The 72,089-nt window shown below is 40.2% G+C and overlaps 1 protein-coding gene across 2 annotated transcripts; it reads left to right on the top strand.

The window, feature by feature from the left end:
• The first annotated feature begins 24,244 nt into the window (after positions 1-24,244).
• On the top strand, positions 24,245-56,746 carry GPAM (glycerol-3-phosphate acyltransferase, mitochondrial). Of its 2 annotated transcripts, none has more exons than XM_059821052.1 (21): positions 24,245-24,365; positions 25,764-25,894; positions 27,884-28,006; positions 30,666-30,739; positions 33,663-33,776; positions 35,028-35,177; positions 36,086-36,182; positions 37,165-37,301; positions 38,655-38,754; positions 39,477-39,689; positions 40,074-40,187; positions 42,213-42,298; positions 43,294-43,409; positions 44,134-44,204; positions 45,330-45,594; positions 46,108-46,250; positions 47,814-47,891; positions 50,928-51,065; positions 51,825-52,014; positions 52,124-52,182; positions 53,384-56,746. In XM_059821052.1, exons 2-21 carry the CDS (start codon positions 25,793-25,795, stop codon positions 53,498-53,500), a joined length of 2,487 nt encoding a protein of 828 aa, XP_059677035.1. In that variant the 5' UTR covers positions 24,245-24,365; positions 25,764-25,792; the 3' UTR covers positions 53,501-56,746. The 2 variants fall into 2 exon arrangements, with proteins under 2 accessions (XP_059677035.1, XP_059677033.1); XM_059821050.1 differs by having other exon boundaries at positions 50,925-51,065.
• Positions 56,747-72,089: the final 15,343 nt, after the last annotated feature.

Genomic DNA, 72,089 nt, shown 5'->3' with positions numbered 1-72,089 from the left:
GGAGCCAAGTCAGCTGAGATCCCCAGTTGCAGAGTGATCTCAAACCTTTCAGTCTCCTTTTCTGTAAGCATTGTTAATCCCTATGCCAGCTCATTTCTCTGCTTTCTAGTCTTCATTTTCCTCCTGTAGTTGCAACCCTTACGGTCTGACCAATATGCCACTAAAACCACGTTGTCTGCAGTTGTTACTATGTAATGCCACCTTCTGGTATTGTGGGCTGGCTTCTCATCTTCACACCTCCTTTAATGTTTCCTCTCCCACCACTCTTCTGTTCAGTTACCACTTTCATTGAGCTCAGCAAACACTGATGCTCCTACAGTCTCCTTCACTTCATGACTTTGCCTGTGCTACTTAAATATGCTTGTGCGTGAGATTTTGTTTGTAAATCTTTCCTTCCAACACTCCCTCACTTTGTGCAGGGTTTCAGTGGTGGTTTCCTGCTTGCTCTTCTGCCTCTGCTCCTCTCACCACGAGTATGCCATCAGCCAGGAAAGGCTCTGCGGGCAGGAAGACAGTAGCTGGTGTTGGGTAGTCTATGGTGGTCAGCCAACACAGTTCCTTGGCACCAGGCTGTTGCTATGATCCCAGGTTATTCATGCATGGTTTTGCACTTTATCAGCTATTTTAATTATTACCATCCAAAGAGAAGGAGATAAAGACTCTTGTGCTGCCTGTGTTACTGCGCAGTCATAGCCAGCCTGGACCCTTTAGTTTCAGTCTAACTGTGGCCTCTTGAAGTGAAGTCAGGAGGCCAGGTACAGCCTAAGTTTTGCTGCTCAGAGGCCCCAGAAGCTCAAAGGAGAAAGAGGGAAACTGTACCTTGGTATTTCATTGCTCTGCCTTCTTCAGGTTGTTTTCCACGGCTCAGTGTCCAAGGGGACCTGCCCCAGCCTTCCCCAATGCATGGACTGTCCTTGCCTCTCATTTTGCACAGATCACACAAGAAGGGGGAGCTCCTCTTGTCCTCATATCTTTTATTTGTCTGTCCATGCCAAAGCTGGGGGCATCCTGAACTACTGGACAATATAGTTCTTGTGCAGGGACATGCCCTGATATTTGTATCTAAATGCTGTATATAGCTGTGTTATCTACAATAGTTAATTATCTTTTAGATTTAACGTACTGGACAAAGTGTCCTAGATGGCCTGGGAAAAGAGCCATCGGGATTAAAGGCCACTGAGATCAATCATGCTGATGACTTATTTATGTGGCTGCCTGTTGTGATGGTAACAGCTCTTTCTGCTTGGCCAGTATGCTCTAATTTTGAAATGGTTTTTGAAATTACATAGCTATTCTATTCAAAACTTCCTGTTTACGGTCAAATATCTTAACTCTAGAGAGACTTGACACCTAAATACCTTTAAAAAAATGATCTAAGTGATTTAGATGGCTAATTCATATTTTCAAAAGCAGTTATTTAGGAGTCTAAATCTAGTGATTTTCAGGATTGCAAAACTGATGGTCCTCTTGTCATTACTATTCAGCACTGGAAGCTTCTCCGTCTATATTTGCCAAATAAATCTATTGCACTTTGAGTTTCACGCAGACCAGCTTTTTTAAAAGTAACTCCTGTCTTTCAGGAAGTACCTTTTGCAATGAAGCTACTTTGCCTGAAGTGAGTCTACTTTACAGTGAGGCTGTTGAGCCCACCACGTTTTCTTCAGATTGGTTTTCATCCTGCAAGTACAGGGAGCCTTCATCATTTCTGAGGGCAATTTAGATTCATTGCCCTGAGAATACTGGCAGAGGGGGTCATTCGGAAAAGCGGTGTTTACTCTGAAGATGATCTGTTGCCCTTAAGTTATTTAAAAATGAGAACTGGTAAGGAGATAATGCTCCATTCCATCAGAAAAATAGATCTATAGGATATATTGATATTTCTGTAGAGTTCATTATTTTAACTTTTCATCCAAATTCTGCAGAAATTGATCAGTTGTGCTTACAAAGCTGGAAGCATTTCTTATTTGAGAAAATTTTCTGTCCCCCAGAATTCTCTGAAGCAGAAGTATTTTCTCCCAAGAATTGTATAGACTGAAATTTTTACTTAGGAAGGGTGGAGGGAGAAGTCTACTTATTCAGTATGTTTCTTTTTAAAGACTGGTCTTTAAGAAATTGAAAAGGCCTGAGTGTGTGAGGGAAATTGTGTTTGAATACAAAGGACAATTAACACAGAATTGGAAATTTGGGTATGAGAATGTGAGAAAGCAGAAAATAGGCAAGTGTGGCTTGGGTGCAAACATATATGGAATCCTAAGGAAAACAGCGATAAAATTCAGGAAATATTTAATCTGTGGTTTGACCATACCTGCAGCTCAAGCTTGGTAAATAAGTGACTACTCAAGGTAAGGATCCCAGAACAGGAACATTTTTAACAGGCTACTGACTGTTATTTCAAATGGGCCTTGTAGCCTCAAGCCTCTCTTGGGTATAATGTTAAGAAATTCCTTGGGTGACATGGCATCGTGTTTTGTTAAAATATTTTATTATTTTCACCAGGCTGTCTCTGAGCTGAGAAATCTGTTGATTACAATTTCATTTAATTGCTACAGGTAGGATACCCTTCAGGAGATTACTATCCTCACTCCTGCTGCAATTTCTGTTGTTGTAGTGATAATGTTTTTCAAACATTGTTTTGGAAAAAAAATCTAGGGTTATCATTAATATATAATTATGATAATGAATTATGATGGCTTCAGCTTGCCTTCCTGTAATGCCAATGGAAGATCTATGTGCCTATCCAAAATAAGATAAGAGTCTTTAGGTGGCACTTACAGTAATTATATTAATTACAGAGGTGTTAGGGCAGTATTACTACTTTATAGCCCTTGGACTGACTATTTTAATAGTACATGTGCAAGGATAATACTTCCCCTTATTCTGGTGAATAAGGGCTATCACAGTTACCTGGGAAGAGGATGGACTATGAGTGCACCTGTGGCTGTGCAGCAGTGGAACCCATGTCCAGTCATCCAAAAAGACCAGTTTCAGGGCATGGCAGCATTCATTTTCTTGTGCAGACATGTTGAATGTGAAACATATTTCTGAGAAATTGGAAGAAATTCAGGAAATAAAAACCATTTTGCATAAGCTGGCCACATGCATTAAACTGTGTAAGTGCCTGAGTAAGACTATGCTTATGCTTTGCAATCATAACTTTTCTCATTTTGCTGTCTACATTTTGTTTATCTTTCAGTTCATATCCTTATTGAACTTAACAATGTTAACTGCATCCATTGAAACAGAAATTAAAGTGAGGAGTCCTCTTGTTTTTCTATTATATTGCTAAGTTCTTTTTGTCACCATTATGGAGCATATGGGTACATGAAAAATACATTATAATTTTGGAAGATGAAATGAGTCCATTTTTTTGCTCATTTACCTCTCACTGATGGTGTTAGGAAGACTGCAGGATTGGCATCAGCTTACAGTTGGCCGGATGGCTGGATGGTGACACTTCAATTGCAGTTAAAACAGATTCATTCTACGAAAGGCAAAGGAAAGGAAGCTACAGAGCCTGGTTTAGAGAAGGATTTAAGAGTGATACATGTACATGTGAAGAATTAGGATGTCAAAGCAAGCCGGATAATTCTGGAGTGGTCTGGTAAGCTCCAAGGCAGAACTGATTTCAAGTTGCGTGCAGATCCTGATAGCTCAAGAAATTCCATTTTTAAAATTGTACAAAAGGAGTATGGTTTCCTTTAATCATTGTGGAAGGCTCTGAAAGGCAGAGGTGAAGGAGAAAGGGGCAGGCTGATCAGTCCAGGCACTAATTAGGGCCAAGGTCTCTTGAGGAAGTTAATGAGTTTCTAAATAGCCAACTAGCAGATTGTAGGGAGCGGAAGAATAGTCAGCCTCTGCATCCTGCTTTTATTTCTGCCCTAAAGGGAGCGATACCTTTAGGAGATCTAGAGAATGTTTTGTGGTCAAAAGTCTTCTGCTAGGAAATATCTGCTTCTAATGTGGAAACTTTTTTTTACACAATGTGAGGGAAAATTTAAACATATTTTTAGTCTTTTGAGATTGGTGATGATTTACATGAGTATCCCTTGATTACTGCAGTGCTCAGGATAGGACATTTTGACTGATTTTAACTGTTCTGGTCTCCCTGACCCTGCCTTTGGCTATGCTCTGAAAGTGTCTGGCATGACTGCTCTTGTTTGCACTTCTCCCCCATCTTTGTATGCCAGATAGCTTTTGCCATCTTCCTGACCTTGCTGGGTAAACATTGCAATAACACAGCCTTTGCATAGCATTCACTTGTTTTTGAAAAACATTGAAAGGCAAAAGAAATGCAAGCAGGTAAGTGAATGAGAAAAAAGAAATAAGATGGGAGGCCAAACTGGCACAAAGCAGGGGGGATATGCTCTTAGCACAGACCAGAAAATTACCATGGAGGGTGTGGGCTCTTCTTCAGTGTGTGTATGATGCTGTGTAGATATGTTATCCTGAATAAGGACAGAGGTGCATGCCTGCCGGCGTGCGTGTGTTCAGTTGTGGGTGTAAGTACATCCATTAGCTAAGCACCCACCTGCGGATATGTGAATCAACAGTGCAGCGACAGTGAGGATTTGCTCACTCGGGTTCTCAGCTCTAGAAGGGTCTGGTCTTTCTGAACCGCTTGCATGGTGGACCTGACTTCATCAATTTTGTTCCCCACAAAACTCTATGCTACTCATGTCTAATAGGTATCTAGTAACATGTATGGCCTAAGTAAAATATTTTATCTGCTATAAGATTCCCTTTCATTTTCACCACCTTACCACCTGGTGGATCTGCATCAGGAAAGACCAGTGCATTTCCTTCCAGTTTGAAATGTTTGTCATTCCTGTGGTGGCTCATTTCTGAGTCACATCTTTTCTAATCACTATAAAAGAAACATTAATATAGCAACAAGCAATTAAAAAACCCCAGAATCTATTTGGCCCACACTATCAATTGAGTGTGATTCCAGGGCTGTAATTAACTATGCAGTGTTTGGAAGTGTGTTGTGTCCACCACCTGCCTCCCCTGTGCTGAATTTCTACTCCCTGCGTTGTTCTTACAGGAGTAAAAAGCAAGGCTCAGAACTGAGACATTTCTTGATTGAATGTCCAGGAGGACAGGACTTCTCCTGTAATGTGGTGGCACGTCTTCTGCTGTTCTTGTTGAAGCAACCCATGGTGGTGGCTCAAGTTTTATGATCTTAACATTGAAGGTGTTGATTGTTTCCAAAGCAAATTGCTTGCCACCTTCTTTTTGGAAAAAACCTAATTCTCTCCCACCTGTAAAATAGGTAGCTGTTAATTCACTTGTAGATTATGCTCTGCTTTTATGTCAAAGCAGTTGTTTTGTCATAGATGTAACAGATACTGCTTTACTTATGTCATGTTCATCATTCTCTTGTAACCCCTTTTGGTTAATAATCTTTGGCTCAGGACCCTGGTTAGTGGACAAAATACCTCAGTGCCAGCACCTATATAAATTGGATATAGCTGACTCTATGGGAATAATTTCACGAACTTCAATATTGTTCCCTTTAAACTGGCATATGAAAGGGAATTGCCAATGAGTCATGTGTTATTTGCAGGTTGTTACTATTCAGAACCTGGTGCCAAGGAAACTCATTTATTCTCTGTTATTACTGTATTATTCATTGCATTGTGCAATAGATCAATTCCAAACATAAATACACTGAGTAGTCCATGGATAGGAATAAATCCTGTTACGTTCAAGTACGTACATGCTAGCCCTGGCACAGGGAATTAGAAGTCTTGTGTAGTTTCTTTGGATTTTTCATATTCTGTTACTATAGTACTTTGATGCAATTTTTTTCATTTGGCTGCTTCATTTTTGATGGCAACTTCAAAGAAATGACTTGAACAGAACATTTTGGACTTTGTTCTGAAACTCACCATGCTCACAGGGCGTCTCTTTTTGTATTTTTGAGCTCTGTGTGTCTTTGACAGTGGCACAAACTTTTGGGAGGACGTAATTTCACCTCGACTTTCCAACCAGGATTCGGCAGTTAAGGTATGTTTATTTTTGTATTGGTTACATTTTGTTAGGTGTAGAAGACAGAATTACTCTGTGTTATTGTGTAGAACATATTCCTGTTCCTTGCAGCATCTTGTCTTTAGACTGAAGGCACTCTGGGAACTTCGGAGTAGTACAAAGCCCTTTTGCAGGCCTGTGTGTCCAGTTTAAAAGGGATTTCTGCAGTGCCTTGGACCTCTCCTAAGGCTCACTCCGTGATTTGCACAATGGTTTCTGTAAAACAACTTTCTGATACAATTTGAGACTACTCGTAATCAAATCCCACTACTGGTTTCATCAATTGTCAGACAATGCCGGTAGGGTCAGTCATTTGGAAGTAGATTCTGCCATTGGTTTTACAGAAAAGTAGCCAGCAACTCATGCAATCTTGCACTGATTGAGATCTTTGGATTCATGTTAACTTAAGGACAGCGTGAAAGACATCATTCCATGCAACCCTTTTTTCTACAATCTCTAGAGGCTTTTCTCATTTCCACCATCACTCCCTGGTCTGTATTTAAGCAGTGCTGTGCGGGCAGAGAACAGTGCTGTGGGGACAGAGAACAGTCCTTGGGCACAGACCAGCGATGTGATCACAGACATGGAGTATCACCCTGTGCCTTTGGCTGCCCTTCAGCCTCTGCCTTGTATTTTTAGATTCCAGTCTCCTTAGTGGAAGAATTGTGTCTTCTTACTATATTTGTAGCACATCTAGCACAGTGGGTGGATTAGCAGTTCTGCCCACTCCTCTGGTCTGTAGTAAAAAGTAAATATTAAAAAATGATTCCTTAATTGTGAGTAAGGAAGAACTGTATTTCCTAACACGTACATGACAAGGCATCCTTGTTTAAGGGAATTTGTTTGAACTGGTGTGCCAGCTTGGATGTCTTTGTCACACAACAGGTGCTTCAAATCACTAATCCCCTGCAGTCCAAGATGGTATTTATTCCTGTTCAATGTCAGATCCTTTTGCTTGGCGTAGCAGAGCATACCATGCAACCTGCAAATTGTGCTGGCGAGTGTATTTGATCATGCATCAGCATATTACCTATAATTAGCTCCATCACAGCTAGATCTTTGGAGATCTTCAGTGAGAGGAAGGATAATGTCTTCTCCAAGGACTAAAGCAACCCCGCGAGGAAGATGGGAGCCCAGCTGCAAAGTACTGCCGGAATAGATTTGAGCTGGTTAAAGCCTTTGATGATCAGTAAGAAGTTGTTTATAGTTTCATATTTTGAAGTCCAGGCTTTGACTTCCTTGAGCTGTTCCACTGGTAACTACAAATATCTGAGGGCTTCATGTCAGTCCTGTGCATCTACATAAACTCTTCATTTGTTTGCTTTGTACCATACTGTCAAGGCTTGGAGACTGGGATGGAGTTTACTCTGCCCATTACTAGAAGTCCATGGTTTGTCTATATTTGGGCTAGTCACCTTAAACTAATTTTGCATTCAGAGCGGAGAAGTAGGGTCCTTCAGAGCCTATTATGAGCAATGTATCTGAATGTTCAAGGCTTTGGGATCAGATGAACTGTGCCCTAGAAATGAATGTTTCTTCTCAGAGTGAGATACAGATATAGATGTCTAAGCTTAGCTGGATTAAACTCACCCAGTACCTTTGCACTTCAGTCCAGTTCAGCTTTACCTTAGCCTCTTAGTAATCTCCCAGTATTAGCAGGACTAAGCAGGACTTAGGACAATTTTTCTATGTTGTAGGAGGCACAGAGAAAGCAGACAGAAAAGCAGGGTGTGGCAAATAATTTATATAACTTGTTTGGACATGTGAATCCACTCCAGTTTTGTGATATTAATGCTTTTTCAAAAAAACTCCAAATTACCATCCTTTCTGAGTGTACTAGAGAAACACCTGCTACCTCGTAGACCTTGCAGATCTAGCACATGGCCAGGAAGACAGAATCACAGCTCCCCTTGGGCTAGAGCTGGGGTTACAATATTGTGACCAAGATACATGCAGTATTTTCCCAGATGGCTTACTCCTCTAGATTAAGAACCCGCAATGGTTTTCTGTGTTGCTATTTCAGACTTTCCCACCTGATTAACACCATATCTGTTTTCACGCATCTGAATATCTACTAGTCATATTATATCATCATATCAGCAACTGGATTTTCCTGGTTATTGGTATCTAATAATCTAATTTCTTGTAGGGATATGTTTAAAAAGACTAAAAACTGAATCTTCTGATTTGGAGTGAGCTGTGTCTACGCCCTCCCCCCATAACTGACAAAGCTGCATCAGGATCACTTTTGTGACTTGAAAATCAAAATGAAATGTGTATGAAAAGTAGAAGCAAGGAGACATATCTGAGGATGAGAATAAAGGTCAAGAATACAGGGATGAAGTCAGGAAGGCTAAATGGAGACATATTTGGAAGGGTATATAGAAAGCAAGAAGTAAAGATTCTGTAATGAAAATATAAAGTAAAGACAAAGGCAAGTTAGAAGTTTACTACTTCACTTGGAAAGAGATCAAATAGCAGATGATAAGAAAATTAAATTATTCAAGACTTTCAGTCTGAAAGTTAGTTGTGTCCAGAAATTTAGCAAAATTAATTCTAACTATGTGGTAGGAGCTTAAGTCAGAAAACAGAAAAAACAGTTTAAAGAACATTTTAAAGCATGTATATAGAGAGAACCAGAATCTGAAAAAAACTGCTCTAGGATATTTGAGGAATTAGCAAAAGCAGTCACTGCATTGTTAGTTCTCTGTGGTAGCTGTGGAAAATGAAAAGACACAACACACTTCAGCCTTCTCAGCATCATTCATCATGAGATTTCCATCTCCACTGAACAGTGAACCTACTTTTTCCTTCCTCTTATTCATGCACAGATTTCTTTCTTATTGCCTTTTAAGGCAATCCTTGCATCTTGAATCTTATTCTTTCCAATATGCATATCTAGGGGTTGAAATGGGAATTTTGAAGGCCTGTTACAAACATTTGGACTGCTGGTGTAAAAATGTGAGAACTCTTGTACCCTTCGTTCTGCCCTATCTCCTCTCCATGGAAAGTGCTGGATTGAAATATGGCACAGCAGCAGCTACCAGCTCATCTCAGTTGCTGTGGAGGGGTGTTTGCAGATGCACACCCACTGCAGTATATTGCTGTTACACTTACGTTGAATGCTTGTAGATTTTTGTTACTCCCAGTGCTGTATAGTTAAAATGTGTGTATCTATGTAAGCCTGCCATTAAGAGAACTGAAACCATACATGCATAATGAGTTGGAATTGAATTTCCAGTCTTGCACCATGGCTCCTGTGAGTAATACATATGTCACAGGCCTCTTCAGCATCGCTGAGATTTCTCTCCTGAGAGGGGACTCTTCAGCTGAACAAATGTTCGAGGGTCAGGAATTGTATCCATATCTATATTATCTATTAATGCTTTTCTGCCATAAACTGCACTGCATGGCTAAACTTACTGGAAATATTGTCATGTGTATGTGCGATACTGTCTCTGTAAAGAGAACAGAGAAAAGTTAGTCTGTGTTCACAGATTTGTGCAAAGATTTCTGAGAGAGAAAACTGAAATGCTTGCCTATTCAGAAATATTGCTGCAGAGACCTGGAGAGATGCATTTCAGTGCAGGAACTTCCATCTCAGACAAAATCTCTCAAGATGCACTATGCCACGGCAGATTTTGCAGAACATACAACCTAGCCAAAGATCCCAAAACAGAGAGGAGAGTGAAGGAGGAAGAACTCGAACTCCATCTCTCCTGAAAGATGACGATGTCATTGATAACACACAATTAAACTGTGAGCTCATCCTTCATCTCAATAAGGCAGTGTTGCAGTATTTCTGAGTTAACATCTTCATATTTCAGCAAGTGACTGCGTCAAAATTACTCATATTTTTGGATTAAATGAGCGCTGAACAACAACAAAAATTCCCATAAAGACTAACTTTTGTTTAATAGTTGCCATCCATTCTTTCATGCAAAAATATCTTACCAGCTCTAGTGCAAGGCATTATTAAAACCCATTAAGAATATTTTGGAGTTGGTTGGTTCTTACATCTGACTACACCATATTAAGGTTAATGTATTAAATTAATCTTAAAGCTTGCATTTGTTACAGCTGAAATAGTCACAATGATATTTCAGCTTTGTGTGAAACTCTCTAGCATTGTTCTAGTCCAACCCCTCTGATTTTTACTAAGCTCAAATTGTCACCACTTAAAAGTAGAAATTTGTTAAATACATGCTGAAAACATCCTTCATTACATTGCTGCAATGGTGCTGCTGCAGAAAGCGTCTTTGACATCTGGAATTTCATGACATTTTCTTCCTGTATTGGTACCTTTATTGGTCACAGGTTTTCTCTCATGAGGATTCTGTCTAGGTATTTATAACATATCCTTGTGACTTTAAAACCAAGAAAAAAAAAAAGGAAGTTGGTTTAGAAAATAAAATGGTTAAAACCACCATTTTCATAATGCAATCTGAAGCAAATTACTGCTGACTAAGCTTATTAAGCATGAACACATAATGGCATCAGTAAAATGAGGGAGATACAGTAATGCGTCATGTTAGAAGGATCGTACTAGATGAAAAATATTTAGATTAAACTGGAATACTAGGTGTTTTAAGGGAAAAGTTGTCAACGTACTGAACACATTACTTTTCATTGCCAAGTGTTGTCCAAACCCATTATTACTTTTGAGCAATGCAGCCTTGCTTATTTCTTTTGGCTACCAAGGCCTGTGAAGCCGTAAAGGCTTCACGGGTGATGACATGGGTGTGTGTTAACCAAGTGTCAGTGGATCATATATTTCTTTCTCTTGCAGGACTTAGCATTCAGCAGTCTTAAGAGCTTCTCCAAATAATAATTAATTATCTTTCCCAACACCCTACCAGGTTGGTAAGTATTTTGCCAGTTTATAGATAGCAATAATTATAAACATGTTAATACTTTCTGGCTTTATGGTATCATATGGGAATCATAAAGGATTCTGTAAAGGGCATTATTCCTCCATTTGTGCCAACGCAGGTGTATAGCGTTTATGGACTAAGGGGCATACAATGTGTTGCTCAGCCAGCCAGGAATGGATACCTCTACAGGAGGACCTACCAGGTGACATCCAACCATCAGCCTAAACTTACATCACTCATAGTAGATGTTAACATGACTGTGTCCATGTAGAAATCTCGTTGCTGGCTTTAGTAAATTAACAAGTTCATATTCATATATTTATATCTTGGGGATAACTTCTTGATGCATGTGAACAGGTATACTTTGCTTCCAAATCAATTTCAGGTGTAACACTGCTTTAAAGCATGTTCTGATAGTCTAATTTTGAAAACCTAAAGGCATGAGTAGGTCAATGACATCTTCATCTAATAGAAATGAACTCAATTTTATGACCATATGGGCAATGGGGAAAATATAGTCTTACTAGGCACTCTGTGATTGAAATGATTGACTAAAATAGAAATTTAGAAGTTTTGTTATAAAATATATTTATCTTGACAGCCATAGCTGAGGAGCATTTGATGTGCACCAAAAGAAGCTGCTGTAAGTCAAACACCAGTTCATTTCAACCATTGGTTCATGTCCAATAAAACCTCCAAGATGGGGCTTCTTGAGTATTTTAGCATACATGCTTGAGAAACACTTGGATACTTTGGGAATGAGGTTAGATGTTGATTTATATAGAAATGGTTGATAAACATCTACTGATCAAGAGCTTGTGAAGCTTGTGTAATGATCTGTTCTGCTTCAAACTTCTGACCTGGGATAACCCATGTAATCTGTCCACCCTATTTGAGTGTTGTAAGAATAGCCGTATGTTCCTATATATTCTGGCATCATAGTAATGGGAGCCGTGCAAATGCCTTAGCAAGACAGATAAAATAGCAGGGGACAGAGATCATCCCTGGCATGTCTCCTGGTTACCTCCCCTCTAAATATGAATCATGCTTCATCCAGGCAGATTTTATTCATGTCCTTGTTAATGACCACACATTTGGCAGCATTGGCTAGATGTGGTAAGACACTGGTTATTTTGTCATTAGTTTTTTGCATAAAAGGAAAAGAAAATACAGTTAGAGGTGCCCATACAGTGCTCAGGATATTTGCAGGCAGAGGGAAGGGTGGGAAATAAATGTTTCTTGGGTGTCTTATAATGGGCAAAGTGAACTGAATTATTTGGGGCAGAGCAGCTCAATTTCTTTCAGAATCACTGCCTGCTTTACAGTTATCTTTTTATGTGTTCCTTTATTGTTAATTTTTAATCAAGGAAGAGAAATCCACAATTAAAAATATGTTTGTGGAATGATGTTTTGTACTTATCTGTTAGTTAAAGCAATACAATTAGGATTTTGTAGATGACAGACAATTCTGGAATAACCAGTAAAAAGAAACATTTTAAAAATTAAGAGATGAAGGTAAAAGTAATTCAGAAGATAGTAAATAAACACTTTACCACATTTCCCAGATTCTTCTGTACTCATAGATCCTCAGTTTGTATCCAGAGGTTTTAACCATGCATATAGGGATAAAATGGCAGTTTGCCAATAGTAGGCAAAGGACAGGAAAGAAAGTAGCCTATATGACATGTACTGGTTTCCAAACTGTAGGTGGAAACTTTTTGTTTAAACTGGGAATTTAAATGAGGGAAAAGGCATGTTATGAGTATTTAAGTTATTTTCCTTTTTTCAAACCCAGAAAACAAAACTAAGCCTTAACCTGGATAATCATGTAAAGAATGTACTTTTGAAAGCCGAGATTTGACCTCATTTTCCATGAAGTCTGTTTTCCTCCTGGGGCTCTCCCTCCCCCCATGTTTATGTTCTCATTCAATAACAGGAAACAATGCTATTCCTCACAAGCAGTAGGATATGACTCTTTGAGCACAACTCCACGTACATGCCTTTTAATGGCCCTGCCACTTGGCGCAGCTCCTGCCCCTCCCTCGGTTATTCCTCCCACCCTTCCGCTGCCTCTACGGTTGGACCAGCATGATGGTTTTGATGACAACTTATTTTTCAGGTGGATCGTTTCCCCCATCCAGCTCACTGCACACCTCCCAGCTGAGGGATATATTTTGTCATTAGCAAGTTTTAACCAAAAAACCCCAAAGGAATGGTGTATGTTCTTTCTGTTGAGAGAGGAGGGAAAAACAATGGAAAAGGTGAATCAGGAGCGGTCAGGTTTTCAGGTGATTCTTAAATCTGGTCTTTGGGCTTTGTTGGGTAGGCTTTTCAGTGACTGAATGAATGTATTTAAGTATTTCCAAGTGATTTTATTTGGACAGATGGAACCCTAAAAAGAGGAGACTCAATAGCGGAAATAAAATGCCTCCTTAGACTAGTGGGTTAAAAGTAAAGTTGGATGGGTGGGTTCTTATTGGGCTGAAAATGATAAAAACCAAACTTTCTCTTCTTTCAGCATTCCTGTCCCCCTGAACACAGCCCAATTCTGTATGCCCTAGTCATCTGGTATGGCTATTTTACTGCTGTTTGAATATATTTAATTCAAACACATCATTACCTATTAAACCATTGTGAACACCTCAGTCAAAGATGCAGGCAATGCCAGAGATTAAAAAAAAAGCCCTGAAAGTGTCTTCTTCCAGGCCTGATGGTGTTTAAAATACTTGACTGTAAGGTAGTTAAACTGTGATAAACTATGCATCTTTCAAAAAGTGTTTCTGACCACACAGTTATGTCTTGCCATGCACGTGAGTCTTTTTTAATGGCTGGGGGAAAAAAATCTGTTTTGTTATACCAGTAGAAATTTGGAGTCATCCAAATTTCTATTGATGTAAAAGTGACCAGAATCTGTCCCAAAAAATAGTTTGTATAACACTTCAACTTATGCAATATAAAGTATCTAAAAGGGGTCTTGGAATGCTCCTTTTGTACAAAATAACGACATTTATGTATCAAGAAATTACGTTAACTTTAAAAAAATATTCTAAAGATAGTACAAAGATAATTGGATATAATTTCTTGAAGTTACAATATATGTATCTATGGGCATGGCTGCCTGAATTTAGACATACCCTGTGACCTAAGTTAACACCTGGGAGAAAAGTATTGCCTGAATTAACAGTTATAATTAAGGGACACTAATAAACTTTGTGCACATAGAAATGGAGTATGTTCTTCACCCGTACTAAATTTGAGAAAGCTGCAAGGCCCTGGCATCATGAAGACATACTCTGACATCAAACTCTAAGCATGTGAACAGTGAGTGAAAAATGGGATGACAGGAGGAGAGGCCCAAGTAACCACACTGCACAAAAGTATCTGTTTGCTAATGAACTGTTTGTTTTAGACCAAAAGTTTATTATTGCAGTCAGTAAAGATATGAGTTGAATTGCACACACATTTTGTGGCAGTGCTGGTCAAAGTTTGTATTAACAGGTTTTGAAGGATAAAAAGTTTACAATAAAAAGCCACTTTGTGGCAAACTCTCTATTAAGGCTTGCAAAAGTACTATCTGCCTACCAGCAACTGAAATGCAGAGCATCCCCTGAAATGCATTTAACATGAAAAAAAGTTTTCTGCAGGTAGAATTTGCTTTCTGGCACTGCTTTGATGATTACTCAAGATCCTGCCTGTGCCATGGATTTTCATCTGTCAGTGGTGTTTGCATTAAGTTGTGTAACTGCTTCTTAGTGCCTGTTACGTAAGAATGCATAGATTGCAGCTCCATGAGGTATCCTGCACAAATCACAACTGATAGTGTAAGCATGGTTTCAAAAGTTACTCTTGGTTGAATTAATTTTACATTAATTAAAATCCTCCCTACAGAAGTCAAATACTTAATTAATACAGAAGTGTACGGTATAAATTCAAATAGGGTTCAGAAAATATGTAGCTGTGGTTGTCCTGTAACACAATATATAAGTTATGTGATATTCATACCATATACCAGTGTGATGCAGCTTTCCTGTTGTGGGTGGGAGTTTCACCATTAACTTTTGCAATGCCATGATTTTACCCCAAGGGTCTTAGGCTATATCAGCTAAAACAGAGTAACACATAGACAGAGAAGACATCAGAAGAAGGCTTACTCAACAGTCACAAGTTACATCTACTGTGTTAGTTCTTTTTCTTCTATTTAATCTATTTTTAATTAAGCTAAGCCAGGATCTGTACTGGGGAAAGAGAGCCTAAAAATGTCTTAGACGTTGCACTAAGTACAGGGTTTAGCCTGGAATGGAAGAAATTGAAGAGAATTGAGATGGGGAGGGGAATCTTAGTTTAGCAAAAATGAAACAAGTATTTAAATCTAAATCTAAATCAGAAGGATTATAGACAGAGTTGCAATTTGAAATGTTGTTAGCTATAATAACACCTCCTTTCCTTCTCTAACACTAATTTAACAACTTTCTAAATGATTAATTTGAATTCCCAAAGCAAACCCCAGAAGTTAGATTTAATTCTTCACTGGAGTGCTCCATCAGCATATATTTTCTGGTGTGGTCCTCTGAAAATGCACACCTTGCTTTGTATGGAGCCTTTTTCAATTCCGAATATCAACTGACCACACTAATACGAGATGTGGCACATCCATGGTCAGAAACCATCTCATATAGATTTACCAGAAGAATAGATAGAACAGAGAAGCAGAGAGAGTGGATCATGCTACTGACCACAAAGTTGCAAAATGGCATTCGGACTCTTTGATCATCCATTGTTCTCAAGTACAGAAATATGGGTGACTTTTTCCCCAGATTTGCCTGATGCAGGTTTTATGAGATTTAACAAGGCCTAGATTAGAAAATAAATCATGTTTCAAAATATATTTGCTCTCACTTTGAGGGCTGATCAGGAACAGATAACATATCTATGCTAGTGCTTGAAATATTAGTTAAAATATAGTAACTAAGACATTTTTAGCAACAAGTGTTCCTAGTGTAAACAAATTATGAAATTTTGCTCCATCTTTCGTCATACTAGGATTACTGGTGGTACCTCCTGGCCCATATGTACTAATGATCTACCAGAGGAGCTGAAACTGAATGAGAAATGGCCAAAAATGTCAGGATGATCCCATGATGTAGGTTGGATTTGAGGCTGATATTTGCTCCATAATACTCTTGGAAGGCTGTTCCAGAAATTACTTCTTAACTGCATAGGAGCCTTCCCCAGTTTCCAATCTGGCCAGTGCTTCCCAAGTGTTGGGTTTTTTATTCATTAACTTAATTAGCACATTCTAAACTTGTGTCATATAAGAAATACTAACTGCTAACTATCCACAAAAACATATCTGAGAAATGTCACAGGTGAAAATGCACAGAAAGTTCTTTCATGAAAAAGCTGGTAAGGAAACACCACTCAGCTTGTCTGGTGGAGCTCAGTTTGATCTTGGAGACACTGCAGTAGCACAGATAGAAAATGAGAGGAAAACTTTTTGCAAGGAAGAGCCTGAGGCAGATGCATACCCAGTATATTCTGACCACTAAAGCAGATTTCTGAATGCACTTTGAAAGTGCACTGGCCTGCTCATTACTTTTTATATTTCATAAAATCAGAGCGGTGTAGTCAATCCATAACATTGAAAATTAAAAAGTTAAATCACAAAATGCAGAAGTAATATCTATAGTTTACTAGTTTTTTTTCCAGCTCCTCAAAAGAAATAAGATGCTGTTGCTTCAAGAGGCTCCTCATCTTGCCTTTCAACCTGAACTCTATCACACATTATGCCAATTTTATTTTTCCTGAACTACTGTGACACTTATTGTAAATCATGCCGATGGATAGGTGCTCAAATTTGCCCAGTTTTTTATGCTGGATGAAATGGGGTTTTTTGTAACTTTGTGTCTCTGAAAGACAGGCAGTTTAAAGGCAAAATCTGATATAATCTTCTCTTGTACCTCAGGTTAAGTTGATTAGGTCCTAATGAAAGGCTTCAATCATTTCTCTTGCCCAAAAGACCTGGCTCAAATCACCTCTGTCCTACAGCCTAGGGTACTTTGCTGCAGGGAATGTGTAACCTAATCTCCCACTGCACGTAACCAAACAAGAACCCTCCAGAAACCACTGTTGCTTTACCCCTGCTATAGGAGAACGAAAGGGGAAAGTGCAGTAAGAATAAACGAGGCATATATGATCCTGCATTATCCTAAATCTGAAAGAGCTGTGGAGTGACTCAGTCCTAAGCCCACAAACAGCTTTATGAAACCAGTCTGTCATGCTATGCCCCATGTAATTTTCCTGAAGCAATGGTTGGTCATGTGTGAAATACCAAGCTGGTAATACGCACCGTTCTTTTACAAAGGGGAAAGGCCAGAGCTGCAAAAACATCATCTCTTAGCAAGAGATGATATGCTTTTCAAGACCTCTGCCATTCCAGGTGAATATCCTGGAATAATTAAGCAATTTAATAGTTTAGGGTATACACATAAAAATATTTCTGCTCTCACGAAGGTATAAGGTGCTTGGGAAAGTATTAGGTTACACTTCAAACAGTTAAAAAAAACCCTAAGAAAGATTTTATGTTGTGAGTTGAATATCTGTTATTTAGTAACTGAAAGGTATGCTTTTGCCGGGTCAATTGGTATCGTTTTGCTCAAATGATGCAATACAATTGTTGGCCGGGTCTTAGGACTTAAACAAGGATATTTTTCTGCAGTTCCCAGATCCAGGAGACACGTGAGTGGGAGTGGGAAAAAATGCTTTTGTTTGGGAAAACACACTGTGAGAAAATTGCTCAACGTGATTTGAATGTCAGAATTGGAATATAACAACTGGTGTAGCCAGATTAGTGCAAAGAGAAGGCCAAAGGCAAAAAATTGCTTTTATCAGCATTCTCAGTTAATTTTGTAATGCTGAAACAAAATTTATAGTTTACTTTTTGTTGATTCTGTTCATGGGTAAAATTTCAGTTACATAAAGTTAATTATATATGTCTATGATAAACTAAAGCCTGGAGACTTTATATTTTTCAGTGAGACTGACTTACAAAAAAAAAAAAAAGAAATACATCTAGACATCTATGGGAAGTTTTAGTTCCTGTTTGCTTTTTGCAAAACCTAAATCAGCGAATCCATTTTGTTTGCCTGGGTAAACTGGGGCAGGGTGTGTTGCCCTTTGGAGATGGCTCTCTCTTCATCTGCAGAAGAGATAATCAGATAGGAGATGGGAAAATATTGGGGTTGTAAAGCCTTCATTGGAATATATAGCAGCCTGCATCAGGTCCGAACAGATGCCCCAACACTCTCCTAACCCTCCCAAGGTGTTTGCAAAAGATGTCCCCAAAATTCTGAGAAAATTTCCCAACCAACAAGTTTTATGTCTTCCATATCAAAGGCATTAAGACTCTCCCAGTGGCCACCATGGCAACACCTTGATTAAGGTCCCAAATACCTGTAACAGACGGGAGGGGTTGGACATCATGTAATTCCACACATGGGTCATATAATCTGTTGTAAAGACCCTTGTGCACTGGCAGTTAAAAGAGCTATCTGTGATCCCAACTTCCCGTATCTACAGTGCTTTAAATTATAAGATATGATAAGTCCTTCTAAAGCCAACAACTGCACAATAGAGCAAACCTGAGCAATTAAAATCTCCTCCTTTTGAGATACTGATGAAAGACTTGCCTAGCATCTCATAATAATTAGCGGTTGTGTTATTCTAGAACAATTTGCAATCCCTCAAGGATGAGTCACAGCAAATTTGATAAGATCACGATTTTTTGATTTTTTTTTGGTGATATGCCATTTTTTCAAAATGATCCATACTGCTCTCAGCTCTCAGATTTCTTTATTTCTATTCCTTGCTTGTTTCTTTGGAGGGATAGAAAGCAGCTCTGCATTCCTGGAGAGGGAACCAGATGAGAAGAAACTCATCTTCTGACTGTCTTCTGTGTGGGACTTGGCAACAAGTAGAAGTTCATTTGGCTTCACATAAAATAAAGCCACTAGTGAGACTTGAAATATCTGCAAAGACAAGACTGGATTTAGCCTTTATGTAACCAGAGTCCCACACACATACTGATTTTTAATGATTTACAAATAGGTAATATTTTTGACGTATCCAACAGTATTTAGGGCCTATATACAGTAAATTAGTTGTTTCATCTGTGTTATTTTTCAGATAAAATCAACTCTTAGATAAAATGTCAGCTTTGCAAATACCCTCAACAAACAAAAGCAGAGGACTGAAATAACCACCCTTACAAAATGTACCCCTTATTCACAGCAGGCATGGGGAAGCTTGCATTGTTAGGGCAGATAATTGCTTAAGGTCTGAGTATGGGAGAATCTTGTTCCAAATTCTGTCATTCAGTATTCCTAAGTCAAAAATGCTGGCAAATTCCTTTGGACAGTTAAGATTTTCTGATTTGTACATAATACAAGTATGTGTGTAATTGCTTGATAGATAAATGGTGCTAACGTTGCAAGTGTAAAAGTTAGTTATACTGATTTTAACCCACTAGTGCTTTCTGTTAGAACAAAAGCCTTTTTTGTACTAATGTGAGTAAAAATTCAAGGGAAAAGCTAGAAGCAGCATGGGCTGAAATGCCCTTATCTTTCCAAAATTACAGTAATAAATACAATATTAGAATGAGAAGAAATTACAGAAACACTATGTGCTGTATTACATAGGAGAGAGTCACTCTACTCTTAATGAATTTTGCATTTGTTCTCAAGATAAGGGAGATGAAATAGAAGAGAAGAAATCATTTGTCTTGAAAGGAGATATAAAGTCTACCCAAACCATTTCTATGTACAATCTTATCAGTCCATTTCATGGCCACTTGCCACTCTCAGATGCTCTTAATATATTGTATACCAAAGGCAATACTGCTGACATTGAATTCTGCAACTGCCAAATTGCATATTCATTATTGTTCATAGTCATGTGAGGTCAAGTTCGGTCACTGCAAACAAAGAACCTTTGTCTGGATCTTTACTCCCTCCTCACACAGTTTTTGGTTTCCTAACTTTTGTGGCACTCCCCGGGTTGAAAGTTTCTCTTTAAAGAGGATGCTGTGTACTCTTTTGTAAACGTGTCTCCATTACTAAAGTGACATCATGGGAATTGCTGGAAGAGAGCTGGGAGCACAGACCCGGGGCAGAGCTGATGTAAATAGAAGTCCCCCTCGTCCCTTCTCCCTCCTCCTCCTCCCCACAGTATTGTCCAGCAAACAGGTACTTTGTTGAACTTCGTTGGAAGCTTCAGGAGGAGTTTAGACATAGGAAGGACTAATCATGATTTAAAAAAAAAAGAGTCCTGCCAGCTCTTTCTCCTTTGCAGGCTGCTATACATGATGCGGTCAGCAGCTTATTCACACAAAGCCAGGGTCCTGCTGATTTGCCATCATATGCAAATTATCTCCCTGGACTCATTGGCACGGTAAACACCTCGGTTTAAGAAGTTTAAAAAGAAGGATCGCAAAACTTAGGCATGCTCCCCCTCCTACTGAGATCAGTGGCAAGCGTCCCATTGACTTCAATGGAAGCAGGATAGAGTCTGTCTTTTCTGGAAGCGAGACCTGGCGGTATTTGAGCTTTTTGGAGCACATGCAGCTCTGAAAGTCTGTTCCTTTAGGGCATTCCAAAATTTTTCCCATTTGCTTGATTCCATGGCAACACAACATCACCACCAAGCTCTCAATACTGAAATGAGATTTTACTACTAAGCCTGAGGACTTATACAAGTGTATCCTGTAAAAAGATCTTGCTGAGCTGCAATCACCATTGGACTAATTCTGCATCCTTTTCAGATGAGTGACAAAATTATCTCTGGATTTATTTTATAATAAACCAAGAATTTTCTAAGGTTAGAAAAACACGAAGATTGCTTTACAATCATACCAGAAACAATTTGGGTTTTTTTGATTACACAGAATCGCTATGTTTGACTAAAACACTGTATCTGTTTACTATTCTTTTCAAAACAGTCCATAGAATAGCCTAAGCAGTTTTCTCACAAATGATACTAAAATAAGACTCTAGAGACTGCAAAAAAATGATGATAAAGCCACTGAGGCTTTTTTTATTCTGTTTTTTTAATTACTTCTTATATCACAGAAATAACTACACTGCAACCTGAAAAATATACCAGTGTAAAAGTGTGGACGGAAAAAACATGCCAAAAGATCCATATTAGATTCTGAGTGTACTAGAGTTCATCTTTTATAGAGGAAAGAAAGCAAAGCAGACAAGCTTGCTTTACACCCGTTGGCTGAGAGTTTGCTCTGAGTTACATTATAGCATGCTGAAACTGAGTGCACTGTTTAATCCTATATTTTTATGCATGAAGGGGGAAAAAACCAAAGTGATTCCATACCTAGAGAAGGTAAAGTTGTGTGTAAGCAGTATCAATGGTCCTTTATAATGAAAAGTACCTACTAAGAAGTTCCCAAGTAACAATACAAGTGCAGTGGAGCAATGAAATAATTAAACAACACTAATAAGAATTTAAACTGCCTTACATTTCATGCATTTTCTTAGACTCTAGATGTAACCATTCATTGCCATCTCTGTTATATTCAGTTTTCATGTAATGCAGTTGTTCAATCATCTCCTCCAATGTGACTTCTGAGGTCAGTTCTGCCGCTTCAGTCACAGCTGTGGCTTCCTCCATGGCACACAGTCTCATGTAGACAGACCCATGCTAGAAGCAATGATCAGGATGCGGGCTGCAGCATTGTATTGGGGCTTTGACTACTCCTGTGATCTGCTCTTTATGCAAAGAGAGTTAGAAAAATACACGCTGTAACACTGGATTTCACTTTTCTGAGTGGAGTTCAGTTTCCCCTTCCAACGCGTGTTTTTCCCACCTAGGACAAACTCCATGCAGTCCTGAGTGTGGGACTACTGACCAGCTGGGGCACATGTTTCCTTCTCTGGCCTCCACAACTCCGCCAAGTCAATGAGATGCTCATTATGCAAGCGAAGCTAAGATGAGGATGTAATAACTGAGATCATACAAATCTGACAGTAGCACTGTAACTCTCTGTTGGTGAAACCCTTATGTATCTTCTTTTCCTCCTGGGCTAGACTCTGATTAGCGAAGCAGTTACAAATCCACTTAGCTTCAGTAGACCCAGATGAAAGCAGAATCTGCCCCCTCCTTCCCAGCTGACCTTCAGTAAATCAATTCAAGAAAAAGCTGATATTAAGTCAAAAGCTTTGTTGTAAAGCTGAACAGTTATGGGTTTGTATTTCAGAAGCGGCCAGAGATTCTGGCTATGTTGCTTTTCAAGACTAAAACTTGAAAGTGGGTGTTTGGCACTATTTCAACCAACTCTCTTTCACGAGAACTGACACACAGAACCGCTAATCAAATTTGAAATTCTTGGCCCAGATGATGAGAAAACTTTAGTATGTGAATATGTTGTAAGATACACAATTAGACATTGTGCTTTCTCCATACAACGCCCTAGAAAATGGTGCTTTGCTATACACTGCGCACAAGTGCTGCGCTGTGTATTATGCAGAAATACAAACTTTTGTATGAGTTGTACATTTCACTAGATGACATCTTACTGTATTTTTTGTGATTTGAAAAGTAGATCTCTTATATTCCAAAGTCCACCTTGCAACAAAATAGAGTATCTTTTCTTGCTGTCCGGAGGAAAATTCAACATCCAGAATCTCTTCTGACCCATAAACTGCAGAATGCTCTTTGTAAAGTATCAGCTCTAACACCCCAGCGATATTCCCCGGGAGGCACTCAGTTGTCGGAAATAGGGCAACTCACATAAGCATGTAGCAGTTTGGGTTTTGTCTATCAGAACTCATGCATTTTCTTCTATGTGTGAAAAGCATTTGTAATTCTTACTTAACAATTCTCATTTGTAATAAATTCAAAATGACATCTGTAAGTGAGACCTCTAGGAGAATACCTCTGTGGGTTACTTAAATTTGTAAGCAGAATATTTGCATTAGTGTAAAATGATGTGTTGTATTTTGTCACTTTATCCCTGCGTTGCACCGTTTTGAGTAACGGTGAAGACTTGGACACTCAAAGAAGGAATATCGGTGCTAGCCTTTCCGCGGGGCTGTAACTCAAGCCGCAGAAAGACTATCTTTAAATAGCCCAAGACTGCCAAAGCCAAAAAGTACTCTCAGCCCATGTTTGTTTATATGCAGCAATCTCAATCAACATTTACTTTTGCACTCAGTAAAAGGCAAACTGGCACTGTTGCAAGGCCAGGTAGGCAGATCGATACCTGTCCCGAATTTTCTGCAATTGTTCATTTCTACAGCAACTCAGTTGCAGCTCAGAGTCGCTGTAAACCCATATAAAGACGATTTTACGTAACTTTTCCAGTGTTTTTCTTTTTGGCAGCTCTGATTTGAAAGCAAAATAACCTTAGTCACTTCTCCCGCCAGAAGGAGAGGGCGGGGGAGGCGGTTTGGCGGTGGGAACGGCTGTTTAACGATGCCCCTGCATCTGCGGCGGCTGCAGGCGCTGACCCCTGGCACCGAGGGGGAGAGGCCGCGCCGGGCTGCGGTTCAACGCTGGGGCGGCCGGAGCTGCTCAGGGCAGCGCTGGTGCCGGCGTGGGGACGGGCACCGCAGCGGGTGCGCGGGGGTGTAAAGGCGTCGCCGAGGAGCGGGCGGGCAGCGGCGGGGCCCCCGGCCTGCAGCCGGCGGGACCGGGCGAGGGGCAGGCGGCCGCGGGGCTGGGCGGGAGGCGGCGGGCCCGCACCATGGCGACGGGCGCTCAGGAAGTCGCGTCAGGCCTGGCGCCGCCGCGCGGCCCGGCGGGCGGGCGGACGGGCAGAGGGGCAGCGGCCGCTGCGGAGCCCGCGGTGCGGGTCGGGGCCGGCGCGGGAGCGGGAGCCGGAACCGGGTGCGGGTCGGGCGGTGCTGCCCCCGGCGGCGGGCCGGGGCGGGGCGGGGCGAGGGGCTGCCGCGTGGCGGGAGGGGGCGGGCCGCTGCCAGCAGCCGGTGGCGGAGCCGGGGAGCGTGGGCTGCGCGGCGCCGCGGAGGAGCGGCTGGCGCGGGTGCGGAGGGCGCGTGTCACGGTGCCTTCTGACGGGGGAGCGGCGGCGCTGCCGGTCCCCGCGGCCGCCGTGGAGCCGAGTCGGGGGCAGGTGGGCGCGGGGAGCCGCGGCCGGGGGCGCTGGGCCCTGCCGGGGGCGCTGGGCCCTGCCGGCGGCCGCCCGCGGTCGGCGCCCGCCCCTCGCGGCGGCCGGGGGCGCGCGGGACGGCCCTCCGGCAGTGCCGCCGGCGTTGCCCGGGGACGCTGCACGCCCGATAGCCGCGCTCAGCCGTCGTCGTTTATTTATAGCAGATCTTGTGAGCGAGCGGGATACTGGAGGCTGTTCCGAGCCCGGGAGCATGGCGAGCCTCAGCAGGTTAACAGCGTGAGCGCCGCAGCGGAGAGCCGGCACTCGGGAGGGCAGGTTTGTTAGAGGTGTGTATGAAGTGGCTGTTGCTCGAACAGGCTTTGGATTACCTGTTTTTTTAAAGTTCATCTTTCATGTATGCCGGTGCAGCCAAGGTCACCTTGAGCACAGCTGGAGGACGCATTTCGCTTTCACCGTTTAGATGGTCGTGAGCCTTTGTTTTGTATTTATTGGGTGGTTTAGGTATTAATTTGCCTGAGCACTAATTAAAAAAAAAAGGCAAACGGAAGGTAAGAGACAGCAAAAAAGGGGTAACTTATGTACTTACGCTGTGTAAAGGTAAGTATGTCTGTGGATATGCAAACTCCAGTTTGCATTGGGAGCTCTGTACGTGGAGGTATTACAGCAGAGGTTTGCGGCTGCTTGGGGAGGACGGCAAGGAAGACAAAATGTTGGATTGAAGTTTTAGGCCTTGCTCTGGCAAATGTTAGCATACAGCGTGGGAACGGTCTCATTCCTGATGGCTCGTAGCTTGGCTGTAATGTAAGTTTCTTTGTGGTGACAGATGGAAGAGGCGGGATTGCCACTTTACAGTTTCTCTAGAGGAAAATGCTGGGATTCCTATTTTGATGAGGAAGATGCTGGGATTCCTATTTTGATGGCTGTCCGTAACAAAGCAGTTCAATTTGTGCTCTTGCAGATACACTATACGACACTAAGTTGTTTTGCTATGTTTGGCCTACTTTCTTTTTCCTTTGGCTGACAAAGAATTCTTTACTGTGCGTATTGTATGAACTATGTAACTTCCATTTTAAAATAATAGTGCAAGTTCAGACTTCCTTGCTGCTTTTTAATTCCACAAGTCCGTAATGTCACTTACGTCAGCAGCACGCTCAGATTTAGGGGTGTGCTTTTGTGTAGAGCACTCCTTCCTCCGAGGAGTTTGCAAACTGGTTTGACTACAGCTAGATCAGACATATAAAATACGCTGTGAGGTAGGATTGGGAGAGAATATTAATGAATTTTTTTGTAGATAATAGTTGTCCTTGAGAAGCAAATTATGAAAGAGTGAGGTCATGGAGTGAAAGAGAATAGTAAACTTTTGAAAGTAGCTGAAATATGTATCTTTGTGGTTTCACTGTTGAAACCATGCAGTGAAGAACAGTTGAAAAGCATAAAGGGACTCTAGTGACCTGTAATGGGAAGAAGAGCAGGGAGAGAAAAATACGCAGGTAGCTGATTGGTGTGCTGTGTTTATGGAGATCAAATGTGTTAGGTTTTTTGTCATATTAAAATCATGCTGATTTCTGACTGCAATGAAACTTCTTCAGACCCTAACTTTTACGGAGGGGTGCAACAATACCAGTTTGCTAATTTATTGCTAGATACCCGTCACTGAAATGATGGGTATGTATATGTGTTTCTGTGTGTCTGTATATATGTGTGTGTATGTTATTATTTTGCAGCTTCTGATCTTCAGTTCAACTCCTGTGTCATGGATGAAACTGCTTTGTCCCTTGGAACAATAGATGTTTCGTATTTGTCCACCTCAGCAGAGTGCAGTATCAGTAGATGTAAGCATTCCAGTGAAGAATGGGTAAGTAAAAATTGTGAATGTTACTGGCCGTATTTGTCTTATTTTTCCTTTGAGCGAAGGTGGACTCTTTTTATTGTTATGAAGAATGAAGATAAGGTATCATCTCTCTCATGCACGATACAGTTTGGTTTTAATTTAACTTTAAATGTAAGGAGGAGTCAACAGTTCAGTGCTGTGCCAAAGACTAATGTTGCTAGAAAAGAAAAACCCTATCAAACCCTATTGATGGTCTTACAGCCTTTTGGTGTGATGTTACTAATCATTTTATATAGCAGTAAATGTGCAGAATCCCATTCTGGAGTAGACTGAGGTCAAACAGAAAGCTCGTTGCTGTTCTGAAGGATGCAGTTTGAAATGCACAAGTGAAAAGGAGCCTGAAGCTAAAGATGCATGGTCATGTAGCCATTGTAGCTGGAGCTTTTCATGCAATACAGGAGGCAGAGAAAATTTGGTGGATATAAATAAGGAGCCTATTAAAAGTCTGTGTCCTCTGTTGAGTGAGTCTTGGGATTTGGAGGGGACAAAGGGGGCAGTGAGCAGAGGGGGCTGGGTGGAGGAAAAAGAGCCCCATGGGGACTGGGCTGGTACTGGTTAGTGTAGAAGCATAGGTCAGGAACAATTAGACATGGCCCTGGAGAAGGAGGAGTTTGAGCTTGATACAGAAGAAGAGTTGGACACATGGCCAGAGTTGAGGGAAAGGACAGATGTCCTGGCAGCTGCCTTTTCTATATAGCTAAATGTAAGTTACATCGGCCAGCAAGCTGCGGTAACCAAGAGAGCTGTGAGAGAGTGGGATAAAAGCAGGCGAGACAAAAGAAGTAGGAAGGAGGTTTTGTAAGAAAGTGGTGGTGAGTTCAGTCAGGGCTTGGAAGCAAGCAGAAGGAAGACAGTTTTGTTACAAAGTTGGTCAATTTTGGAGTTAGTGTTATGGAAGATGATAGAGAAGGGATTGGGCCAGGCTTAGCGTCTTGATGCTTGTTTATTTCAGATGGAAGACTTCACCTTGGAATAATTGCCAATTCATACTGCTTGCCAAATGTGATACACGCACATTTTAGTTTTTAGGCATCTTCAGCACTGCTTTTGACTTTCTGGTTGTTTTTCACTGGGCTGGCTTTCTAGCTGAGTATGTGATGATCTGTATTTGTGTTTTCCAGCCCTTATGCTGGTTGAAGATATTGGTTCTACCCTGCTTGTCTTCCACTGAAATGTGCTATTTTAAATGACATTTTGGTTTGGTTTATTTCTCTAACTTCCCTTTTATTAAAAACTTAGAATATATGGTTCAGAAAATGGCAATCCAGTGCTCATTCTCAGGCAAGCAATAATTCAGTAGACTTTAATGGGAACAACCAATGTCTTTGTAAAAATTCTAGTTTATGTCCTAACATAGAGAATGTGTTCTGTGAATGCAGTTACTTCGGATTTTTTCGTTTTGTGATCTTCAGAAAGACAGTGTAACATTGGAGGAGGCACAGTGGTTGCTTTTTCATAGAACTTTGCATGAAACTGCTGAAAAAGAGACTAAAGAGTCAATGGAGTTAATATTTTGCGTACATTCAGCCTTCTTGCAATTTTACAGGGTGATGTCCAGTTAAAGCTTAAAATACGTTGCTCATATTACAAGCACTATTACATTATTAAGAGTGTAATTTACCGTTAATTTCTTCCACTTTTCTTGGCTGTCAGTTTCCTTGCTGTTTCTTATTAGAGTTGTTATTTATTTTAAAGTTTTGTGTGTCAGCAAATGCTGCAGTGCTTAAGATGCATAAGTGCAACACTGACTTCGCTTTTATTTTTTAAAGTCACATCATCTGCAGATAATATAATTTATTTAAGAAAAATCTTGGAAAAATTTATCTTAGTTTTACGTAATCTTGGGGAGCTAATTTTTTTTTGGTGTCTGGCAACTCCTCTTACTCTAAGTTTTCATATACCCAGTAAAACATATATTTCTGGATATTTACACAGTGGTCTTTTGTTCTGCAGGGAGAGTGTAACTCTAGGCCCACTCTCTTCCGATCCGCCACTTTAAAATGGAAGGAGACTCTGTTGAGCAGAAAAAGGCCATTTGTGGGACGATGTTGCTATGTATGCACTCCCCAGAGCCGGGTAAGAAGATTATGGACTGGATTATGTTTGACAATAATGCATAGTTACAGTGTAGTAGTTTTCTTACTTTCCGAATTAAGGTCACAATGTTCATACTTCATAAAGGAATATAGTTTTTCACCTTTGTTTGTGGTTATATTTTCTTTGTCGTGGAATTAACGGATGACACAGACCTATTGTGATGCTTTGTCTCCCGCTTTTCAGCGTGGACTTACTCCTCGCACAAAACTCTCCAGCTTTTCAGAATTAGCACTAGGAAATTGTGTGGAAAAAATTACCTGCTCTGGTAGATTAATAATGGGAATTTAGTGCATATGAAAGTGTTAAGGCTTGCTTTTAGGACACTTAATTCTTTATCCACAGAGTAAGTATAGTTTTGAAAGTAAGCAATATGCTTCCCTTCAAACTGAAGAGATCAATCCTGTGCTTGAGAAGACAGGTTGATTTTCTACACCTGGCTGATTCCCATCTTCTCAGCCCAGCCTGGAAACAAGGAGTGCCAGTTAGGATAGTGGGGATATTTGTCTGCTGGGAACAGTGTCAAGAGGGTGGCTCTAGAGGGGTTGCGCAAGCTGATCTAAAATGTGAACTTTATTGAACTGCATTGGGCAGGCTTTCCGTAAGCTGAAGATGCAAAGTGCTGATAAATGGCATTATATAGTTTGCAACCAGTTCATCATGTAATTTGACTATGTGTACGCCATGGGCTTTAAATTGCACTCAGTTACACCTGCACTGAGCTCCATGATTGGCTGGACTAGAGTGAAAATTTGCTTGTTTCCTTTGACCAAGGAAAAGTTGTTATTTCGCTCTCTTCCTATGCCAGGCAGAGATCCCACTTAGGAAAGGGGCATGACCTGATTAAGCCCTTTATTGCCTTCTGCCACTGCCACAAGGAGAAAATACCATCCTTGCAGCAGATTATAACAAACCAGATCCTCTCATTAGACTCTAGATATTTCATTTTTTTCCAGCTGTTTGTTTTGTTAATTCTCTTAAGGAAAAGGGATGGATGAGTGAGACAGAATTCCTTAAGTGTGTTGGCAAAACTAACACCTCGCCGATGCAGAGAGCGGGAAGTCTTGCTTCTCCCTCTTCTGTTCCTTCCTGCTCTTCTGGGGGCCGATGAAGTTCACTAACCAAGCAGAAAACCACCTGCTTTATTTATTCATTTAGTCTGGCTGTTCTAGTTTTCTACCTTGCCTGAATGAAGCTGGCTCATTAAAGAGGGTGATGAATGCTAGAGGTGGTGTAAGGTAGGAGGTGGGGGATAGTGGTTAGTGGGAAAGTGAAGAATGTGGTGGTGGGAGATGGGCTTCTCTCTTGTGGCGGCAGAGAGATGCTGTATCAGCTCACTTAGTCTCACAGAACCACATCTTGACATAGGATCACGGAAAAGTTAAATAAGGTAAAGCTAACGTGTGACATTACAGCTGGAGGATGAATTTCATAGAGTGAGCTTGGACTTGGGCATTCAGTGTTACTTAACTTTGGCCTCCCAGCAACGATAACAAGTCATTTCACTTTGCTTTGCCAAAACATTTCGTCTAGCTTTAAGAGCCTCGAAAAATTACCAGTGAATAGTCAAGGAAATTAGTATTACCTTGAAGTTTCCTCTTAAAAACCTAGAGCAACAATGTGTTGATTGTATATACTATGCAGTTATGCTTTAACATGGGGCAAAAGACTGTGTGCTCCCACTGCAGCACATAATTTCTGCCTCATTTGCAAATGACATAGGACACTCATATATTTTAACTTGTGGCAAATGGTGTGTCCTAAACAAAATACAAGCAAATGAGACTCTTATCTGACTCCCACTGCAAAATTGGTAGGGACGCTGTTCTGCAGCTGCTGGTAACCATCTTTCTCATTCACTATCCTGTTTTTGTCTTCCTTGACATGCACAGTCCCAGTGGTTTTAGCTGTAATTCACTGTTGGTGCGGTACCAGTTTTATAATTAAATAATATTCGGGCAGAAAGAAACTAGCCTCTCGGTCAAGGTACTTACTTGGGATATGGAAGATTAAAGTTTAGGTCCTCCTGCCAGGGAATATTTGTTTATCCAAAGTGGAACTGCTCCCAAACTCATCCCGGAACAGCTAATAGCCTGGCATGTAGAGTCTGTACCAGGGATGCAGGAGGCTGAATTGAGTTTGTTGTTCAGGCAGAGCAGGGATGTGGAGATTTGCCACCTAACCATGGATGGATATCGTGACCCTAGGGCTGCCGTTACATGATGCCTGATCTACTGGCAAACTGGATGTCACAGACTGAGCGTCAAAAGGCTCATGATTATACTAATGCTGAATGTGGTTTAATAAAGTTCTGTCTCAAAGATGAGTTCTATATTATGACAAGTCCTGGTTTATATTCCTTCAGAATATGATAAAATACAACCATTTCTGTATGCAGTAAAGCCTAAAGAATACTTTGAAAGTATTGGAGTTGGGAATAGTGACTTTCTGAATTTCATTTTCATTTCAGAACAATTTGTGTGTACTTTATAAGCAAGTTCAGCACTTCTCTGCTTTGGCTTTTGTTTGTAATAGAGGTGAAAAACATTGCATTATCTTAAATGTTGTGATGAATGTAAAGACACAACTACTCTTACGTAACAAAATAGTCCACCAATCTTTTTTTTTCTTGGTTTTACAGGATAACTTCTTCAATGCTAGTATTCCTTCTTTGGGTCTACGTAACGTCATATATATCAATGAAACACATACGAGGTAATGTAGCAAGTCTTTCTTTTGCTTTTAATATTCAGTGTGTTCTGATCTTATGGCAAGGAAATCTCTAGGATAGTCTGGACTGAGTGAATATATAGTGCTGTCCTAAAATGCAGGAATTGATGTTGACTTCAGGAAAGTATCGTACTTGTTAAATCCAGCTGTGTGTATCTGGGAGCTGGGCAAAGTCCTTTGGGGTTATAAGCAAGGAGTGTAAGGGTCAAACCTGTTTCACAAAAAACAGAGCATGTTTAAATCCTTTATCCTTTAGTGCAAATGGCAACATCTGTAGCATAATGCTGAGAGGAGCTGCTTTATTCCCATGCTTCAGAGTGACTTCAGGCTGCATTTTAATTTACTGAGCAGATCTGGCTCACAATTTAGGTGTTGACTATTATCCCTAATGACAATTAAATCTGAACATGTCTTGCTAGACTCTCTCATCTGCCTCAGTGGCAAAGTGCAGGTCCTGAAGGACGGTGTATATGACCTAAAAATTATGATGTATCTTTGCGCTATTGGAAAAATATCTTGTGTTCTGGGATGGAGATACTGGAAGTACACAAAAATCTTTATTCTGTTCTTTGGGAAGTTAATAATGCTTGCTAAGGTTTTTACAGTGATCATTAGCATAAGCAGATCCTGCAGTGTTTGTCACAGAGTCAGAGCAAACAAAGAGAGGCCAGCAGCCTGAAAGAAATGAGCCAAAGTGTCTGAGTAAAAGAAAGGCAGCATTGTGCTGTGCTTGAGAGGGAGGAAGCTAATGTTAGAGGCTGTTCTTTCTTCAATTTGAATTAATTATGTTTTTTTTTAAGAGTTGAGCTTGTAGTTTAGAATACAGAAAAATAACAGAAATAGTGTTTAATTTTAACTTTTTTTAAAAATTAGTTTTGAAAGTCTAATGTTTGAATCGTTTTGAATGGTCAGAGTGACTTAAATTAGAAATATAAAGGCAACAAAATATGGGTTAATGAATTATTCTGAAATAAAATGCCTTTAGCTCAGAATGTCATTATAGTCTGAAAACTGACAATTTTAATGAAGTTCGGAGGTCCCATGGGGTTACATAGTCACAGTTTCTTGGCCTTAGAAAGCAAGAGGAATTCACTTTAACCGCTAGCGCACTGTACCTGTATTGAGACCTTAACCGCAGCCTTTTTGAGGTGTGAATATGTCATTTTTTTAATACATCTTGACTGGGTCTATTTTGTGTGGTTTTTGTCTATCATTGCTACATGATTAGTATGTTGTACCTAAGCTGTAAAATGAATGTAGAAGCCTTGATACCTTGACAGATCTCTGCAATAGCTGTATACTGTTGTGATGATATGTTCATAGTTACCAAAACTGTTGTCAGAATGAAGCACGTCCTTACCTCTGCTTTTTAGAAAAATCAGTAAGGCTCTCAAACTCCGATGGGAAGGGGAAAATGGAAAAGCAATTAAAACTGTCACCAGTCTGCTTCCCTGACAGCATGAATAGCAAAATTCTTTGTCCTTTGAGATGGCCTGAATATTTGTATAACCATTACATGTCAGACTGTGCCGATGGCTTGTGCATGTGCACTCATCTTAATTATAGTGTGAGTGGCCTGTGCATTCAGGTGGTTCAGCCTTTTACAGTGTAAAAGTTCCTTCTCATCTTTCCTAGCTGGTTTTAACACATGTATAAATTTACTGAAATGTGGTAGGGAGGTTTAACAGCCAAGATCAGTAACTCAGGTGATGACAAGGAATGAGACCTTGGCGGCACTCCAGCATGGAAACCAACATGAGTATTGCCACCCATGGTTCGGTTTGGGACACTCGCTGGAGCATCAGCGATGCATTGCACCAGCAGGCCTTGGGACAGGGTTTTTGCATAATACTGAGTGCTGCGGTCCTAGGAACGGCCAGAGTGTAATTTCTTCTTCCAACTGTTAGTTCCGCCCCATCACATCAGCTCTGCTGTTTGGGGGTCCCAGCTCTGTTTGGTTTGTGGAGTGACCCGTATGAGTTTTGGCTTGTCCAGTCCTGGCCTGGTGAGTGAGGTAGGGAACTGTGAGGAGAGAAAATAGTAATGAATATTCGCTGCTGGGGACTGGATTTTATCCCTTCCCGTGTCACATGCATCTTCTGTGATGTTAGGAAAACTGTTCAAAATAACATTTTCACAGGTGATTGCCACTTATATGATCCAGAGAATAGAGGACAGGGTTAATTTAAAAGGCAGAGACTGGCCACATAAGTTAAGTTGCTTTACTTAAATGTTTGAGTGGTAGAGAGATTTACTGATTATTTAGTGGTTCTACTTCTGTTAAAACTTTGCAAGGAGAAGGTACATAGGAGGCACATAGGACTGGGTGTTTAAAAGCACTGGAAAGGGAGAAAATATTACCGAAAAAAGTGTTTTTAGTGTTGGTGGCTAATGCAGACGTATTTTCAGAAGTGCCTGTGAGAGTTTAGCCTGTGCATAAAATGTGAGCAACTTTCCCAAGAGGGCTCAGTGTTCCTTGAAGAAATTGCCAAACTCTTAGCTGGGCATTTACATTCCTCAGTGGAAAGTCACCGAATCGGAAATGGGCTCTATGTCTTTTGTGCTTGCTGAGCTTGGGAGTTGATTCCAGCAGAGAGACAAAATGTATATGCTGGTTTGTCGCTACTTTCCTGTGATACTATGGATGTTTTAAGGCCAGTATCACCCTGAATCGAAGTAATGCAGACCTCAGTTGTCTCAGATATTTTGTGCTATGCATCAGTTATTTCATCTGTAACATTAACGCAATGACAATTTACTAGAAGATACAGAAGCTTTTAGGCAGCCCTTCGTAAAACTTTACTTACTTTTGCTTCTTAATTGTATTTTTAGGTATTTTTAAAATTCGGGTTTTTTGGCAGTGAAATATTTTGAGGGTCACACTCAAATACCCTTCATATTTTTACAGGTACAGAGGGTGGCTTGCAAGGCGCCTTTGTTATGTCCTTTTTGTGCAAGAGAGGGATGTTCATAAGGGTATGTTTGCCAAGAATCTGACAGAAAATGTGCTGAATAACAGCAGGTAAGATAATACAAAATAAACTATTTTTTGTATGACTGATACATTATAATATGATTTAAGAATTTGGAAACGGTAGGTTTTGAAAACCAGACTATTTAAAATATTAGAAGATACAGTATCTTCAGCACAGTCCTTCAGGACTGTAGCTTGCAATTTCTGTTTGAATAATAAAAGAGGGGAGATTAAGAGTTATAAATCTCCAAATGAATGATGCATAGTGGGTGGACAGCAGGCAGTACGCAGAAAAATAAATTGCTACATGGGAACTCTTCAAATGTTTGTTTATCTAATTCATGTAAATCATTACCACTAAAGTCATACTGCAGTCATCAGAAATTGTCAGTGTTTCAGAAATAATAAAGAAAAAAGAAAGCAGCATTTCAGAGTACCCTGAGTGTATACCAAGAGCTTGAGGCAAAACTGAAAAAAGGCTATAGAATGAAATACCCACCCTTTGTTTTGTGGAGCTTGTTTTCTGTTTCATATACTGCATTTTAAATGGCACATTGAACCCCTGATTAGCTATTAAGGTATCAGTTTTTCGCTGGACACAAAGAAATTAATCTGCATGCCCACTCCTTGAGTCTACTTTTGTCAGAGGCCACACACTGCCTACATTAACATTCATAAGTCTCCTGAATTTTTAATGTTTGAGTCCCATCTGAAGATGATAGTGTTGCTTTTGAAAGGTAAAGCAGACCACGTTGTGCCACAGTTATGGTGTGTTAAACCACCTAATCTCTCTTTCATATGTTTTAAATGGGGAAAATAGCCCTTATAAAATTCAGTTATACTTCGTAAAACTGAGAATTCAAGGGGGAAGATACTGTATAAGTGCAAAATAGCAACTGCATAAATCTGTCTAATGAGGTTAGTGAAATTGCTATGACAGGAAGGAGAAAATATTAACAGAGAGGAGATTTCAGCTGTTCTTTCTGCGTTTATAACCTTATTAACCATTTCTGAAAATTGGCGATCGCTTAATATCAGTACCTGTGAACTGCGTACATACTGTTCTATATGGTCAACTTTGAGCATGTTCATCCATCATCCACCTATTCAATCAGAGCTTAAAAAACTACTGAATTAATTTCAATGCATTTGGAGTACACAGTACTTTAGTGTGCATGTTCTTTTATGCCTGCAAGTTACTCCTGTAGTAATACATAGTTCATTTCTAGCAGTTATTGTCTGTGTCTTGAACTCTTATGTTGTGGGACTGTCTCATAAGTTTTAACTTTTTAATGTCAGAGTCCAGAAGGCCATTGTAGATGAAGCTTCTGAACCAAGTGCTCCGGGTAGTTTTGCTCAGACGGATCCTAAAGCTATCAACAAAGTGAAGAAAAAAGCTAGGAAAATTCTCCAGGAAATGGTAGCAAATGTGTCACCTGCTTTAATCAGGTAAGAAAAATGGCTCATCAGTTTTGTCAACGGGTAGAAGGATGGCCAAGTGCTCTCTGTAATATACCAGCAGAGCTTGTAACAGGTTATTCATAAATAATGAATAATTATTCTAAAAAAAGAATACATTATTCATAAAAATCCCTTTTCTAATGTTAACTAATGAAATGGTAGTTATTCTTCATTTTCAGATGCAGCAGAAACCCTCTGCCTTTTCAAGGGATAAATCTTACGATAGCTTAAATACAGACTTTTTTTTTTTTCTCCTGAAACTAGGCTTGGTGCTAATGCTTAGACCAATATTAGTATCCTCTGTTGTTTCAGGCTGATACCAGCGAGAGCAGCTAGCTGCAGCATCTTAGACTGAGAAAGATCTTTTTTCCAGTAGCCCACTGAATGTCATAACCTGTAGTTATAAATATCTCGGAGAGAATCTTAGATACAATCTTCTACTGTGGTATCTACCTTTACTACTAAGGATGAATTTGTCTCTGTCATGTTCCTGGTCCCCTTCACCAACTTTTGTGATGCAAATCCTATTTTTTTTGTAACTGTATTAAATTCTTCCACAAGACCAGATACACGCTATCACCTAACATGTCAGCTAACTACCTTAGTTATTATAATTGATCATAGGACCTCCATTAACCTGCCCCATATGTAAAGTGGTCTCTGCCCTTTAAACACCCATCACTGAGGCTGAGACAAGTTTTGTATCATAATTGCAGGAGGCTGAAATATGGTTACTAACCAAGGCAAAAACTTATTAAGCAATTGGATTTTATAGTAATTTTGTTCGAATATAAAGTAATCAGATTTTATGGCTTTGCCTTTAGTCATATAGAAGCAATATAAAATGGATGCAGCAATGAATGAAACTTTTTGAGTTGTGTTTGTTCTTCCTTCAGGTTGACTGGCTGGGTGTTACTGAAGTTGTTTAACAGCTTTTTCTGGAATATTCAGATCCACAGAGGTCAGATAGAAATGGTCAAAGCAGCAACAGAGGTAAGGGAGGGTGGGAAAGAATCTAGTAAGGCAGATTTCTGATGTAGTTTCTATTAATATTTAAAGCATTTTCTCTTTTCAGGAGAGTTCTGCTAAGTCTGTATGATACCAGATTGTAGATAGATGTCTCATTTCTGTGAAATAGTGTTTTTAAATATAATGCTCTTTGAGTTGTGTAACCTAAAATACTATGTGAACTCTGGTTTTACCTTTGTTTCAGGATCAAATTTTAACTGTCAGGCCCAATGATTATCTCAGATAACCTGCATCCAGCAGTATTTCTTTTTTTGTGCTGAGGCAGCCAGTAATAAATCAGTAGGTCTATTTAGGATTTTTTGCTTTTATCTTAATTTGGAATAAAAATCTTTAAGAAATAAACTTTTCCTATTTCTTACTAGCCGTGTGTTCCCAGTCCTTCGATATTTATTGAAATTGATCAAAATAACTCCTAAATTCTACCATTTTCTTTACACTCAAAGGAAATGATTCATTTTGAAGGGTTTACCTTAGAAAGACAGATTAAATAAATAAAACAAACAAACAAAAAAAGGTTCCTAGTATTTTGTATTATCTTTTGATTACAATGTTTGGGAACCCCACTATTTGTAGATCCTTGCTGATAGCAAGAAATAGCAGTATTTGGGTGACACTGATGATTTGGCCACATCCCTTTAATTGTTTGATTGTTGTCTCAATGCTGTGAGTCTGAAGAAACTGGGAGTATTAATAATTGCTTCTTGTAATGCATACAACTAAAAACTACAGTCCATGAAAATTAAGAAGTACAGTTGACTAAAATGTTCTCATTGTCACATCTGAGTGAAAACCAGAAGTAAACAAACTGGATGATGGTAACTGGAAAATACCATCAGTTCTGATAATATGATGCTAGCAAACTCAGTGGTGGATTTTAGAAAAGTAGTAATATTCCACAGTTCTTACCAGCTGTCTTCTCTCTTTTTTTCTTCTCTTTTCACCATAGATGAATTTACCTCTTATCTTCTTGCCTGTTCACAAATCCCACATTGACTACCTGCTCCTTACATTCATTCTTTTCTGCCATAACATCAAAGCACCCTACATTGCTGCAGGGAACAATCTCAACATCCCCATCTTCAGGTAATAACCTCTTCTTATTTGAAAAAGACTGAGGTGGGGGGATCTTCAGGTGACCTATTGTGCAATATATCTTATGTCCAAGTATAAGATAATCTGAGTATTACTGGGCCGTCATGTAGAACTTCTTTGGTTCCTATTACATGCTCAGAGAGAGAGCATAACAAAATCCTGAGAAATTCTGTCATAACCTAAGTAGGGTAAGGAAGGATATTCCCTTCTAGGAGTCTCAAAGTGGGTAGGTGACTAAGGAAAGATAAGTATGCGAAAAAGTGTTGTGAATGGTCAACTCTTTCATGCAGGTTAATGAGCTGGCTCATAGGCAGCGAAAGTACTGAGTGAATAATAGTATAATACTTTCTGGGAAAGTACTCCAATTTGGTCTCTGTTTAAAATATATTTCTGGTGGCTGAAGAACATAAGAAGGTCTTTCAGCTAGTGTTTTGTCATTGAGACAGAATTTGGGGATAACTGATTTCTGAAAAGCCACTGGATATTGCAGGAAATGATGAGGAAAGAAGGGGGGATACCTTGACTTAGAGGGTGTTTTGCACCAGTAGGTGCTGGTCTGTGATGATCCCAGTAAGAATGGCATTCAGGCTCTATAAAAAGTATCAATTAAAATGCTGTTTATTAGGGCTAGCAGTATAAAGAGACTAGCACAGGTAATCTAATGTCCTGTCATCAAGTTGTGCAGCGTCCAGCGGGCCTCCAATGCATGCGTAGTACGCTGTGCAGACCCTGCCCACAGAAAGGGTTACCCCATTTTGGTCATTCGAGCTAGGATAGGATTTTCTTACGAGAAAACAACTATTCATCATTTCTTCTGTCAAGCAGAAAGGGTGTTCTCATGAGAGCTTCTTGCTGCACTGTTAGATAAAGGCAAAGCCATGCAGGTGGTGTAATTGCTGGTGCCAAGTGGGAACTGCCTGCAGGTTCCTCTGTTAAAATTAGCTGGCTGAGCTGATCCTGCAGCCAAGGGGTATGTGCAGCACAACACGGGCATGAAGGCCATGATGTATGTGCAGCACAGCACAGACTTGGGCCAGCTCAGGTTAACTGTTGTGTGGGTCACCAGCATCTCAATGTACGATAGTCTCCCAGTCGGGGTCACTGCAGAGGGTAAAGTGTCTGTCAAGGGAGTGAAATGGAGCAAGACAGTGCAGAGAAGCCTGTTTCTTAAGTTAAATAGAGTAATGTTTGTGTGGTCCCATCATGTGCAAATAGTGTAATATATTTAGTCTTTGAGAATTTCAGTAATTTCAGTTCCTGTTGCATGCTAGGAATTTTGTATTGGATGTGCAGTAGTTTCCTGCAAACTAAAATCAATGAGTATAATTCTTCTTTATTACGTAGCACGCTGATCCGCAAGCTGGGAGGATTTTTCATTCGTCGAAAGTTAGATCAGAGTCCTGATGGTCGTAAGGACTTCCTCTACAGAGCTTTGCTCTACGTGGTACGTATTTCTTGTCTTTGTTTCTGTAGGTAGCATTTCAGTCAGGTGGCAAGTGGGAAAGGGAGTTCCATCAGTCTGGGGATGTTTTTTACTGCTTTGAATTTGTCTTAGGTTTCATGCTGCAAAAAAAGGATACGTTTTTGTATGAAGTCTTGAACGTATAGAATAAAAGAGAATTGAATGTCCAGCACCTTTGAGGATGAGCAGGTTTTCACCTTGCGTAATCCTTATTAAAGAAAGCGGAATTAGTACTCTCTGAATTAATGTTAAACTTAAGCCTTGTTTCTCTGATTTCTTTTGCACTGGGGCATATCTACACTGATTCTGTTAACTTAATGGAAGTCTCTGTGTATGATGGGTTGATGTAATCCTTTGTGCCATTCAGTATAATAGCTGTATTTGCATCTTGGAAGATGGAATATACTGAGGAACCAGAAGGAGAGATGTATGCAAATTGACTAGATCAACTGTTGCTAAAGATGCTGTTCTTGAACAAATAGCATTATACTGCTTGTATATTCATGCAAATTCACTTGCAGTTTGGTCTGGGTTTGTATCAAGCATCAATTACTGCTTTTGGTTTTTTCACAAGTATGCATGCCAACTCATGATCTTCCAATGTTTTTAAAAGGAAATGGCTGCTGACACTGTATTTCAAAGGTGAATTTGCCAGTATAATTAGATATTTATTTTTTCCTCTTTTCCAATCTTTTTGTATTCAGCACATAGAAGAATTGTTGAGACAGCAACAGTTTTTAGAAATATTCTTGGAAGGCACACGGTCTCGAAGTGGAAAGACATCGGGAGCTAGAGCAGGTCTTTTATCTGTGGTGGTGGATGCTCTCTTCTCAAATGCTACTCCTGACGTCCTAATTATACCTGTGGGAATCTCCTATGATCGCATAATTGAAGGTCACTATAACAGTGAACAGCTGGTAAGAACAATTGAACAACTTGTTTTGCCTTGGGGATTTTCAGTTTATGTGCAGGAAAATGTGTTGCATGGTTTAATTATGTGCCTCTGTCACATGTACTTGGTGTTAGTGTTGAAGAGCGTAGAGCATGAATCACGAAACCTCTCTGATAGGGAGTGCTGACGAATGGGTGACATACTTCTAAATGCAAATTCATGACATAAAAAATAGTATGTTCAAATAGATATATATGAAAAACAATGGTTCCCTAGATTTACTTGAAGTTATAAGGTGTGTCAGAAGATTCGGCCTTGTTTTGTCTGCTGTTGCATGCATTTTAATTTTAAATATAACCTTTTAAGTGCAAATTGGAAAAAACCCAAAACAACCACCCATGTTTTCCAGGGCAAGCCTAAGAAGAATGAAAGTCTTTGGAGTATAGCTAGAGGAGTCTTCAGAATGCTGCGGAAGAATTATGGGTGTGTCAGAGTAGATTTTGCACAACCATTTTCCTTAAAAGTAAGTTTGTTATTTTGAAGATCCTTTTGAAGGTTTGACATTTTTGATGTTTCAGTAGTGGGACACGTTTATTTTGATTTTTCTTTTTGGGAGTTATCATCACTAGCATTATCTGCTGAAGTCCATTCCAGTGGGACAAAAGTATCCGTGTTTTACTGAAGGCATGAGTCTTCAGACACATTTGTGGTAAGCTGACATAGTCTCAGAGTTGATATAAAGGGTTGTGTTAAGTTTGAATTGGTGTAAGTATTCTCACTGGTGTTCTTTGTTTTGTTTTAACAAACAATCTTTAAAATGATCCTTGTACCACGTTTAAGTTCTTGAGACATTTGGAGTTGAAGGAAGCTGAATACTGTTCTCCAGTTTGAGTAATTGAATGGTTTACACTGTTGCTGAGGAAGGCCATTTGTCTCACTGGATTTTTAAAACTGCTAAGCAAATTAGTAGCTATAAAAGTATCATGGATCATATTTCATAAAAATCTGCATATTCTTTGAATGTCATAGTTTATTATTAGTTTACAATTATTACCTGTACTAGTTCACCAAATACTGTTGTGTAGTTTCTCAGGGAGTGGGGTGGTGTAGTACTACCTGCCTTCACTTTTTAGATTTTCTCTGATCTCTTTGCAGAACCTGCTAGTACTATACATAATTTTACTTAATTTATCTACATTTCACTAATCTGTGTTCTGCTATAATATACTTTATTTTTAGTGTGACTTTAATAAGATTAACTACTGTAACACAACCTACTAGAACATTATTCAAATTAATTAGGTGTTCTTTCTGCCCTACTTCTCTCAGAAAAGCACTAGGTTGGAGAGCTTTGGAGGGTTCAATTACCGCAGCATGAAATTATTGTGACCGTCTGCACTGCATTATAATTAGCGTAGTAAGGAAAGATATTAATTCACTTCCAAAGGAGAAGGCTTGGGTCACTTCCAGGCTATTCTTGGTAGGGAGTTAACAATTGTTCTTGGATCAGTATAAGGAAAAGAAGGTTATCTGCCCTCTTAATCTAGTGAAATGCTGATCACTCTATACCTTCCTAGCAATCTCTGTGAGGTCTCATTTGTATGTGTATTCATTTTTGTACTCCAGAAAGGTAATAAGTGACATAAATTGTTTAAGTATGCCTTAACCAAGATTTGCAGAAGTGTAACTGTATTTTTAAATTGATGTAGTTATGTCAGTGGATTTTTTCTAAAGGAGAGGAGCTTTGGGGGTTAATTTTGGGCATCTGCAGTTCTGTGAGTGCAGGCTTAGAAGCAGAAGAGAGTGAGCTGGCTGTGAAAGTCTTTTAAGCAGCTTTCCTGGGAGAGAACTGTTTTCCTGACCAGCAGGTTAAGTGGCTCTTTAGTTTCCCACATCAGTCTTTATAGAGACTGAAAGAACACAGTGTCCTGAAAACAGAGTAACGTAGATGCTAACCTGTAAGGAGAGGTGTTTGGCTTTTGAGAAATTTGGGATTCAAGAATTCCAAGCATGAGGTACCCTTCCTGCTTCCTGGGTGCTATAGTTTGTGGCACTGTGAGGGGTCTTGCAACTGCAGTTTCTACACTGGTGTTTGCCTATGGAGAAGTTCCCTGTCCTGGCGTTTGAGGAAAGCAGCAGCTAGCAATAATTACAGTCTCCGTGTTGGTTCTGAAAGGGTATTAGACTTTGCTCTCATTCATGTTAATGAAGGCAGTTCTCATTAATTTAATCATGGAGAAGCTAGTCTCACAGGAGTTGTTCCCAGCAGGGTGCTGACAGGGGTTATGTATTGGTTTTGTTGCAATGTTTTTTCATAAAAAACAGATTTCTTGCTGTGGAAAGTTTGCTTTTTCATAAAATAAAATCAAAAGTGAATAAAATGTTGCAAATATTTAACTGCTGTGACGTTATTACTGCTCTTTTAGTGTGAGCTATTTTTAATCACAGTTGCATTTTTGAATAATTGCCTTTTTCATATAATAGTGAATCAGTTGAATGCAAGAATAAGGTGGAAAAGTACAAAAAATAACAAATCTTCTCTTAACAGGAATATGTAAACAGCCAAAGCCAAAAACCTGTGCCTGCTCCTCTTTCTTTGGAACAAGCTTTGTTACCAGCTATACTTCCATCAAGGTATAGATTTTTTTTGGGTGTTAGGGAGAGGGAGAACAGGTTGGGGATTTTTGTTTGTTTGTCTTTTTAGCGTTCTGCATTACATTCCAAGCAGTGCTGGAAGTCCCCAAGGGTAATCTAATTGTGTATAGAAAACCTAAAAACTTACACAATTGTAACTGTGCAATTTATTAGGAGAGTTGCATTCTTTCTGGGGAGTTCTGTTTAAATAAGTTCAAGGAGGCTTTTTTTTTCCTTTTTTTTAATTTTAGTGGCCTCTTTTGGTTTAATTTTAAACTTTATGGAATAGCTTAGAGAAAAAATGACATACTTAATGAAAAATAAAGGATTTGGTTTTAAACCTAAGAAACATTTCAGGTGGGTTTTGGTATAATTCCCAAGCAAATAGGACTTGTGAGTGAGTACCCTTTGCTCAAGGAGGTGACTGTCACTTTTGTGAGCAAAACTGTGCTCAAGGGCTAGATCTGCATTTGTTACACAGGTAGACATTTTAGTTGAGGTCTTAGCTTGGCTTGTACAAACATCTGTGGTCCTAGTAGAGACAGTCAGTCATTTATCTTTACAAAATTGTGGGTCCATACAAAAGACCATTTCTAGTTTGTAGAGAGGCTGGGCTGGAAACTGCCTTTTAGGCAGATTTGCTTAATCTACTGTTGTCCATATTCACTGAAGGGAAAAGAGCTGTGGGGTGCAAGTGGTGTAATGGCAAAGTCAGGAATAGCCATAGGATAAGGTAGATGTTTTGTATTGCAATTATTCTTCTGGTAGTCTTATCTTGGATTGTTGCTTAGTGTGAAAAAATAGTCTGGAAAAGTTGGTAGATATTAAAATTTTTGTGGAGCTTGTCACGCATAACATTTTTGTGCCCTTACCAGACTGCATAGTGGTTTTTTGTGCTGTGGTTCAGTTAGTGTATTAAAAAAAAAAATCAGTTTAGGTTATTTTACATTTTGATCAAAATCTAAATGTCATGTGAACTTTTATTCTGTATTCAGACCTAATGATACTGTGGATGAAGGTACGGAGGCCTCACTGCCCAACTCCAGGGATATCACCAGTGAACCCTTCAGAAGAGAGCTGATATCCAACTTGGCTGAGCATATTTTGTTCAGTAAGTGCTATATAGTATCACTCTCAGCTACCTGTTTTGTTTGCAGATTGCATGAACTAACTTGCTGTTTGGTAATGTCACGCTTCCCAATTCCTTCCATTCAGGTGATCATTTCATGACTTCAGATGCTCTCCTGACAATTCTCCATCCTTTGCCTGCCTCCCTCCGTCCTTTTCAAAGCTTAATAAACTCTCTTTCTGATTAAGTACAAACTATTTATTCTGTTTGTTTTGGTAACTTTTGTATTCCTTGGACTAGTGTACTGAACTTGCTGTACTCTGAAGTGTTTGATTGTCATATTGATACACTGATTTCTTACCACTTCATGTAAGAAGTTATTGCAGTGTCTTAAAGGCATTATTTAAGATGGTTCACGTGAGAACTATCTGGCTGCATGGACCAGTGCTGCCAGGTTTTATAGGTTATGTGGTGTATGCTTCAGCCAGTAGATCTCTGATTTGTGGTATAAGAGATGCATACAAAACAGTACTTAGCTTAGTAGACATTTAAGCTTTACTCAGCCTTCTTAGTTCAAGTTACTTTAATTTGATTACTTTAATACTGTTACTATAAAGACATAATACACTTTGTATTTCATTCAGAAGGTACGGTTCTGTGCCAGTGTCACTATTATTATTTTTTTTTAAATAATCTGTACTTTTTCACTTGTAATGATGTTCTGAACTTCTCAGGTGCTTAATGAGTTTATCTTGTTTACATCTAGCTGCTAACAAGTCCTGTGCTGTGATGTCTACCCATATTGTCGCCTGTTTGCTGCTGTACAGACACAGGCAGGTAAGGCTGCCATGCTGCTTAAATAGCTGAACATTACTTTGGCCTTGTTAATTAAAAAAATAGTATGCATTTTACTGTTGTATGATACTAATAAAAGAAGAAAGATGCATTTAAATTAAAGTGGATTTCAGGTAGTCTGAGTGCTAATATTTTAGTTAGTAGTGGATGCTTGAAGATAAGCCATTATTGATGAGATGATAATAAATACTCATGTGGAAATAGATTTTTGTAATTCAAAATGTAGGTACGCTTTTTTAAAAGAATACATTGTTTTGGTTTCTTATATTAAGATTGTTTTTTAGTTCTTAAACACATTCGCTATTGAATATGCTAGCAACTCTTCTGTTAATTTTCAAATGACTGTTGCTGTTCCTTGGTACTAGAGCATTATACCACGATGGCAAAATGATACTAGTGATTGACTCAAGTCTTGTGCATGGGGCATGGAAGAAATAATTTTTCTCCTACAAGTGTGTTTAGCATTTTTTCTGAAATTCCTTCTGCCTCTAATCTGAAACTTTTATTGCATGTAAATTGAGAACAAATTGAAAAATATTGGTCAGATATGTAATCTTCCTAGTTGAGGACAGTTTCACTATTCCTGTCAGTCCAGTCTTTCCAATTTCCTAAAATAATTGGATCAAAGAAGCATTTTACAATGTGATCTGCAGCCATCTTGACAAAAAACAAGGAAAGTAAGTGCTTGAGGAGAAGCTTTTCCTCATGTCTCCAAACAATTGAAGAGAAGTACTGCTAATTACAGTATTCCCAGATAATTGATCATTCATTTTACAGCATAGGTAATAGAAATATGGTATCACTAACATGTTCTTGAAGAACAACTCAGGTGTCTGCAGGTTGTGAAATAAACCAAGAAGCAAACAAAAAAGTTGGATTCTCAAATAGCTGCATGGCTTTAAAATATAATTGCATATAATTCAAAACCTGTGGACAATTTTAGCAATCTCTGTGAAAACAAGGTTTTCTAATACTACTGTTGTGCTTTGGATTTTTGAAAATCAATGGCTTGTTTATGTGATTGCTATGTACATGGTTATGTGGTTCACAGATAAACTCTTGTGCAAAAAAAATTGTTTACCTTTGTGGTTCTGATTTTATTTCTAGGGAACTGATCTTTCCAGGTTGGTAGAAGATTTCTTTTCCATGAAGGAGGAGGTCTTAGCCCGTGACTTTGACTTGGGATTTTCAGGGAACTCAGATGATGTTGTCATGCATGCTGTCCACTTGTTGGGGAACTGTGTAAATATCACAAACACTAGCCGAAACAATGAGTTCTTCATCACTCCCAGCACAACGATACCTGCTGTCTTTGAACTCAACTTCTACAGCAATGGAGTACTTCATGTATTTATTAAAGAGGCCATTATTGGTATGTGTTGGGGTTTACCAAGGAAAGACTTTCTTGTGACCCATGAAGTCAAAGTATCTGCACAACCTCCCCCATCCCCCGTTTTTCATGTAACTAACTTATACATGTTTCTTCCCTCCCTGCTTCAGCCCATGTTTACTTTAACAAAACCAATTTTAAAGTAAATTTGGTTTTGGTTTGTAGAATGTTACACTCATTTTTCTCATCATCCTCTATCTTTCTTGGAAGTATTCATGTATTGGTCACTGCCTTAGGCAAGGCACTATCAGAGTTTTGAGCCAACATGGCAGAACTTGTGCTTTGGTCACTAATATTTTCATGGGATTTTGTTTCAATCAGACATTAATTGGACACAAACGGAATAGTGGTGATTCCTGTCTTTATTCATTCAGTTGCATGTGTAATGTTTGACTGCTTTTAGGCGTAGAAATAGACAAAGCAAGTTTTAAGTCTCCTTTGCTATAAAGCTCGTTTTGGAAAAATAAATTTTGCTTATGTTTGTTTCTGCTCTAGCCTGCAGTCTTCATGCGGTTCAGAGTAGGAGGTACAGAAATGGTACCAATGGTGCTTCTCCCAGTTTGATTAGTCAAGAACACCTGGTCCGAAAAGCTGCCAGCTTGTGTTACTTGCTTTCTAATGAATTTACTGTATCTTTGGTAAGTAAGTAGTTGCATTAATTGCTCATGTGTCAATTTTTTCTTCTGCTTATAACTGCCTTTGTTACTTTAAAGACAATTTATGCTTTCTTCAAGTGTCATAGTTCTGGTATGTTCACTGTAAGTACAGTGAAATGATAATGGGTATCAAGAGGTTGAACACTGTTTGAAAAAGGAAGATAGGGTTCCCATTGGTTTCAAGGAAATGTCTGAACATTTGAATGAATGTAGTTCCATCAGAACAGTTCATCCAAAAGATGTTTGGCCTAAGACTTGCTGCATTCACCTTGTTGCCTTGGCAAGATGTGACAAAATCCGTTGATCCGGTTTAGGGGATATATACCGAGTGCACGCCTGCTGCTCTTGCAGGTGCTAAGTGGGTGATGCTGGGGTGAGCCTGCAGCATTTCTGCTGTGCTGGCTTTAGGCCTTTCCTGAGAAAGAAAACCTGCTCGCTCTATCTCTGTCAGCTGGCCACAACTTGAGGTTGGGCTTCTTAATGCCTTCTCACAGATTTTGTGTCGCTTATGTCATTAGACCATCACAACTATATCTGCATTCTGCCCAAACTATTTAAATATTTGTTTACTTAAACACAAGTCTCTGAGAGTACCCAACTCATACGAGTTTGCATAGATGATTTAAATTACGCTGGGAACTAATGCTCCAGATTCTAAAGATATTCTTTAATTTGCATAGGAGTGCAATAGTCACAGTATGCCACACCTAGTACTTAGTGGCAATTTTAAACATGGCCTGACTTCGCTTTTGTTTTGTTACAAAACACTGAAGAGAGCTGATGTTATCTCAGTTTTCAGACGCTCTGTATACGTACACTCTGTACACTTGCAATTTTAAGTGCTAGATTTTTTTTGTCTTGTGTTTACAAGTTACTTAGAATTCTAGAGATTCTTGAATTAGTTCTTAAATTTGCACACATGTTTCTGACTCGTGTCTTTTTAAATGAAGCATAAGCCAAATTTTTTTTTTCTGGGCAGTAATGTAGCTCCACTGGTTCGGTTCTTTAGTAATCTTATCCTTCTAGTTTCAGAGTTAATAATTGATTTTTCTTTTTTAACTTAGAAAATATTTCCTACATGATTATGAACAATGTAAAAGAGTTTGGTTTTTTATTCAGTTTCAAAAGACATAAGGGAATTTCTTAAAAGTGTACTTTCCTTTAATTCCAAATACATCACTGGTATGAGCCTCAATGATTTTAGTTTTATGATGATTGTATTCCAGAATTGTTAACGAACTAAAATTTGGTTAGAGGTAATTAAAAGGGGAGAATATTTAATGTGGTTTTCTACTAGTGTAGTAATGTATTTCTTCAAAAGACTTTGGAAAAATTTTAAATATCCTATTTCACTGTAATTTTTATAATGTCTGCCAGGATAAACATAAGAGTGGTGCATTGGGATTATTCTGGTAAAAGCTTAATAACTTGCTTGAAAGGAATAATACTGCTGTATCTAAAACATTCATACTGAACAGGGAACTGGTGTTGCTATGATGGGTATAATGGATGTGATTTTTTCAGTGCATTTCTTTTGTTGTGCAGCCTTGCCAGGTGATATATCAAGTTTGCCATGAATCTGTGGAAAGGCTGATACAATATGGTATTCTTCTGGTGGCCGAGGTAAGGTGATAGAGATACTAAATGAGTTTTGTTTCTTGTACTTGACTTCAGCCATAGGTAGTTTACGCTTCTTAGTTGTGAGTCTTGTTACAAGCTTTCAGTAACAGCATATATTTAGAACAACTTAACAATTCCAGCACTGATACTACTTCATTCTTATATTTATAAGCATCAAACATATCGATATAGTCATCCTGTGATGCTATGAATGACTCTGTGTGTAATTTCATTGTACCATTAAACCTGCTAAGGAGGACACATATTTTATACTGTCTTGTACAATGGGGATTTATTTTATTATTGGAGCCCTCTCAAATTGTAGCATAGCTATGTGGTTGTTTACTTTCTACTCTACAAGAGTCAGTAGTCCAGATCTTTTGTCATTCTTTGATTCCTTTGCATTGATCTCGAAATTATTGTAAACCTCCTCTGCTAGCGCAGTTTGCAGTTTCAGGGATGTACTGGAATTGCTGTGTGGTGCAATCTGCCGGAGGCGTACAGTGTAAAGAAAACCTGGGGACCAGGGCGCAGCTGACTTAGCATACCTTTGCTTTCCAAACTTCTTTTGTGCACAGCAAACAAACCTCAGTGCCCAGGAGGAAGCAACAAAATTTAAAGAGCACATGGAAAAGAGTTAAATATTTGACTGCTTTCTTGTAGCTCTCCAGTTTCAAAGGAGGCTAGAGCTGCTTCTGGTGTATTTGTTAACGACCACTGCTTTACTCTAATCTTGCTGCATACCTTTTGGTGCATGCTTCCATTTTTCATATATGCAACCATAGGCACTATTTACTTGATATACCTGCATATTAAACGTTCCCCTCCTTTGGACTTACTACTGCTTGCTTTTTATCTGAAGTACAGACATGTTGTCATGCATTAGATTGTAATCGTTATTAGGCAAATCCAAAAATGAATGCTCATCAGAGGATTAGGAAGAAATCTGTGTGTTTCATGCCTGGGGACAGATGAGGAAAATAGGTGGGGACAGCAGTAGATATGCACCTCTGTCTACTCAAGCATGAAACCTGTCTTGAGGGTGGTTCTATAAGTTTTGGTTGCTGAGTCTGGTACTTTTCTCTTTATAGCTGGGATATAGATAGCTATTAGGCAGTATATAAATATTAGTCTGTGTTGTCTGATATACACCACCAGTGCAACATTTGAGCACTTAAAAAGGAGATATATTCCATCAGTAAATTTCCTTAAACTTAGAAAACTTATGTACCTGCTTATATCTTTTAAAATATTAAGAATTTGCATAATCAGTGCAAAAACTATAAGCAACAGTTGTTTCATGAATTCGGAAAGGTTGAAAATGTTTGTGGAGTTTTTACAACCTCTTCTCTAAGAAAGGGAGCTAGCTTCTGCCCCTTCTGATTAATTCAGTTTACTGCTGCCGTTAACACATTGATAAATTTCCCATTAAACTGAGCCTGATTGATCCATGCTTTTTAAAAATTCTTTTCCTGTGATTCTAGTGTCTACTTCAAAAACTAAGAAATATTCCTAACACATAGAAATCTCTGGTATTTTTTTTAAACTTATTTTGTGGTCTTTGTTTCATTCAAAATAAAACATTTGTTCGGACTGTAAGATTGAAAGGAGGTCATTCTTCATTTGCTGCAGAGGCCTTTTTCTTTGTCATGAATATTATGACAGCAATCACATCTACAAGTTGTCTGTTATCCATTTGGTTTTAATCTTGCCTGATTCTCAGTTCTAAATGAAGTAACTCTGTGGTGGTCTTTTCTCAGTGACCTGAGGTGGTGACCTTTGAAAAAATCTTTCTGTTTTACTACTTTGAGCAAAACAAATAATGGTGAATGATTGACACTAAGGCTTCCCTTATTCTTTTGAGTGTGTGTTTACCATCTCTAAAACTCATTTCTGAAGATGCACTGTTGAAATTGAATGTTGCATCAGACATTGATCAGTCAGGCGGAATATTTCTGTTGCATCTCAGTTACTCTACACCTGAAATTCTGACCTACCTGCATTATTGCACAATAGAACGAAATCACTATTCAAGTACATCTAGTACGTATATATTTGTCACTTGTCCTTATTGTCTCTGTCGGATTACCTCACTGTGCCCTTGCAAGGAACTTTACAATACTTGACAGCTTTACAAAGCACTTCACTAATTAATGGTTTTACTAAAATAGATGGTTTTACTAAATAGATGAAAAGCAAACCACGAACTCTTTTTCCCTCACAATATTCAAGTTAAGACATTCCGCCAATGGTGTTCTTGCTGTCACACACTCATCTCAGGAGCCTGAAGAAATGTATACTTACCTAAGACACCTACCTGCTAATAAGTGTAAATCCATGTCTTGCTCCAAGGGTGGATTATTGTGGGGTGTTCGCAGGCTAAACTAGAATGGTGCTTGTCAGGGTGATTAGCAGAAGGGAATTGCTGTGGTGCAACAGGTGGAGGGGTCTTAATGTCTCAACAAAATCAAGGTTTAAACAATCTGGGGCCTTTGTGATTAAAACTGGTTGGAACAGAATGAGCCAATATCTTGCATGGGGACAAATACAAGAACAGCATCATTAAGAGGCAGTAGATTACCACTTCCAAATAGCAACTTGTAGCATTCTGCATTAATTGAGATTTTAGCTATTGTAATATATTAACACAGAGTTTACTACTCTGTCTTTAAGGCAACAGTAGTATGGAGGTTAATAACATCCACATCCAGATAGCATCTCAACTTTTTAATCCTAACACCACTAAAAACACTTTCTTGGAAACTGCTGCTGCATGGCCTATGGTAGGAAGATTCAGACACACTTGCAAAGATTTTCATTTTTATGTGACAGGCAAACTAAAGAAAACCCGTCTTTTTCACCAAATGTCTCTTCTCTCTGCTTACCTCAACCCTGTCTATAATTGGGTCTCGCCTGCTTTCATTAAATACTGGTTAATGAATGGACTGATTAAGTCAGATAAGATTATAAAATAAGCCTATTGTTTGCCTGGATTTGGCTTTGTTACCAATTTACCACTTGTCTTTCAAATTTAAGCAGGATGATCAGGAGGATGTTAGCCCCAGTCTTACAGAGCAGCAGTGGGATAAAAAACTCCCTGAGCCATTATCTTGGAGAAGTGACGAGGAAGATGAAGACAGTGATTTTGGAGAAGAGCAGAGAGATTGCTACCTGAAGGTAATATCATCCTAAGGCTAATAACATTGAAGGCTGTTGAAAGAGATACAAACTACTTCACTGGTTCAGGAGGGGTAATGATAATTTTTTTTGTTGATGGTTCACAGTATTAGTCTGTTGTATTTTGCTACAGTCAGTAAAACATCTTTCTTTCCTTCCCGTGGGGAAAATAGCTGAAGAAACATCAAATAAGATTATAGGGAGGTGGAAGGGCAATGGTTAGTGTTATGAAAACTGATAAAGGCTCAAGTATCTTAGTGTCTAAATGTTTTATTCTTTGCTGACAGCATGCACTCTAAAAGTGGCACATCGTGCTGATATTTATTTTCAGCCTAAATTTCACTTCATAGATTGATGACGTTGATTTAAGACATATTACCAGCTTTCTCACAGAGCTGACACAAACACTCTTTAGGATATCTTGTTAACACTTGGAAACTTATGTCCATCTCTGTGAATGTATGGCAACCCTTCTGTTGGCTGCAGAACAGTATGATGTCTTTAATTTTATCTTAGGAAAATAGTTATTAATAACCTGGAGGAGAACAAAGTAGCATCAATCTGTGATGTGCAGTGCCTGTTTTGTCCCTCGTGGTAAACTGCTTTTTTGCTATGCTTTCATAATGTGCTGTGTTGTGATCTCATACTCCTTTTTGTACTAAGAATTATCTGGGTTGCTGTTTTGCTGTGTACTGTGTTGCAGGTCATTTCTTGTTTCCATTGGTCTCTGTCACTTAAGGTCTTGTTGCCCTTTCTTAGGTGAGCCAGTCTCAAGAGCACCAGCAGTACATCACTTTCCTGCAGAGATTGTTGGGACCTTTACTGGAGGCATACAGCTCTGCTGTTATCTTCGTGCACAATTTTAGTGGTCCTGTTTCAGAGTCTGAATACCTTCAAAAGTTACACAGGCACTTAATAAGCAGGACTGAGAAGAATGTTGCTGTATATGGTATGTTAAACTGGTTTTGGGACAGGATTTGACTCATTCTGTTCCTCCTAGCACAACGTAGCCCAAATTCAATTGCAGATTGTTTATCTCTGGGTTTTCTTTCTTGCAGCTGAGAGTGCTACCTACAGTCATGTGAAAAATGCAGTGAAAGTCTTTAAGGAAATTGGGGTAAGAGTTTGGTGATCAAATTCAGAGACTGTTAAGTTTCATTTTGGTAATAAGCACAATTTTGACAATTCATGGAACCTGTTCAGTGCCAGTTTAAAATATGTGAATCTGTGCAAATGTATTGTGGGTTTTGAGCATTTTGCTTTCCTTAAAGGTCAGAGCTGTAGGAGAAGAGCACACATTGCAGAACAGGGCACTTCTTGCCCCTGAGAACGTCTGTCTAGAATGAGAGCTAGGTGACTAGGCATTTTTATTCACAGCAAACAAAGTTTCTCTGCTCTACTCCATGTCCTTATTGGACATCAGTGGCAATATTGGAAGGCTGTGAGAGCGTGCTCTGTGCTTAGTGACAGCTAAATCTAAGTTTGAAGGACTACTTAAATCTTCAAAAAGTATTAGTTACTGAATTTTGGGTTAGCAGTGATTGATGCTCCAGCAGAACCATCCTATTAGACCTCCAGTGTCCACCATGAGGGTACAGATCTCCTTTAAAATAATAGATCAGTTTTGCACTTTACCACTATCATTTCGAATTTCAAATTGCTTATCTAGATTTTGCAAATTGAGTTTCTTTCATCAGAATGATATGGCTTCCTCAATGCCAGATGGGATTTAGCATCATAATTTTGACAGCATCAGCATTTAGGCAAAGTATTGCTAGATAAGGGTTTTGCAGTCTTTGTCCTTGAATTCTGCTGTATTAAGTAATCTAACACTTGTTAGCCTATAGTAAAGCCTATAGTAAAGGTATCTTCCTGTAGACTGTAAGAGCTGTGAAGAAAGCACATAGCAAATCCATAATTTAATTCTAGTTTATTCTGCTGTTGCAAAAGTGGAACTAGCATCTGCTGAGCATCTATTCAGAGCGTAACATCTGAATTCTTGTTTTCAAAGTGCTTACACTTTCAATTCAGATGCCTTTCGAATGTGTGTTTTATCCCTCTCTGTTAGGAGCTGGCTGCTTATCATATACTGTTCTTATTTCTCAGTTTCTCTTTTTCCATACCACTTGAAGGGCTTCAACATTGCGTGAATTCTAACGATATGTAAAGGCATAGTCATCTAAGCCTTCAAGAAGGGGGGGAAAAAAAAAGTCTTTTGAATGAGGGCAAATTTAGTATAGACCATAAACTTATAATCACAGCAGAAAGGAGATTCCTTGAACGTGGTGATACTTACATATATTCATGCTGTGCTTTAGGTTTTCAATCAGACGAAACAAAGAAGAGACACCATTTTGGAACTAAGCACTACGTTCCTACCTCAGCGCAACAGGCAAAAACTACTGGAATTCATCATGAGCTTCATGGTATTATAGACCACATATAGCACCTTTGTCCAGGGACATGAAAACAGGTTTTGAGACTGTGTCAAAGCCTGGGGACATTTGCTAATCCTTCAGAGTGTAAGGTGCCACTGTCTGGGTAAGGTCTTCTCTGACTTGAACTACTGGAAGACAAGTGCCTTCTTACGTATGCATTTATGGGTTTCTTACAGTCCCAATCCTGTTGTAATACAGCGATACTCAGATGACGCTTTGGATACAAGTAATTAATCATGTTGCAAAAAATAAGATAAATTACTAGAATTAGATTTAAAATGAAGAGTGAAGTTTTATCAGTGTTATGTTTTAAAAATACTTTTAAAGACTGTAACAGTTGCACAAATACACATATTTGTGATCTGTAGCTAACCCTGAGATCTTGAGTTTAGTGGCAACACAGCTTATGGCAGAAACAAATAACTTTCCTTCCAATTCAGTTTTATTGTTTTAAATAAATGGTTTAAAATTTTTGCTTAGGCAGGATATATATTTCATGGATAAAGCCATAGTTTTTCATAAATGTTAACATAAATGCCGAAATTCTGATGAGAATAACAGTTACAAACATCTGAGAATAATGAACGTGTAGCAGATAATTGTGAGAACCATTGTTAGCAGGCACACCTTGCACTATTAGAGCTGTGTAGTGCAGTGGTAAATTGCACTAATCACTGCTGACATGAAGAATGTGAGAGTAGCGTTCTTGTTTTTATTGTGGCATCTGTCGTTAAGCCAGATGAAAGTCAGGAGACAGTTGCCTGAATGTGAATGTCTTGTAAAATCTTAGATTGTTATTTAATTGAAAAAAGCTATTAAGTTTTTTTTTTTAATTAATAGGATGTCAGTTTTTTTTTTTTAAAGTGGAGTAAAGACTTGATTTGGTGAAGTAATTTTTAATTTTGGCCCTAAAAATTTTAGCAATAACTTTTGCAATTCTTTGGAAACAAGTGGTCATATTGTATTCTTTGCTGAGCAGATCTAAATTGGCATGAAGTAGTAACCTCTAGAAACACAGAAATATCATGAAGAATGTACTTGTACTCTGATCTAACTGACTTGCAAAAAAAAATTCACAGACAAAACTGAATGATGAATAAATTCTGTCCTATGAAACAGGACTCTGGTCTTGCGATTTGATCCATTTGCATGGAGGACTTGCACTGTAGCTTTCATCTTCTCTTCATGTGAGTGGAGATTAAATTGCAACCCGTAGTCCTGTATTTTAGTACAGCTGATCTAGCTGAAGCAATAACTTGGTGGTATGTGAAGCTGGTTTGCTTGTGAAATGTGGTTTTCCTCATTAGATTGCCTTCTATATGAGGGAAATCAAACATTTCAGTTACTGCAATGTTTCGCTTGATTCCTGTGTCTTGGCCTTCTGAGCAGAAAATCTCCCAAACTTCATCATGTAGTCTCTGTTGCTTAACATAAATACGGGAAAGCATACTTGAATCCCAGCACTTGCACTGTTACGCCAGCACAAAACTGATACACACAGTTTGAGTTTGTGGCCAAGGAGCTTGCATTTGTACTGCACGTTTGTCAACAAGAATATTTCTGTAAATTTTTTTATTAAATGCTGTTGATATTTGAAACCTGCAGTTTATAGTTTATTAACATTATACTGTTAGCACTGTGAGACGCATGTGTTTTGTCACTAAACCAGGTGCTCTACAACACTTAAAGAATTTCTGAACCAAAGCTACATTAATACGGATAGAAACTGATCCTAGAGTCGCTTTCATTCTTATATCCTCCCGCTGTCTCAGCAGGATAGTGACTACATCACATGTAATTTGTTTCCTGAAGTCTACTAGCTATTTATAAAACAGTTTCATCTCATACTAGCTAATGTGCACTGTTTGTTAACCCGATGAATGCTCCATACAACGGTTGTTGCTGATGGCTTCCATTTAATGTCAAAAAAAGACTAGGTGCTTCTGAATAACAGGCTGTCATAGTTTACTGCATTTTAGTAAATCTGAAGTGTACTAACAGTGAAGATTGTACATCAGAAAGATTTTTAAAAATGAAGCAATATGAAGCAATATGATGCAAACAAAACTTGACTTATTTTATTAAGAATGTTCTGCCAACTGATGTATTAGTTACCGTAAAACCCAGGAGTACTGTGGTCACTGAAGTGTTCTGGCTAGGTGTTGCAACTAAGATAACTTATGGCTTACACTTAAAAAAAAAAAAAAAAAAAAAAAAAAAAATCTGATTAGTAGAAATCAGTGAGTGGGGTAGGGTAATAATGCATGTGAATACACATTAATGAGTACATTTAGTATGCAGAGGGAGGGGGCACCTCTAAAACTGGTTTGTTTTTGTATGAAAAAACCTGCATGTGAGAAGTCCATACTAGGAATCATATGCCACTGGAAGCCTTTGCATTCTGCAGCAAGTGTGTATGTGTACATTTATATGCAAGCGTGTATATTATGACATATGACAACTATGCTTTTCCCTGAAAATAAAGCACAGAATATAAAATTATCAGGCTGTAACAGTCAAAAACTAAAATCAACACTTTTGCACTGTATTTACACCTTCAGTGTCTTCTGATTTTGTTAAACCTCTCATGTATCCTTTGCTGATAGAATGCCAGGTTGAGTTAATGCCAGTAAAGTTAACCAGTAAAGAAGAAAGGGCTGGCCCTGAATTACCACAAATGTGTTTTAAGACTCTCCTCTTATAATGACGAGACTCGTGTAAGTCTTTCTTATAAGCGTATTACTCAGGTGCGCAAGTCTTTTTGGGCCAGGATCTTTCATGATATGAGAAACTCAATCTTTCCATAGGCATCCTGTAGATCTCACATTTTTAGAGTGATGAAAATGTAGAATTCCACTTCCCATGCCGCCACAGCTACCTAGGCCCCCAGGGATCATGAACTTACTAACATGTTTACTTTCTACACACACTGACGTGGGAGGCATATCTGCCTTCTCTTTGACAGTATAGGGCTTTATTCACCTACCTGTGATTAGGAAGCATATACACACACTTGCGTTCACCTGCCTGCCTGCTCCACAGAGACCTATCAGAATCACCAGGTTGAGCTGGGAGGTCATGTAAGATACTGTTGCTCTTGTGTTTCTGTGCTAATGAGCCTGATACTGCTTCCTTGAGAATGTTACCACATTTTACCTGTTACGTGTAATGCTGTGTCTGTTGTAGAAGCACAGAGGTGTACTGGAGTCATTTTAATAAATTAAACTGTTTGCTAATATGACATTTAACAAGCTCTTCTAGTGTTTTTGTTTGTTTGTCTTTAAATAACCTGCTAAGATACTTCATTCAATAACTTTGCCCTGTTCCAGGTAGTTTCTGAAATTAAACCATGAAAAGTTTTCGTGTTAGAAGTATCTCTACCAGTGTATGTACTGGAGCAGAACCATTTAAAAAGCAGATTGAGGTGACATCCTGAGTCACTGTCTGTTTTGTTGCGAAGCAGAGGTGCCATTTTGCTTCTCCGTTTCCCCATTCCCGCAAGGCTTTGGTACATGGCTTCCTCTTGTAAAAGTTCCTCTCGCCTGACGGGGGGGGGGGGTCATTCAGGAGTCTGGAGCGGCTCTGATGCTGCAGACTGTCCCTTCTCGTGGCGATTCCAAGCTGACCTGAAGTGCAATAAGCACCTGTCAGCAATTCTGACAGCATCTGGCAAATGTGAATGAATTGGAGTGAGGCTTTAATATAATAAAACCTGCATAGATGATCATTACTTAAATTGAGAAGGAGGGATGCTGTTTCACCCTTTAGAAAAAAGAAAAAAAGTTGTAATCAACTGATGCTTTAAGAGGCCTCTAGCAATGTTCACATGCAAGCAAGGCTCGATTAATTGACAACTCTAGGCTGAGGCAGGAAACTAAAATTCAATTATTGTCAATAGCTTGAATAAAACCCAATTCTTATTGGTGATGACCTTACATGTTATTCTTTCTGTAAATGTCTTCCTATTTCTCAGTCTTTTAAAATCCCAAATGTCAGATAAAGCACTTATCTCCAGTTTTTGCTTAATTCAGTTTTCTTGTAATAAAAGCTTGTCAGGCTTATTTAGAAGGATCACTTGATTTGATCTCTCTGCTTTGTTCTCTCTTACGGTACACCAAGTTTTCAGCAGCCCTGTATTTTCAAGGTAAGATCCACATTGATATGAATTGCTGCTTGAAACATTTTCTTTTCAGTCTTTTATAGATGTTCATTGCACTTTGCATTTGCTGGGTGAGAAGTAGTGTCCTTATTAATTCTTCTGTAAGTTGGCCCACTTGTTAATGTAATTGTCCAACAATATCATAGTTGATGCTGTCATTAGAATAAGGAACTTCCTGGCTTTTGGGAAGAAGTATGAATGAAATGTTCATTGCTGCGTGTTATGCCGGAGTTCAGACTTGAGAGACCATAAACCCCAAAGAGACTTTTAGATTTCATCTATCAAAAAGCATGGACGGTTACAGAAACAAAAGCTATTTAATTAATTATTGTATAACTATTAGTTTTACAAATACATGTGTATATAATTATGCAATGCAAAATGTCAATAAAAGATGCATGGCATAATTGTTATGAGTAATTTGCATAAAAAGGGTGTTCTCCAGCATAGTAAAAATATTGGTTCTTAAACTGATAGTATTTGCAATCTCTTGGTCTCAAATGTTTTACAGAGTGACAATCTGACAGATGAGGAAACCTAGACATGGAGATCAGATAACGTGTGTAAGGCCGTTCATGGGTTCAGTGAGACCTATGGGCCTATTCTTTCGCTCCTAATTTGTGTGTCACTTCTGATGCTGTCTTGTATTTTCATTAGCAAGTGATGGTAGTTTGAGGAAGGCTGCATCTGTACAGGTACTAAGTGGATTTTTTTTTTCTCTCCTTAAAGCACAATTCACAGTCAGAATGGAAGAATTGTGGAGTGGAAGAATTACTATTATTAGTGGACATGATTCTAATAGCATCTCTTTTGAGTCTCGTCTATTCAGTATCTTCATTAGTGACCTGGGGAATGGAGGAGAGAGTTTGCTCTTTGTAGATATTTGTAGATATTTGTAGATAACAAGATCTGGGAGAGCCAGGTAGTACACTGGAGGTTGTCATGATCCCAGTGGTGATGATACCTTTTTGAAAGATCTGAAGGCAAAAAGAAGAATGCAATTTAGCAGGGGAAGTACAAGGTATCACAACTGCGAGAAGAAAAACTAAATGCACAGGCACAGGAGAGGAAATAAACTGGGTAGAAATTCTTTGGGGAATTTACTGGCAGATCCAATTTACTGGCAGATCACAAGCACATGTGTCAAAACATGAGTCAAAAGTGGCATGCCGTTATGAAAAGGGCAGGCGTCATGCAAAGATACCTTACGCCTGCCCATGAATGACAAACACAGGACGAAACTTTCCAGTGTATTCAGGTTGATAAGGTCTCAGCTGGGATACTATGTTCTGTCTGAGGAGCTCTATTTGAAGGATGATATGGGCAAGATGGAAGGGGAAAAAATGGCTTTTATTGTCCCCCTTCTAGCGAAGAAGAGAAGAATCTGGATTATTCCCTGGATATGGGAGTACCCAGGTTCGATGGAAGCAATGAATGTAGTCTTCAGTTGCAGTGAAAAGAATCAGAATAGACACTGTAAAATCTTTTTACTGTAAGCATAGAGAAGCACTGAAACAGATGGCCTGGGTGGGCTGATGTTTCCCTTGTTCTGAGTATTGGGTCCCTGTCCCTGCAGGTTGTGCCATGCTGCGTGGTGGTGAGCAGAATGGACGGGCAGTGAAGCTCTGCCTTCCAGGTCCGGGCAGCTTTCCTAGGTGAAATAGAAATGGATTAGTGCAGAAGCAGCTTGGTCAGACTGCTTTGACTGGTTGTCTGGCTGGCTCTTCATCTCTGCGACCTGAGATCAGTAGCAGCTCTAATACAGATTATACTTCTTGTTCCTATAATCGTTCAGGAATAAAATATATGAGGGCTTTATTAAGGTTGTTCTGTAAAAATGTTTGCTTAGTGCCTCTGCTGGTCAAAAAGCACTTGGAGTGCCAGCAGTGATCAGGAAGGGAATAGAGAAGAACCCGGATAACATCACCGTGCTTCTGCACCGCATCTTGAGTGTTGTGTGAGCATTTTCACGGAGAGGTGTGTAGGAGCCTCCTACCTCTGCCAGCAGTAAAATCCCCTGTGACTGGAAAATGGGTGAGGAATCCTGCCCCTGGCATTTTCACCTTCCAGACTGTTCCTGGCAGATTACAATAACGGATTACAAATTAACCCTGTAATCTCTTAACAGATTACAGTTTAACTCTGACCCTGCTTTGGAAGTGCTGAAAGCCAACTGATATGTCCCGAGTTTTGGGTTTACCGCTGCCTTGACTGTTGTGTTATCTCAGGAGTTCAGCCTCCAGTGATTGTATCTACCCAAAGAAAACAACATTTACAAATGCCACAGAATTGGCAGTGGCACTATTTTAGCATAATGCATTTTCTTTGGAAGATTTTCCAGGATCCCCCCAAAATACTTAAGCAACCTCCATAAGTGAGCTCTGTACTGTGTGATGGCTGCTGTGGAACTGGTACCCAAGATGGTTTGTTAACAGCTAGTTGGAGCGTGCCTCTAAAACGAATTTCTCACCTTTGATTTGTTCTCCTTCAGATGAGGCTAAAGAAGGGCTGATAGATTGGTTTTGTTCCCCAGTTAAGCATTTTGCACACCTGTGAAAAGTTTTACAAGCTCACCTTACGGCTACGTTAATATATGCGTTCTGTAAATTTAGCTGAAGCCTAATTTTAGCAGTGGTGCTAGGCATCTTTTTGAATCAGCCTTCCTGTTGTCTCTGCAGGCTGGAGAAGGCCAATTAAACTACTGCCTGTCTCAAAGCTGTAAAAGCCTTTTTTCAGTGTTGGTATTTCCCCTTCATTAAACTTAATTAACTTAATTCAGCACCTTTGCCTACAAATCTCGCTCTTTGTCTCTCTGGCTGGCTGGCCATGTATAGCCTCCCGTTTCCCCAGTTTCTTCTTCCCTGTGTGCTACATTCATCATCCTCGTGACCATTCCTGTTCCCAGGTGCTTCTCATAGTCCTTCTTAACAGCCACGCTTCGGCTGGGTAACTCAGCTTTCTCATTCAAACAGAGCCCCCAAAATATAAAAATAAGCTCCCTTAAAATCCTGACATGGTAATTAAAATTAATGAATATTTTTTACCTTTTTTTCTATCAGAAAATCCTGTTTCTTTAAAAATTCATGTGTTAAAAAGCAGGTATGTTTCTGTCTGTGCTTCCTTATTTTGGCAAGGTGTTTGTGAAAGAATTAAATGTGAAGAAAGACCTTGCATTGAAGTAGTGGCTTTGTTCAGTTTGGGGTTTTGAAAGTGAAGGTAGAACAAGCCTTTTCTCAAAAAAGTTTTCCACAAAAACTTTCAACAAAACAATTGGAATTGAAATGTTTGTGGTGTTTCATTCAGCTGTCACTGAAATGTCATTCATCTCCTCTTCTTTTTGGAGACTAGCTTGATTAATCCAGTAATACCTGTTTTCCTGAATAAATGCTATTTGTTATTTTTGAAAATGATCAGCCTGACTTAATGAGATGCACTTTATGCTGCAGAATAATATGTTCTATGCAAAAAAATAATGTTTTGAGGAAGCCATTCCTTGAAAAACATTTTTTAAATCCCCAGAAGAAATCATTATGTGCAATAAAGTGCATGTTCCCTGTCTCTAGGAGATGGGGAAGTTTAGACATGTCTTGTGTTTACATTTTTGTAATACTTAGATATAATGTGAATGAATTCTAGTGCTAAGTTTTAGAACTCCTCCATTCTTCCCTCAAAACTGCGGATTCTGTCCCTTTTACCCAAAATGTTTCTTTTTGTCCAAAAGCCTGGGAAAACTGTTTTAGATATTAGGAGAATCCTATCCCTGTACCAGCTGTAATCATTAACCCAAGTTGCAGTTTAAGGAAGTCTGAAGCAAAGCAGCGTAGAAATATTAGAAGCTGGTGTTTCTGGATATACTCCAGAGAGTTAGGAGAGCGAACCAGGGCAGGAGATTGTGTGTGTTTGTCTTTTAATTGGTTTGTATGAAGTCATCCCTTCGCCGATGCAGAAGGCAGTAGAAATGAAAAATGTTGGAACCAGTGACACATGTAGTTAATTTTCTGAACTAAGTAAATTAAGTACAAATTGGTTATTAATAATTCAAAGCAAAATGCTAGATAAGAAATTGGAGCAGCTTGTCTATCATTTTCAACCATTAAAAGATTAGTCTGAGCAAGGCAGTCCGAGGCTCCCTTATCTCTTATTAAAGCCTCACTTCTTCATTTATTAAAGAATCAGATCTAAGTGATGCAGCAGGCTTGAGACATTGCTGTTGCAATAGCCTGGTGTGTCGTGCCCTCCTGCAGACTCGGCATAAGCTGGGAGGTGGGTTCAGTGCGGGAAATTTTGGGTATGTGGGACCTCCTGGAGATAGCCTGGTCACTTCCTTGGGGATTGTTATTGCAGGTCATGTGAAGAGTGAGGAGGTGAAGGTGTGAAGAGTTCAGCAAAAAGGAAAATCTCTTCCTCCGGGTGAGGGTGGATGCTGTGGCAGGCACTGAAACAACAAGGGTTCCAGCTTCAGCTGAGAGGGCAGGGAGAGTCAGGAGGGCATACAGCCCGGACTCTCTCCTTATCAGGAGATAAAGGACTCAGCTTCTGGCTCTGAAATGGTCTCCAAATGTGACCCTGGGAAGACCACTTAATGCTCTATGTTTGTTAGAGTCCTTCAGTGCCTGGGAGGTGACGGCGTGGTGCCCTGTGGTATCCAGGTCCTGGGAGCAGGGCTGGAGGATGGACCGACACCTCCGTAGTGCCGCAGGTATTAATGTGCACGGCACTATGCTATACCGTGCTGGCAATCCCGAGGTGCGCATCTGCGCTGGGCATCTCTGCCCCATCCCAGCCCCTGAGCGGGACAAGCGGCCCCTGCTCAGCGGCTCCACGGCAGGGATGGAGCCTGTGGAGTGGGCAGAGGGCTGCCAACCCGGGCAGGTCCGGGCCACCCAGCAGCATCACAGCAGGTAGGAATAAATGAGGGGAGGGAAGGCACGGTGAGACTCCCGGTCCAACTAGCTCAGGGTGATTTTCTTATTTAATTCAAAAAAATCTGTTCTTCCTGTTCTTGCTATGTGACTATAGACATTCCCACTGTCTGCATGGGCTCTGGGACAGGGATTTCTTTCCCCCAACTCGTTCTCATACGGGGGGGTTAACCCTGAGTCTGACTGCTCCCTAGTGTGTAAACCACGTAAGAGTTTTTTGTTTAAATTGCCTAACAAAACACTCTTTCCCCACTGTTTGCCTGCTTTTGCATTCAGACTGTACTTTGTGACCTAAGAATTGCCTCTCAGATCTATCAGGGCTACAACAAAATGAAATAAAAACAGACTTTTCAAAGGAGATGTGTAGTTGCCGCTTATGTCCATGTCTATTCCCGGTGGCTGGAAAACGTGGGGGTAAGGACTTTGGCCCTGACATTTTTAACCTTTTTTTTCAGAGGGATTTTGTCGTTTCTCTAGCAAACAAACACAGATGAGCCCCGCTCCATCTTGAGTGTGTCCAGCAGATGGTGGTGGAGTTTCATTTATAGCTGCGATTCCCTCCGAGGGCCTGCACACCACCGGTCCCACACCTCAGCCCTCGGGCTGTCCATTAGAAAAAAAACCACCATTTCCTTGGCAGCCAGATGCAATATTTGCTTAACATGGAAAGCACTTCGTTTGGAGCTGATTTTATCTGTTGCTGTGATTGATTTTAGTAGTTGCAGGAGTCAGGCTGTGTTTGGCACCTGACACAACCACCACCACCTTGAAAGACCATCTTTAATGCCTGCGGGCACGGAGTGGTGTTTACACTGCTTCAAGAGAAAACTTGCATTAGAAGAGAAGCTCTTCACCTCGCCTTCCTCCTGCAGCCTCTGGTCCAGACAGGCATTTTAAAGAAAGGAAGCCATCACTCCAAGTCCAGACCTGACCGTGCCTCAAGTTTGGACGTGTTCCAGATACAAGACCAGACTTCTGGGTTGCAAATCCATGTCAGACCCCCCCCGCCCTCACACCCCATGCAAACCAATGCCCCTCTACAGCTGTGGAAGGCAGAGAACTGGGTTTTCTGCAAGGTAGGTGGAAAGGAGAGGCTGTGTCCTTGGGGCGTTTCTGAGAGCCTGGCAGGGCTGCCAGCTCAGCTCGTCCCTCTTTAGATGTAAACCTTCCTCTGATGCTGGAGGACAACTCCAAGACTTTGGCTGAATGTGGGTACAAGGTGTCCTCACAGCATCACTGCATCTCCTAAATATTCTGCAAAGCATTACAAGCACTAATTTAATTTTAAAATATTCTGCAGGCTTTTCCTTGTGAAGATAACCTTCTGAACTCAAGTGTCCCAGGAAGAAGAGTTGTTAAAACACCAGTGAACAGCCTAATTCATCAGCCTACGGTGTTTTTTACTCAAAAACCCTCTGATGCACTAGTGCAAGGCAGATTTGAACCTGCGCTAAATAAAAACTGAGGTGGCCTTGAGTTTAAGAAATCCTTCAGCGTAGGAGAGTCAGTGCAGTTCACTCTACTGCACAGCATGTAAGTGTGGGGTCTGGACAGGGAGATGGCCGGTGCCCTGCTGAGCACCTCAGTCCTGGTATCCAGATGGCTTTGTAGAGCCCAGGAGATGTGGTTCCTGTGCATTTCTTTACAACAGCGTTGAGGTGGACAAGTCCTGCCCTTTCCCCTTCCCTGTCCCCGCTCGGTTTCTCTCTGATGACCGTGTCCCCTGTTCCTAGGTGGCTGGTTTGAAGCTTTGCTGGGGGTGCAGCTGAATGAAATTCTACAGCTTCCTCCCCCTCCATCCCCTTTTCTTCTGGATTATTTTTCACGTGGATCGAAGTCCCAGTCAGGCTCCTTGCAAAGTGTCACTGGCCACTGCCAGTATGGTGAAGGGACCCAAGCTGGTGACAGGAACAAATGATGGAGACAGGTTGAAAGGACTTTACATCAGTATTTTTAAGGACCCCTCACCCTTAAGGCTTTAAGTTTCTGTGACAATTCAAGCAACTTCCAGCTAGCCCAAAAAGCAAGGTGTGGGGAATGAAGCAATAACAACAGGATCCTTGGGTCCCTTCGCTCCTCCCAGATGATGTGCAGGGCAGAGCTCACACTTGGACCTGGATCTGAGAAAAGAGCAATTGCTTTAGAGACGGTTTAAAAGTGAGAAGGAGCATGGTGGTGAAACCCAGAAATCATAAACCCAAAGGCATGCTCTGAGCTGGAAGAGACTGCATTTAAGTCCATGCGCCTGTCCTCCACAGCCTGGCCTGCTGACGGTTTTAGTAGCAATACTATTTTTATTATTCTTCCACTAAACTGTTTGGGATCAGAATTTGCTTCCTTTAGTCAAAATGATAAGGAATCAGCTCCTCTGTCTTAAACTGCTTGTGAGAGAAGTGGTCACTCTGGCACAAGTAAAACTCTAAAAGGCTTTTTTCCACAACTGAAATATTAGCTAATCCAGCCTCAGGGAGATTTATAGATACTAATGCAGCCACTGGAGGGCAGCTGTAAAACTCACAACTGCCCTTGTATCAGCTAATCTGTCCCCAAATGATTCACTTCAGGCTTATCTTGTTGCAGCAACATTTCCCTTTGCTTTCCTACATTCCTTTTCCTCTCACTCAATTATTCTCAGATCCAGCAGTTTTTTAAGCATCCAGGACAGCAGCTCCCTCTGCTCACTTGGCAGCTGGCAGCAGTGCAGCTGATGCTACTGCTAACACCAGCTTGGACAAAAGACTGCTCTCCTCCCGTCTCCAAGGATCTGCCTGCTCTGTCCGTTCACCAAGTTTCCCTGCTGCTCCTGCTAGAGGTGCTCCCTCTGTAACCCAACAGGGCATTGAGCACAACAGGCAATTTGGGTATGCAGCTTTTTACAGCTCTGAGGCTTCTTCTCAGGGGGGCTGAATGCGTCCCAACAGTGAAAAGAGGGACACAAGTATTATGCATGCCATGGTGAAGATCAGCTGCAGCACCCTGCAGCCTGGCAGGAGATGCCGAAGAGTGGCAGAGCCACCAGCAGCAGAGAGGGCTGACTGGGGAAACCAGTTACCAACAGCAGGGCGATACTGGTGGCGGGGCAGGCAGGGCTCTCACATGACAGTCAGCCTGCTTTCGTAGGTGCAGCAGGACAGGAGTGTTCTGGGGAGGCACGCAGAAGAGGACAAGAGGATGGACTTGATGGTGTGTGAAAACAAACCCAGTAAAACAAAACAGTGGAGACTTCTCTGCCAGCTCCAAGTGCTGAAATAGCCCAGGACTGGACCAGAAACACACTGGAGCTGGCACCAGGGGAGGAAAGGGAAGGCAAGATGGGGCCACGAGTGCCAGCGCTTTGATCGGAGCGTGGTGCTGAGGCACCGCAGTTCAGGAGCTCGGTCCCGGCAACCCCTTGATACTGAGCAGGGAGGCGATCATCTGAATGTCTCTGGGAAGCAGTTGTAGGCATTGCACATTAAGAAATAAAACAAATTCTGACTTTCTGTCTTAGGAGCAGCTGCTTCACCGCCCGCTCAGCTCCCCACGAGGGGTGGGAGCAGCGTTCGGATCAAGCAACAGAAGGCGGCTGCTGGGGAGAGGTGGCTGCATCCCTGAGGAGCCCTGCCCGTGGGGCGGGGGGAGGATGGCAGTACCGCCCTGCTGGGCTGCTGCGGGAGGAGATTGCCTCAGCTCGCTCACTGAATTATGCCATATGCCATTAAATCATTCCACATTAGATAAATCTCTCCTCTGGATGATTTCCCTTTTCTGGCACGGATGAGTGGAGATACAAACACATACAAACACTATCTTTCTCTATAATTTTCTTCTGCGTGGTAGATGAGACCTGAAAAAATAAACACGCATGTTTCCCTATAGGCTATGATGTTCCTCTAACTGGTGCTCTTGTTTGCCAGCTGTAACACAACCCTTCCAGTCCGGTGCCTTTGCTGTTGTCACTGTGATCCCTATTGCGTCTCTTTGGTACTGCCCTGCAGCGGGGTGGGACGGTTTCCACTCTGCTCCAGCCTCAGTTAAGCAGTTTTTCTTTTCTTTGCTGGCACCAATAGCTGTTTGCAAGCGTGAGGCATAGGTAGAAACTAGATATCATCAAGAGGCCTCGAGAGCCTCAGTCCGATCTGCTCTGCTCTGCTTGGCATTGTGCTTGGCAATTTTAAGAAATGAGGTTCTTCAGACAGCTGGGATGTCTGCCTTCTTTTCCAGACAATTTCAATCAACTTGCACAAGTCAGAGTAATTGCAGATGTAATAAGAAGCTGTAATATCATCACCACGCAGTTCAACTCGTTCCCTGTTCGAGACGCAGCAGTCGCATGGCTGAACAGCGTGCACCAGCTGACCGCCCCTCGGCACTTTCAGATCAGCTACTGCTTGTGCCGTCATGTGGCCCACGGCAGATGTAAGGGCTGCGGGAAGACGTACGACGAGGTGGTGGTTAGAGGAGACAGGACACAAATTCACAGGAAATAATGTTTCATTGGTTTTGCTGTTGACGGGATGCCATCCTTTACAAGTATAAATAGGTTATCCTCTCTTTTTAAATTCCCCGTGTTACTGGCTTCTGGGCATTGACTGTTTCCACACAGCCCATAGGGGACAGAATTGCTGTAGGAAAATGAAGGGGAAAAATGAGTCTTTAGCTTGACCTGCAACATCAGAGAATTTGAAAAATTGTGAGTGTTTTTGCAGAGCTTTTCTATCATCACCCTTTTCAACTGAGCATCCTGAATGCTTTATAAATATTAATTAAGTCTCATGTGGCTTCTCTGAATTATGTAAAGACAGAATTGGCTCATCCATCAGAAGAGAGAATCCAGAAGCTGCTTAACAATTTGAGACAGCATTAAATGACAGCAGCTCAGTGAATAAGAACATAGCACCCACCTGAAAATTCCGAGCAGGAGAAAAGATTTGAGGAACTAGACTGTATCTTTTCACCCTTGCAAAAAAGTAGCATTGGATCACAAAGGGCTACATGAGGACCTCTTTTCCCATACCCTCCTTCTGTCTGCGTTTGCTTTGTGGGAAAAATCTTGTCTCCCTGGGTAAACTTTATCTAAGATTAGGGTTTTGGAAAGGAAGCAACCTAAAGGGAAAATGCTCATAAAATCCACTCCCGCTCTCCCAGTCCTAAGATATTATCGGTGGCTGACAGATGCTGACAGTGGGAACTGCTGGAAGAGAGGGCTGGACCAGAAGGGTGGAGGTGCCAGGGGAGCGCAGCGGTTAAGGGAGCTCCATGGAGCAGTGTGGGGCTGGGAGCAGGACGGTGGAGCCAGGCACAACGCGGAAACCTCATCAGACAGCAGAGCAGAGTGATTTAAAGGGCTGTCAAAGTCCTGTCAGTGCACAGAGGATGCCGCTTGTTTGGGAAGGAATTTCAAGATTATTCCCAGTCATTAGGATCACAGAGGCTCACCCAAAGAGATGAGCTAAGAGCAAACTGACTGCCAATTACATATCAGGTGCTAGATAAATCACGTACCACACACAGCTGAAGAATTTGGGTTTGGGCTCCAGTTCATTGAAAAGTTTAACTCAAAGTAGAGGCTGGCACTTAATAAATGCAGAGAGGCATCAGTTATTTACTCAAATTTCTCACCCCCTTCTGAAATTATTCTCATTTTCTCTTTCAAATGCCTGAGAAAGGCACTGGATTAGTTGTTTCTCCAGCTGCACTTCTCCACATGTGTCTTCTAAAGCCACTCTGGATTAATGGTTTCTAATAAGATGGCTGCAGACCTGGATAAAATTAAAGAACAGTGCAAAAATGGTTTGTGTGGGAAAGCTCAGGGATATTTTTTTGTGGTATACCAGATACGTCAAGGCAATCCTGGAATGTTCTAAAATTTCAGAGTACAGAAGATGTGCTAGAGATACTATTTATTTCTCAGGGTCACTAACTGACCTTTCATATGTAGAAATTAGTTATGGAAAAGGACCTGCATGGCTTGGTGGGCATCAAGCTGCTCATGCACCAGCAATGCTTGCCCAGGCCATAAAGGCCAACTGTAGAGTAAGCTGCGTTAGCTAGAGCCTAGATGATGATTCTTCCCCTCTACTGAGTGCTTAAGAGGCCACATCTGGAATAATGTGCCAAATTTTCCCCCCCGCCCCCATTCCCAAAACAAAGGCTTGCTCTATCCTGCTCTCAAGAGGCAACAGGCACAAGCGACAACAAGGGAAATTCCTATCAGTTACCAGGAAAAAAATGCACAGTGAGAGCAGTAAAAGCCTGGAGCAAGGGCTCAGAGAGGCTGTTGAATCTCTGTCCTTGGAGGTGTCAAACACCAGGCTGGAAAAGGTGCTGAGCAACCTGTCCTAAGCTGGCCCTGCTTCGAGGCAGGGTGGGGTGGTGTTTGACCGCCTGCCTTCCAGACGTCCCTCCCAACCTAAATCATTCCATTATTTTGTTCCCATTGGGAAATGGAGCAGACCTGCGGAATCTGTAATTCTTAGTTCTCTAGGCCACACTTAGACAAATTAATAGACACGAATAGCCTTTGAGACACTAAGGTTTGTGTTGCTGTAGGAATTATGATCACTGTAAGGTCATGATTGGTCTGCTTTTTTGAAAATGCAAAAGTGGAACTCTTATTTTAATTCCTTTCTTCACCACATATGAATTCACCTCTGCTGAGTTTTAATCTACTGTGATTTTTCTGGCTTTGTTTCCTGCAGAACTTCTTTTGAAGAGCCATTGTAAAGAATTGCATGGACTTTGACTGGAAAAGAAAGGTAGTTCAAAGCATAGATCTGTTAAACCTGAGAGTGTCAGTACTACCTCTTAATATACATCAGTGAAATATGCAAAGTTATAGCAATCAGTTACAGCATGGCTGCAATGAATCTGTCATTAGCTCATGCAAGGCAGACTACATGAAGACTGATGAAGGAGGAAGGAGGTGAAAGTGAATTTATTTTTATTTAAATGGTCCCAGTTCAATGAATTCTCTGCGTTCTTGGCACGATAAACCAATCAATGATTTGCTCTGTGAAATAAGAAGATTGACACTGTTCTAATGCATTTCATTTTACAGCAGTTGTTTTCCTACACACAATATTTGTGCAGGAAAACTAACAATACTTGATTAAGTGACAATGAAGTTAATTATCGGGTAGATTTCTCTGTGTTCATCCTCTGTAGAATCCGTATATCTGGGGAAGGCTTTTCATTGCTTTTTTTTGTGTATAGCAATACTACATAATTAGTATCAAACAAACACCAATCTCTTGCCTTTCCAGTCGGGAAAAAAAGGGGTACGGCAGTACATTGTAAAGAAACAAACGGCACTCATGGCAAAACACAGTGCTGGGAGCGGCTCAGTTAGGTTATAACTTTGTCCTCATCCAAAGGTGTTTTTGAAGAGTACTATTAGTTTCCAGTGACATGAAGGAGGATTTCAGCAGTGATTTCACCATTTGTCTTTGTTTCAATTAATGGTTTTGTTTCCAGGTAAAATAACAGAAGTACGTATACATACTCACAGTCCCCAGTACATTCTTTCTCTTCATTTTTTTCCCCCTTCTGTTTTTAACATTACCAGCTCCCCTTACAGTTAACAAAGCATCCGCATTGTCATTAAAAACTCTGGTTCTGTTTTTATATATGAACTGTAAAAAAAATTGCTTCAGGCATCAAATTTGGTTTCTAGGGTGTTGCTCATGAGATCCTGTAAAACATTTTATGAATTCATAAAAATATGTTAGGCTCTGCTCCAGCTCTTAGGTTCAGTCCATTGAATCTCCACCACAAAACTTTACTAAATATATTTTTAATACTTGTTATTAGTGAATTTCTTATAGAGCATATTATATATTTGTTATCAGAGTTTCTTTATAGCTTTATTTCTGCTTATCACAAATTAAAAAGAAAGTTTGCTGTTTCTGCTGCTTTAGAAATTGATTCTTGACTCAGATAACCAACACACTCTCAGAAAGGTTATTGCATACTTGTATACCTGCACAACTCTCGCATCTCCCTTACTCCATCCTCTCCAGTCTGCTTGTTTTAAGTATTTCCGGAAGGATTTTGAATGACATGAGCTACCTGGCAGGGATCTTTAAGCAGTGTTACTGTACCTACAAAATCTCCCCAGGGAGGATTTTAATTCTGCAGAGTACCTCTCCAAAGTGGTTGAGGGAATCAGGTTTCTAGAAGAAGGGCAAGAACCCAGGATTTTCATTTGCTCAGAAGAGCTGAAACAAAGCGAATTATTCATGGTATTGTAGATTTAATAAACACATCTCTTAACATGACTCTTTAGTTTCTGTGAAGTATAGAAATGCAGGATTTGGCCTGCTGGAAGAAAACCTGGTCTGTGTCATCCTGCCTCTGACAGCTGCCAGGGGCATGTGCTAAGACACAATTCCAAGAAACCCCACAGTTAAATAACTTGCCCAAAGGGGAAGTTTATTCCCCGATCTCCAAGCTCATGGCTGAGAACACAGGCTGAAATGCAGGATGGCTTTTATTGTGTGATCTTCTGTATCCTTCAGCGCTGTGGCATCAAACGATGCAATGAGTTTCAAAGGCTCATTAGCGTTTGCATGAATCACTTCTCCCGCGGACAAACTGACATGCATTTCCTCCGACCAGCTTGCAATGGGTTCTCAATTCACATTAACTAGATTACTTCCTTCCTTGCATAAGGGTGTATGCAGGAGAGCTCTATTTCCCTTTCCATGTGCCACTTGATATTTTACCTATTGTACTACTGTATCTCCTCCTCTTCTCTTTTAACTGCTATTCCTGCTCTGCAGCTGATCCTTTGGATTAGATACCGGGGTGCCTGTCAGTGTATGTGAAAGAGATATTTAGCATGGAATAGGCTTTTTGGTAGTCTATATATGTCATGTGAAGTTTATTGTTTCTGATAGTCAAATCTTCTCACAGGCTGCCTCTGAATAGGGGCGGGGGCACAGGATCACACACTGTCCCAGATCGCCGCAGGGATATTTTTAAGCAAATGCCAATATTACCCTTTATTTCTGCAACAAAGAAGGGTTTAAGTAATGATAGGAAGTGCGACTCAGTCAGTCAAAAGAAGCATAATAGGAACCAGTTCTTGCTCAATGATGAGATTTGGGCAGCATGCATGTGCCCTGTGTGTGATAGCTCTGTGTGTGCAGGAACAAACCATCCCTCCTAATCCCCCTTCAGCAAGCTGCACCATGACCCCGTAAACCTGGGTGATGTTACACTTCTGCTTTCATAAAGCAGCATTATTAGCTGCTGCCAGATTTAGGAAGGAATTAGGCCTTCTTTCAAAAAATCAAAGTTTGAATTCAGAAATACTTTGTTCTCTCAGTATTTTATTCCCCTCTAGTCTCCCCTCAGAAACACCCGATGAGTGCTCCATTGGTCTAACAGGCTGCAGAAGTGCCTGCACTGCTTCCCAACAGCAGACCGCAGGCGAGAGTCGCAGGGTCAGATCTCTGCCCGGCGCCAGGCCACGGCGCTGTCAGATGGCGCGCTGCGAGTGCAATCCCTCCTACTGACCCTA

The sequence above is a fragment of the Gavia stellata genome, chromosome 9 (genome assembly GCF_030936135.1).
Source record: "Gavia stellata isolate bGavSte3 chromosome 9, bGavSte3.hap2, whole genome shotgun sequence".
NCBI lineage: Eukaryota > Metazoa > Chordata > Aves > Gaviiformes > Gaviidae > Gavia > Gavia stellata.
This window is presented reverse-complemented; position numbering and strand designations above follow the sequence as displayed.

Excerpts from the sequence above, each read along its gene's own strand:
- GPAM (XM_059821050.1), top strand. The coding sequence starts at position 25,793 with ATGGATGAAACTGCTTTGTCCCTTGGAACAATAGATGTTTCGTATTTG. Across the intron at positions 28,007-30,665 it reads TATGCACTCCCCAGAGCCGG|GATAACTTCTTCAATGCTAG; the intron begins GTAAGAAGATTA and ends TTGGTTTTACAG. Across the intron at positions 46,251-47,813 it reads ATGAATTTACTGTATCTTTG|CCTTGCCAGGTGATATATCA; the intron begins GTAAGTAAGTAG and ends TTTGTTGTGCAG.